The following is a 72,089-nucleotide window of genomic DNA, read 5'->3' on the forward strand; positions in this document are numbered from 1 at the left end:
CTGAGGTGGAGGCCCAAAGCAACTCAAGTTCGAGTCTGCCTCGGAATCTAGGACCAGTCTGTCTTAAACTGGTCACCCAAGATGCATCCGGACTCCGTTTTCAATGATCCACATATGGATGGAAAGATAATTTGATAAGGAAGCCAATCCAAGTGGTTTCACATCAAAAGCTCTTCGGAATCAATAGGAATAATTGAAATAAGTCAGCATCCAGAATCTGTCAGGGTGCTGCGACACCTTCTTTTGGTCCGTTGGACCGTGTATCGTGTTTGGGCCCATTAGGGGGCGCATCCAGGGTAGGCAATGACCCTAAGACCTTTATAATCATATGCCACTCCTCCATTAGGGTTTGAGTTTTGCTTAGATTATTCTATCAAGAACAGTTTCGCCGTTCATCGGTTTGTGAGACCCCAACTTTGAGAGATTAATCATTCATCTGCAATTTGGTTGTGTTCTTTCTTGTTCTTGCTTGTGTTCTTCATTGCGTAGGCAAGGATTAGCCTTCTTGGCGAGGTCAACCTGGTCCGTGACTTGGTTGATAACCAGAGGAGCTGTGGTGCTAAGATTGTAGGGTTCCATCTTTCAATTTGAAGCCAGATCGGTGTGTCATTCTCCGCCACAACGATAGTTACCATCACCTAACGGAAGGTCGGGATCCCCATCTCCATTAAGTGATAATCAGAGCTAAGGTATACCGTCAAGTTCACATTTATTCCCTAGTTTTGAGTGTTTCGCTTTCGTCCCATAGTCCAGTGCCATACTCGTTTTTCCTGTCCTAGAACCTTCCGCGCCATAGCCTTTGCATATTTCAGTTTCAGAGTCCGTCGTGTTGAGTTTGTGTCCTAGTCAAGATCTTGCTGCTAGTTAGGTTGTGTTAGAGTCCAGTTCGTGTGTTTTCCCCCATCGTTTCCATCAAATCTTTACTGTTGTGACTAGTTTTGTGCACATTATTTCCGTTTTGTCCTCTAATTCAGAGCCAATTCTTAAAATTGGTCTAGTTTTCGCATATGAACTCCGATTTTGACGTTCCATATATCAAAATCGATAAGAAATTTTTTTGGATCTGTCCATCCCTGCTTTATTGGGGTTCAAAAATTTTAAATTGGTCAAAAAGTAGTCACAAGATCCTCTTTTCGTGGTCACAAGGTTTTTGTCGATTTTGAGAAAGTTTTCTGAAAATTCCACAGGCCACGTCTTTCACTTGTTTAAGCTCATATTTTCTGTGGTTACTTCTTTTGTGCTCCTAAGTAAAGAAAAAATATCAAAAAAATAAAACAAAAAAGTCAAAATTTTCCAAAAAAACAACGACAACCCAAAAAATAGAAAAAAAGAGAGGGGCAAAAGAGGAACAATATCTAGAGGAGCATATAGAGAAGACCAAAGTGAGTTGTGTTAGCATGTGCTGTCTGGATCCATATTTGTGTTGTTGTTTCCATCCACCATACTTGTTTTTCACACACTTGTCATCTTTCTATCCACCATACTTTTGTCACACGCCTGGTACTTGGAACATTTTAGACTAGCAACGAGAACAAGTACTTTGGACTATAATTCAGCATTACTTTCTATTACTGACTTGTGTGCCAGATATACATATTACTCTTTGTGTGCCTTCCAAGCTCCACAAAATCTTCATATCAGTACAGACAAAGGGCCTTGCAATCTCGGTACCACTGCCTCACAGGTATCACAAACCAGCCACCAGTTGTACCGCCACTGCTTGCGTTGGTAAGAACTTTGTAAGAGCTTGGTAAGACGCTTCCACTTGCTATGAAAAGTGACACCACTGCAACCACGTAGTCATTTGGTAGGGATAATTTTCACCGTTTGTTCCTTGTTTTTGTGTTTACAATGACAGGTTGTTCGTATCCACCGACTTATGATGGTATAGGTGCTGATGAGTACATGGAGTGGGAAATTACCATCGATAACATATTTGCTACTCGCTTTATGTGTCCAAGGAGGAAGGTAAAAAATGCAGCTAGTGTTTTGCGACATTCTGCTTTATCTTGGTGGGAGTCTTTAGATCCTTCTGATAAACCTCAAACTAGAAATGGTATGAAACTTCTTATGCGAGAAACCTTTGTTAATCCACCTCCTGTTTTGACTTCATATGCTGAGGTGCCCCATTTAGAAGAAGAGTCTATTGTTATTCCTCTTGCTATGACTAACCTTCTGCAGAATAATGTATATAAGCGAGAGGATGACATGGAAGAAAATGAGGAGCTCACAACCTCATATGCAAATTCAGAACCATCACTTCACAATGCACCTATTACTCCTGCTAAGAACACAGGTAATGCCCATGGTCCTACACTCACGGAAGGTGAAAATTGTCTTAATGTACTAAATTTTTCCACAAACCATGCTGTCATAGAGCAATTGTTAGTGGAACCCTCTCTTGATTTATCTTTGTTCCATGATAATTTGCTTGATGTTCCTTGTGACAAAGATGAATTGGTTGAAGATGCTTTAGTTTTACATGTTTTGGAACCAGTGACTTGTGCTAAAAATAAACATGTTATTCATATTGCTACTAAAATTGATGAGTTCAAACTATTGTCTTCTTTACATACTTTGGGTTACATTGAATTTGATGTTTTGTGTAACCTAGATTGTTTGGAAGAGAGCCTTTTTAAATATGCTGATTTGCCTTGGTTTTCTAAACACACATATCATGTTATTGGCAGATATAACAACAAGGGACAATATATGATACATCGAGTATACATTCATAATAATATGAATTCTCCTTTTGTTGTATAAGATTATGATTGTTTAGAGGGCAGCCATAATAATGCAAACATTTTCTCATGTTCCTTAAAGAAACAAGTTCACTTCCAAGAAGGGGAGCATTGTTGGTTGCTACCTATGTCTGCTCGACCATCTATTCCTGCATTGTCTTTGGTTAGTTCTAATCTTTTGCAAGATAGTGTTGACATACATCGTGTGCATTCAGATCATGGAGTCTACATGCTTGCTGAAATTTTTATGCGAGATGACATGCTAGAAACTTGGAAACATGGTCATGTTCCTTCTCACAATTATTTCAGTTTTCTTTGTCCTCGCAACCCCGTTCTCCTTTATGTTGTGCAGGATCAGTTTCAAGCACAATTGACACCGAGGACAGCTTTTCATCAAGAAGGGGAGGATGATGAGGACATGACACCCATGCATATGACCATGTTTGGTGCATGGGATGGAGGGGAAGGAGGCCAGCAAGGGTGTCCAAGTCAAGAAGGAGGCCCGAGGCTAATTCGGTTCGAGTCCCCGAGGTGGAGGCCCAAAGCAACTCAAGTTTGAGTCTGCCTCGGAATCCAGAACCTGTCTACCTTAAACTGGTCACCCAGGATGCATCCGGACTCTGTTTTCACTGATCCACATATGGATGGAAAGATAATTTGATAAGGAAGCCAATCCAAGTGGTTTCACATCAAAAGCTCTTCAGAATCAATAGGAATCATTGAAACAAGTCACCATCCAGAATCTACCAGGGTGCTGCAACACCTTCTTTTGGTCTGTTGGACCGTGTATCATGTTTGGGCCCATTAGGGGGCACGTCCAGGGTAGGCGATGACCCTAAGACCTTTATAATCATATGCCACTCCTCCATTAGGGTTTGGGTTTTACTTAGATTATTCTGTCAAGAACAGTTTTGCCGTTCATCAGTTTGTGAGACCCCAACTTTGAGAGATTAATCATCCATCTGCAATTTGGTTGTGTTCTTTCTTGTTCTTTCTTGTGTTCTTCATTGTGTAGGTAGGGATTAGCCTTCTTGGCGAGGTCAACCTGGTCCGAGACTCAGTTGATAACTAGAGGAGCTGTGGTGCTAAGATTGTAGGGTTCGATCTTTCGATCTGAAGCCGGATCAGTGTGTCATTCTCCGCCACAACGATAGTTACCACCACCTGATAGAAGATCAGGATCCCCATCTCCATTAGTCCTATTATTGCTTCTCACTTTCTTGATGGGAAGACTGAACTCCTTTTGAGCTCTTCTAACAAATATCTTCACCTTCTCTTGAACTTGGCACTTGTCATGCAAGAAAAATATCCAAGTGAAACAGGAATAGTCATCAACAATAACAAGACCATATTTGTTGACCGGTCCAAAGAGATCCATATGTATTAGCTCTAGTGGTTGCTTGGTGGTCATGATGCTCTTTGGTGGGTGAGGTGCTCCAACTTGCTTTCCGGCTTGACAAGCGTTACAAATCCTATCTTTCTCCAAAGTGAACATTTGTTAGTCCAAGAATGTGTTCATCTTTTAGAAGTTTGACCAAATTTCTCATTCCAACATGGGCTAGTCAGCAATGTCAAAGACAACCCATGCTAGATTTTGCCACTAAACAAGTCTCAAGCTTAGTTTTACTTTTGTTAAAATCAACTAAGTAAAGCTTGTTCTTTAATTGACCCATAAAGACAATAGAGGAATCCTCCCTTCTAGAGACTTCCACACCCTTATCCGAAAAGAGACAATTGTAGCCCATCTCACACAATTGAGAAATGGACAATAAATTGTAACTCAATGAATCAACATGTAATACATTTGTAATTGAATGCTCAAGGGTTATAGCAACTTTAACGAGACCAATCACATCCTCTTTGAATTGTCTCCAAAGACAATATTTTCATTTAAGTGCGTCATCAAGGAATATGATGAGAACATACTCCTTTCTCCGATCATATGATTTGACATCCATTATCAAGCACCCAACTTGATCCACCAGAGGAGTATGCCTATAAAACAAGTTTAGTTGCTAGATTTAGGTCCCCAATTTGACTTGGGGCCTTGCATGTTAGTTACAAGAATCTTAGGAACCCAAATAGAAGTATTCCTATATATGTTGGTTTCCTTTCCAACATATTTAGCAACCAATTTCCCACTGCTGTTGTTCCTCAAAACAAAGCATGATGTCAAGCTTTGTCAAGGTCCATAAGTCTTTGGTTGATAGGCATAATTATTCTTGGTGGCCCACACTAGTTCCTTAGGCTTCTGGAAAACCTGTTTCTCTTGGTACACTTTCTTCTTGGTCTTAATTTGATCAGGAACAGAATTGGTAGCCTTCCCATTTTTGCGGGGCGCGGCACTGCCACCCTTTACTGTGGCACTGCTACTCGGGGATGCTGCACTGCCGTGGTCTGTGTAGGCTGATCTATACCAATTTTGCCCTTCCTCTCAAACTGCACACACTCATAGCCATTGACTATCCTTCTTCCATTTGTCTTGGCTCCTTTTTGTGTGTCTAAGCCTATGCTTGATTGAGGGATGCCTTCCTTGCTTGAATTGTGGCCCTTTTGATTCATCAACCTTCTTGTCATTGGATTGGGTCACACTTATCCACCCTTTTCCAAAGACTTCATTAAGCCTAGAAATCTCCTTTCTCATAGTTTCCATGTTTGCAAGGTTAGTGGAATAGGCATTCAAATCAAGATTAAAACATTTTCCACAACCTTGACTAGTGGAGGGAGTAGAGGTTTCCTTTGCCTTAGTGAGATGTGAGTTGCTATCCTAAAGAATGCTATATTCCATCTCAAGTTCTTTGTGCTTTTTATCTAAGTCACAATATTTTTCTTGAGAGCTTTATTTGCTTTCTTTGTGATAGCATGGTCCTCTTGCTCTTTGGCCAAAGCCTTGCGCAAGGATTCCATCTCACTTCTCTCTAATGCAAGAGCTTCTTTGCTAGCAATGTAGAGATCCTCTTGTTGGATAAGAGTCTCTTCTCTAGATTCTAGCTTGGCTTGGACACTCTCTAGATCCTCCATTAGTTTAGTGATGAATAATTTGGTCTTTTCATCCAAATTTATAGTTATCATGTTTATTTCTTCATCACTAGATTCATCGTCACTAGAGCTATCACTAATATCACCACTAGAGATAATACTAGGAGGTGGAGGAGATTTGGCCTTCGATTTGGATTTTACCTTCTCACCCTTTGTCATGAGACAAATGTGAGGGGAATAGTAGTCATCATCGGACATGTCGTTAAAGTGCCTTGGTGTAGGGGATGACTTGTGAATAGCAATAGTTGCAACCTTCTCATCCTCTTCACTTGTGCTTTCTTTAGTTGAGTCCCATTCATGCCCAATGTGAGCCTCTCCCATGTATTTCTTGCTCTTTCTATGGTTGGCCTTCTCCTTTTTCTTGTCCTTTTTATATTTGTTGTCCTTGATCTCATATGGACACTTGGCAATGAAGTGATCGGTGCTTCCACAATTGTAGCATGTCCTCTTTTTCTTGTTTGGGAAGCTTCTCTTCACTACCTTGTAGCCTTGCTTCTTTAGCCCATTGTGACACCTCTTCATAAAGAGAGCAACATCATCAACTTTCTCATATTGATCATCATCATTTTCACTTTCCCTTGAAAATAATGTGTTCTCTATTCTTTCTTGAACTTGCTTGCTTGCTTTGGGCTTGCTAGTTGAAGCTTGTTGATTGATCTTGGACTTGCTTGTAGAGCCTTGCTTGTTTGATTTGTTGGCCTTGAGAGCTATATCTTTGATCTTGATGTCCTCTACCTTTGATTGCAATTCTCCAAGTTTCTTCCTCTCATTTGCTTCTTCTCTTTGCATGTCAAAGGTCAAGATCCTCCCAAGTACATCATTTGGTGTGAAGTACTCAAACTTCTTGTCTCTAATTAGAGTGACTATGGTCTCATTTCTAGGTGAATAAGCTTCCAACATAATCTTGACAACTTTATGATCATCTAGCTCATCACAACCATAGCCTCTAATCTTGCCCACGATTGTCATCAACCTATCAAACATCTCTTGCGGCCCTTCTCCATCCAAGATAATAAATTGGTTGAGCTTGGACATCAACAAATCAATTCTTACCTTTCTCACTTTATTAACCCCTTCATGTGCAAGATGTAAAGTATCCCAAATTTGCTTGGCAATATCCACACCAATCATTCTATTGTACTCATCACCATCCAAGGCACTAAGTAGCACACTAGTAGCTTGACCATTGAGGTGGATGATTCTCATTTCTTCCATGGTTGGATTCTTGGGATCAACTGGTGGCTCAAATTCATTACAAACAACCTCCCAAATGCCAGGATGAAGACCTATAAAATAGGCTCTCATCAATTACTTCCACTTGGCAAAGTTAGTCCCATCGAAATGAGGTAACTTGCCCATGGGCACACTGATGAAAGACTTGCGATCATGGTTAGTCATAGACATAGAAGAATAGTTAAAGGATATGGCGGCATATTTGTTTTCGTTATTCTTCTTGCCCTTTCCTTTCTTGTCCTTCTTGATTTGCACTTGGTAGGACTCATCATCATCATCATCTTTGGAGCTGCTAGATAGCTCACTTGAAGATGCATTGGAGGCTTTTGCTTCTTGTTCCTTCTTCTTTCTTGCTTCTTTTCTTTTTCTTCTAGCTTCTCTCTTGAGTCTTCTTTCTTCTTTTCTTGCTTTCTTCTCTTCTAACCGCTGCTACTCCTTCCTCTTCTCTCTTGCTTCTCTTTTCTCTTTTCTAGCTGCCCTTCTTCTTCTTCTTCTTCTTTCTTCTTTATTTTGAGATTTTTTGGCATTGGTTGCCTCTAGCCACAGGAGCGTGGAGTTGCTCGCTATAGAGGCGCTAAGCTCACTACTATCGGTGTCATGCAACCCAACATCCTCCAGATCAACGTTGATGGGCTTCACAACATCGAATCCCCCTCCGGGCTCCATGCCTCACGCGGTGAAACGCACACTAGGTAACCTAGTTCTGATACCACTTGTAGGATCTCTGTTTGGCCTAGAGAGGGGTGAATAGGTTTGTCAAAACAAACACTCAAACTTTTATCAAATTCACCCTGTAGCACTGCCGCTCTGGAGGGCGGCACTGCCGGACTATGGCACTGTTGGACCTGAACAGCGGCACTATCGCACCTGTAGACAACTTTGGGTCATAGTTCAAAGTCCATGAACGAAAACTTAGATCGAAGAAATTTCCTAGCTTACTGTAGGTATGACAATCATAGATCAAGAGCTAGAAGTGATAGAAACACCACACACAAGTAGATTGACTAAAAACCCTAGAAATCACCTCAACATTAATATGTCAAGCAAGTAATGTAAATCAAGCACAAGTGACACAATGATTTATCCCATGGTTCAGCTCACCACCAAGGCTTGCCTACCTTCATGTTGTTGAGGTTAGTCACTAAGGCTTAGAGCTTTTCAGCCCTTCCTCGTTCTCAAGTCAAGAGACTTAACTCTTGAGATGAGGGGTGAGTTTACTAGCTTCAAGAGATGGTTACAAACCTCCTGGGACTGCCACACAAGTTGGGCAAGCTCCACAGGCGATGCTCTAGCTGACAAGGAGCCAAGCTCTAAGAGTAACAAACACAACCGCTGGCCAAAACATGAACCAAGTGCTCTTTAGAGTTGGGAAATCAATGGAGCTGCTCTCTAATCGAGTTTGGGACCCTTTTTCCTCAAGGATTGATGGAGAAATCAATGGATTTGCTTGAGGTCAATAATGGAGGGAGAGAGAGAGCTCCTACTCTGCTTTGAATGTGCTCAAGTGAGGAAGAAGAGGTAGGCCTCTTCTGGAAGGAAGGGAAAAGGTATATATATACCCCTAGCCCCAACGGTCACTTAAATCGTAGATAGCCATTGGGGAGGAAGGGAAAGGTATATATATACCCTAGCCCATAATAGTCACCACACCCAAGGGGTCAGGTGAGACAAAGCTACAGCCTCAAGGTCGGGCGAGACAGAGCCCACGACCTTGGGGTTAGGCAAGACAGATCTTGTGACCTTGGGGTCGGGCGAGATGAATCCCGCGACCTTGGGGTTAGGCAAGACGGAGCCCATGACCTTGGGGTTAGACGAGATGGAGCCCACACCAAGGGGTCAGGCGAGACGGATCCCGCACCCAAGGGGTTGGGCGAGACCATTTAACATGTCTCGAGCCATCCGGAGAAGTTAGCATTGTGTCGTGACTCAAGTGCATCAGTGCCTCTCTTCAAGTGCGATAGTACCGCACCATGCAAGATAGCAAGGGTAATAGTGAAGTGGGGACTATCTTGGCTATGAATCTGAGGATGCTTGTGGTTGTTTGAGCACTTGGTAGCACATATTAACTTAAGCATTGTGTCCTCCTTTATAGTATGGCTTTTCCTATACTCAAATTCAAGATATAAAAGAATGTTAAACCTCTTTTGAGTTTGAAGCCATCTATATTTGTAATTGGGGCTCCTCTATTTTGTGTAGCATCCTCGAATATAAATTCCCTACTTGTCATCTAGATAAATCTCATTAGTTCTCTAATTGCATGGTCATTATCACCAAAACTCATAAATAAGGATTGATTGCACTTTAGTTGGACTGTTCGGCGCTCACTTCTACTCGGAGCTCACTTTGCCGCCGACCACTTGATTGGGCTGCTCGGTGCTCTATTCTTCATGAACCAGCTGGATGGATTGTTCGTCGCTTCATCATCAGCTACACCTAGGGCTCGCCAGCTAAGCTAGGGACTCCTCGGTGTTTAGATTCTTCATGCAAGAGTTGCCAGCTAAGCTGGGGACACCCTTGGCGGTCGGATCTTGCTATGTCTCATCAGTGTGCCATCAAGTTGCTCCATGCTGTTCGGATCAGGGTGCTGATCTTGGGCAGCACATATAGGGTCTTGATACACACATGCTAGATGATGTTGGCAAGCTTTTTGACTTATTTTCTTGGCTAGATGATGTTGGCACATCTAGGGTCTTGATACACACATGCCTCAGAATCAAATAATGACACAATGATTTTTTAACGAGGTTCACTTGCTTGCCGGTAAGCTAGTCCTTGTTGTGGCAGTTCACTCACTTGGAGGTTCATGCGCTAATTGGCATCACACGCCAAACCCTCAATAGGGTTCCGCACAACCAACACAAGATGAGGATCACACAAGCCACGAGTAATTTACTAGAGTACCTTTTGGCTCTCCATCGGGGAATGGTCAAGAACCCCTCACAATCACCACGATCAGAGCCGGAGACAATCACCAACCTCCACTCGATGATCCTCACTGCTCCGAGCCTTTTAGGTGGTGGCAACCACCAAGAGTAACAAGCAAATCCCATAGCAAAACACGAACACCAAGTGCCTCTAGATGCAAACACTCAAGCAATGCACTTGGATTCACTCCCAATCTCATAAAGATGTTGAATCTATGATGAAGATGAGTGGGAGTGTGTAAGGAAAATGGACCCTTAGTCCATTTATTTTGGATTTTGGTGTTTGATGACCAACACAACCAAATTGGACTAATGAATTTGCAAGTGTTTATTTTGTAGTTCAATAGGGTGCAAGACATGACTTGGATGAAGGCGACGTGATGATCCGATGATCAACACCTTAAGAAAGACCTTAAGAGCATAGGAAAAGACCCAAGATATCAAGCAAAGTCCAAGCATGAAGATAGGAACCAAGCCATACGCAAGATCGCGAAGAAACAAGCTCGCAGAGGCGACCGGACGCTGGACTGGTGGCTCGGCAGACAGGCGACCGGACGCAAGGACCGAACACTGGTAGAAATCGACCGGACGTAGAAACGCAGCATCTAATCGAGTACAGAGAGGTTCCAGGTGCGCAAAACTATGACCGGATGCGTCCGGTGGTAGGCGACCGAACGCTGGCAGCGTCCGATCGGTGGTTCGCGGATGCAACGGTCGGGATGACCGGACGCATCCGGTCAGGACGATTCAGTGTTTGGTCAGTAGCAGATTTGTGGGAGTTCGACCCCAACGGCTACTTTCTTAGTGGGGCTTATAAATACAACCCCCAACCGGCCATTTGAGGAGTGTGGAGCTGAGAAAACATACCAAGAGTGTTGATACACTATTTTAGTGATCTCCACATGCATAGTGCTTAGTGTTTTATTAGGTGATTAGCATATGTGCTTTGCAAAGTGCTTAGGTTGATTAGACCACCGCTTCTGCGCTTGCTCTAGGTGTTTGCCTAGTGTTTAGTGAGGTTTGCATACCTCTTGACACCCCGTGCTTGCGAGCACAAGTGTTGTACATCGGAGGGGCTTGAAGTCTTGTGAGATCACACCAACCGCGTTTGTGGTGTGGCCACCACCGTGTACCAGAGGGAACAAGGCCTGCGGCGTTTCGGCCGAAAGCTTGATAGTGAAGATGGCAGGGAGCATCCGGGAGAGGCTTGCCGAGAGGCACATCGGAGACCCACTTGCGTGTGGGGAAGGCCCGAGGCTATCCACAGAGTTACCCGACCAGGAGCTTGGCCCTTGCGTGGGATTCCTTGCAAGGGGCTCCAACGAGGACTAGGGGGAAGCTTGCGCCCTTCTCGATACCTCGGTAAAAATACCGGAATCGTCGACGGGAGTTTGCATATCTCTACCTTGCTCTTTAGCTTCCGCATTTACATTGAGTACTTTAATATGTTTGCGGTAGAGATAGCAACACACTAGCAAAACCATAGTTGCACACCTAGATAGTTTATCTATTGCATAGGTTTTGCTAGGGTAAGAAAAAGAGGCCATAGTTTAGAGTAAGTTTTTTAAGTTGCCTAATTCACCCCCCTCTTAGGCGTCACGGTCCCTTCAGAGGGCTTTGGCTAAGCTCACAAGGTTGCTATGTCAATGCAAATGGCCAAGAGAGTGAGCTTGAGCCGGCAATGAACTTTAAATAGAAGCCCCCCACAAAATAGAGCTATTGTACCGCTTCACTGGGCGCAGCTCGAGGTGATCGGACACTCTGGTCAGATCGACCGGACGCACCCTGCTAGCGTTCGGTCAACGGATGGCTGCCACGTCATTCCTCTCTTCGAATACTGAGAGCCTGATCCCAATGGTAAAGTGATGACCGGACGCAGCATAGTGCCACGACTGGACGTAGGACCCCAGCATCTAGTCACTTCCTGTAAGGTTCTAGCTACGACCGAATGCGTCAGTTAGATCATGACTGGACATAGGACCCTAGTGTCTGGTCATTTCCAGTAAGCCTCCACTCGTGACCGGACACGTCCGATCAAGCCCAACTAGACTCACCCAACATCCTGTCACACACTGTCTCCTCTATACACTGCCACGTCAGTAGGACCGGACGCACTCAGATAGCGTCTAGTCACAAAGTGACCCAGTGTCCGGTTACTCTGTGAAATCCTATCTTTTCTGTATAGGGCGCCGGTGGCACTGTCATACTGTCCACACTCTATGGGTGGACACTCCATCGGTGAAGTTTCTTACCCTTGCTCAAATGTGCCAACCATCAAGTGTATCACCTTGTGCACATGTGTGTTAGCATATTTTCATAAACATTTTCAAGGGTGTTAGCACTCCACTAGATCCTAAATGCATATGCAATGAGTTAGAGCATCTAGTGGCACTTTGATAACCGCATTTTGATATGAGTTTCACCCCTCCTAATAGTATGACTATTGATCCTAAATGTGATCAAACTCACTAAGTGTCTCGATCACCAAAACAAAAATGGCTCCTACCACTTATACCTTTGCCTTGAGCCTTTTGTTTTTCTCTTTCTTCTTTTCAAGTCCAAGCACCTGATCATCACCATGGCATCGCCATCATCATGTCATGATCTTCATTTGCTTCACCACTTGGAATGTGCTACCTATCTCATGATCACTTGATGAACTAGGTTAGCACTTAGGGTTTCATCAATTCACCAAAACCAAACTAGAGCTTTCAATCTCCCCCATTTTGGTAATTGATGACAACCCTTTCACAAAGATATAAATTGAAATTCAATTGAATCCATGTTGCTTGTCCAAGCATATTTACCATGTGTAAAAGGATATGGACAAGTTTCATGAACTCCATATGGTAGCAATTGCTCCCCCTACATATGTGCTAAGAGTTTGGATTGAAGCTTGCACATATGCTTAAATAGGAAATATAGGAGACAATGTCTACCAAATGATGCTAAGGTTTAAAAGATGGACCTTTGAAGCGTGATACCAATCGGAGTGCACTATTATACCATCCTTAGCACATGGTTAGCTCAATACCACATGGAAATAAAATCACTAGATGACCTATGCATGTTAGTTTTTCATTTCATCATTCAAACCTACAACTAGCATACGCCACACAAGCATGGATATTGAAATTTAAAACTTGTGCCATGCAAGCAAACATATGAAATGCACCATACAAGTTCATGAGCTTGCTCCCCCTACTTGTGTGCTCAAATTTTTAATTGATCCCTTTCTTTTGTCATATCTCTCCCCCTATGTCAAATTCTCCCCCTATCACTTATATCTTTATTTCTTTCCCCTTTTGTTGTGTTTTCACTATCTTAGTACACTAATATCTTTATTTTTCTCCTCATGTACTAATGTCACTAATATCTTTGTTTTTCTCCCCCTTTGTCATCTATGACCACAAAGGTTCAAAATGTAGATAGGTTGAGATTATCAATGTCAATCAATGGGGTGAGGATTATTTTCTCAAATTTGGTCCAATCTAGATCATTTGCCAAAGATATTTAACTCGGTTTGATTCAAGGACAAGCTTCTTCACACCTCTAAATAAGGGTTATCTTATACCATGTTGAGTTAAACACTTAGAGCTCATTTTCTAGATCAAACACTAAGTTTACAAGCCCACAAACATGTCATATGCTACTACTAGATCAAAATAAGCATAGAAGCAATAGTGGTACCATACAATCATCAAATTCATTTGATTTTCATAAATGAACCTATTAAATGTGAAAAATGTATAGATGCACTAAACATGTCCTTAGCAAGGATGTATGGCATGTCAATCAACTTTTACGTTGGATTGCTCGAAGGAGAGGCATGTCATATAAGTGGGGGGTGCATCAACACATATTTGAGAAATCCAATATGTTCAACTCATTCCTTAGCTTGTAAAACCTTTTCTCATTTAATGGCTTGGTGAATATATCGGCAAGTTGCTCTTCGGTGCCTACACTCTCAATACAAATGTCCCCTTTTTGTTGGTGATTTCTTATGAAATGGTGTCAGACATCAATGTGCTTTGTTCTTGCATGTTGAACCGGATTGTTGGTCAACTTGATTGCACTCTCATTGTCACATAGCAATGGCACTTTCTTAAACTTGATTCCAAAGTCACTCAAAGTGGCCTTCATCCAAAGTACTTGTGCACAACAACTACCGGCGGATATGTATTTGGCTTCGACGATTGATAATGCAACACTATTTTGCTTCTTTGATGACCATGAAATAAGTGATCTTCCCAACAATTGACATGTGCCTGAGGTGTTCTTTCTTTCAACCTTGCATCCCGCATAATCTGAGTCGGAGTAACCAACTAGCTCAAACTTTGCTCCTTTGGGATGCCACAAACCAACATTTTGTGTATGCTTCAAGTACCTCAATATTCTCTTTGTAGCCTTCAAATGACTTTCTCTTGGTGAGGCTTGAAATCTTGCACACATGCATACACTAAACATGACATCCAGCCTTGATGCGGTCACATAGAGTAGGCTTCCAATCATAGATCAATACAATTTTTGATCCACCATATTTCCACTTGCATCACTATCCAAGTTGCCATTTGTTCCCATTGGTGTGCTAATGGCTTTACTATCATTCATGCCAAACTTCTTGATCATGTCCTTGATATACTTGCCTTGACTCACAAATGTACCATTCTTCAATTGCTTGATTTGAAGACCAAGGAAGTAACTTAACTCTCCAATCATGGACATCTCAAACTCATTAGCCATCATCTTTCCAAACTCATCACAAAAGTCTTAATTGGTTGATCCAAATATGATGTCATCAACATAGATTTGCAACACAAATAAATCTTTTCCAATCTTCTTGATGAAAAGAGTGGTGTCAACCTTGCCCATCATGAACCCTTTAGAGAGTAGGAAGTCCCTCAATCTCTCATACCATGCTCTAGGTGCTTGCTTCAAGCCATATAATGCCTTCTTCAACTTGTACACATGGTCAGGCTTCTTGTCATCTTCAAAACTAGGAGGTTGCTCAATATATACTTCTTTATTGATGTAACCATTGAGAAATGCACTCTTAACATCCATTCGGTAGAGCTTGATGTTGTGGGCATAAGCATAGGCTAGCAAGATTCTAATTGCTTCCAATCTAGCAACCGGGGCCTATGTTTCTCCAAAGTCAAGACCTTCAACTTGTGTATAGCCTTGTGCTACCTATCTTGCTTTGTTCCTTACTACTATCCTATCTTGATCTTGCTTGTTTCTAAAGACCCATTTGGTTCCAATCACATTGTGTCCCTTTGGTCTTTCTACCAATTTCCATACTTGATTTCTTGTGAAGTTATTCAATTCTTCATGCAAAGCATTCACCCAATCAACATCCTTCAATGCTTCATCTATCTTCTTTGGTTCAATGGATGACACAAATGAGAAATGCTCACAAAATAAAGCCAATCTTGATTTTGTTTGTACACATCTAGAAATGTCTCCAATTATAGTGTCCAATGGATGATCCCTTGAAATATTGGTTGGTTGGAGGATTGGAACTTGATTTCTTGCACTTGCTTGATCATTGGGTTGAGATGATGTACTAGCCACTTGATCTTGTTCATTATCATGAGATCCACTTGTACTAGCTTGATTTGTATCATCTTGCACATTTGAGTTAGAGATCACTTGCACTTGATCATCTTTATCATCATTCACTTGCCTAGGCCTCAATTCACCAACATCCATGTTCTTCATGGCATTTGAAAGTTGAATGCCTCTAACATCTTCCAAGTTCTCATTCTCTTCTTGTGAACCCTTGGTTTTATCAAATTCAACATCATGAACTTTCTCAAGAGTACCACTATCCAAATTCTAAACTCTATATGCTTTGCTAGTTGTTGAGTATCCAAGTAGGAATCCTTCATCACATTTCTTGTCAAACTTGCCCAATCTAGTGCCTTTCTTCAAGATATAGCATTTGCAACCAAAGACCCAAAAATATGTAATATTGGGCTTTCTACCATTTAAGAGTTCATATGGTGTTTTCTCTTTCAATGGGTGACAATAGAGACGGTTGCTACAATAGCAAGCTGTGTTGATAGCTTCGACCCAAAAAGATTGATTCACATTGTACTCACTAAGCATAGACCTTGCCATATCAATGAGTGTTCTATTCTTTCTCTCAACAAGGCCATTTGATTGTGGAGTGTATTTGGCCAAGAATTGATGTCTAATTCCAAATTCATCACACAACTCATCAATTCTTGTGTTCTTGAACTCACTACCATTGTCACTTTTAACTCTCTTGATGGTTGTTTCAAACTCATTGTGAATGCCCTTGACAAATGATTTGAATGTTGCAAACACATCACTTTTGTTCACTAGAAAGAATACCCATGTGTATCTAGTGTAATCATCCACTATCATGAAGCCACATTTGTTTCCACCGATGCTAGTGTATTGTGTTGGCCCAAACAAGTCCATGTGCAATAACTCAAATGCTTTACTAGTGCTCATCATGCTTTTCTTAGGATGGGTGTTTCCAACTTGTTTTCTAGCTTGACAAGAGCTACAAAGCTTACCCTTCTCAAACACAACATCTTTCAAGCCTCTAACCAAGTCATGCTTAACCAATCTATTTAATTGTTATATTCCAACATGACCAAGCCTTCTATGCCATAACCAACCAATGCTAGACTTAGTGAACAAGCATATAGATAATTTAGCTTCACTAGCATTAAAATCAACCAAGTATAGATTCTCATATCTAAAGCCTTTGAAGATCAAGTTAGAGCCATCTACACTTATGATCTCTACATCATCTACCCCAAATATGCATTTGAATCCAAGATCACACAATTGAGCCATGGATAGCAAATTAAAGTTCAAGCTCTCTACTAGCAATACATTGGATATGCTCATGTCATTGGATATTGCAATCTTACCAATTCCTTTGACCTTGCCTTTGCCATTGTCACCAAACATAATACTATCATAATCATCATTGCCATTGGTGTTGATTGAGTTGAACATTCTTGCATCACCGGTCATATGTTGAGTGCACCCACTATCAAGAACCCAATGCCTTCCTCTGGCTTTGTAATTGACCTACAAAAGAAGATCAATTTTTTTAGGTACCCAAACTTGCTTGGGTCCTTGAAGGTTAGTGACCAAGCTCTTTGGCACCCAAATAGCTTTCTTCTTTGAGCCTATCCATGGTTTACTAATGAACTTAGCCTTTGCACCATTTCCACCCTTGGTAAGCATATAGAAAGAATCAAGCTTAATAGAGGATACATTAGCATTTTTTCTCTTGTTCTTGCACTCATGCTCTTTATGGCCAACTTGCTTGCAACTAGTGCAAAACCGACCATTGTTCTTCACAAAACTAGTCTTGTGAGGAGCAAAGGCCACCTTGTCTTTTTTGGGGATATAGCCCAATCCCTCTTTGTAGAGAGAAGCTCTTTGGCTACCCAAGCACATAAGCAAGCGGTCCTCACCACCATAGGCCTTAGCCAAGGTGTGAGTGAGCTTATTGACCTCCTTCTTGAGATTCTCATTCTCAACCATTAGTGAGGCATCACAAGTGAAACCATCACTACTAGATGAGGTGGAAGTAGAAGTACTACAAGAAAGGTTAGCAGGAGCAACAATGGTAGGCATAGATAATGATTCATCAATTATATCACAAGTTAAGCCTACATTGCAAGTCTCTACATGCTTCTTTTTATTTTGCTCATCAAGCAAAGAGGAATGAGCCTTTTCAAGCTTTTTGTGAGCCTTGCCAAGCTTCTCATGGGCTTCCTCTAGCCTCTCATGAGATGCATTGAGCTCATCAAAGGCTTGCTTAAGGGCTTTTAGTTCCTTACACAAGCTTTTTCATTCCCTTCTCTTAATGTCAAAGTGTTCTTTAGCATCTTCTAGCATGTCAAATAGTTCATCCTTAGTAGGTTCATCATCATCACTATCACTATCATTTTCATTTTCATTATCATGTTCTTCATCACTTCCATCATCATAAATTTGTACCTTAGTGGCCTTAGCCATGAAGCATGATGGTGTGTCGAAGAGAGAAGGCTTCTCATTGATAGCAATGCTTGCAAGTGCCTTCTTCTTGGTGGTCTTGTCATCATCACTTGAGAAAGCATCACTATCCCAAGTGACCACATATGAACCACCCTTCTTCTTCTTGAAGGTCATCTTATCCTTCTTCTCTTTCTTTTCTTTCTTGTCCTTCTTCTTATTCTTCTTGCCATCATCTTTGCCGCTATTGTATGGGCATTGAGCAACAAGATGATCTTTGCTTCCACAATTAAAGCACCTTCTTGACTCTTATTTGTTCTTGGATGAAGACTTATTTCTTCTAGCCCGGTAGCCCTTCTTCATCATGAACTTACCAAATCTCTTGACAAAGAGAGCCATCTTCTCATCATCATTATTATCCCATGAGCCATCACCTTCACTTGATGTATCTTGCTTTGCCTTGCCCTTGGATGATGTGGCCTTGAATGCCATGCTCTTTTTCTTCTCATTTGTCTTCTCCTTCTTTTCTTCCTTCTCATCATCATCTCTATATGTATCATCGGTCATTATATCTCCTAACACTTGGTTTGGTGTCGTGGTGTCCAAACCACTCCTCACTAGAATAGTGACCAATGTGCCAAATCTTGAAGGCAAGCATCTCAAGAACTTATGGAAGAAGTCCTTGTCCTTTACCTCTTCTCCAAGTGCTTTAAGATCATTGACAAGCACTTGAAGCCTGTGGAACATCTCCGGCACACTCTCATCCTCCATCTTGAAGCTTGTAAACTTCTCTTTGAGAATGTATGCCTTTGCACCCTTCATGGCTTGAGTGCCCTCAAATGATTCCTCCAATTTCTTCCATGTCTCATGAGCTCTCTCAATGTTCTTGATTTGCTCAAAAGTTCTCAGCCAAAGCATCATGGATGGCACTAAGAGCAATGTCATTGTTTTAGAGTAGCATTTCTTCGGTGGTGGTGGGATCCTCATCATCTTCAATCTCAATCTTTGTCTCTACCACCTTCCAAACCTTCCTACTGATTGACTTGATATAAGTTGTCATCTTAGCTTTCCAATAGGGATAATTTGAGCCATCAAATTGGGGTGGCTTTTTGGTGTTGTTGATTTGAGCCATTTTTACACCGAAGGTTGTTAAGCCTCAAATCATGGTGACCTCGGCTCTGATACCACTTGTAAGGTCCTAATGGCTAGAGGGGGGTGAATAGCCTATTAAAAAATTCTACAACAACACTTAGCAAACCAGTTAGACAATTATGCGGGGAAGCAAGTATTGCGTTAGCCTACTAAAAATGCAAGCCATCTACCACAATTCTAGTTTATATAGTTTCTATCCACACAATAGCTATGTCACTACACTAAGTTAGTGCGCTCTTAAATACTAACTAAAGAGCCACACTAACCAAACTAACAAGCTCTCACAACTAGCTACACTAAAGAGCTTGACAACTAGTTTGTGGTATTGTAAAGAGAGAGAGCAAGATAGTTATACTGCTGTGTCGAGGAATGAACCAATCAATCACAAGGATGAATACCAATGAAGACCAATCCCCTCGGAATCAAATGATGACACAATGATTTTTTACCGAGGTTCACTTGCTTGCCGGCAAGCTAGTCCTCATTGTGGCGATTCACTCACTTGGAGGTTCACGCGCTAATTGGCATCACACGCCAAACCCACAATAGGGTGCTGTACAACCAACACAAGATGAGGATCACACAAGCCACGAGCAATTTACTAGAGTACCTTTTGGCTCTCCGCCGGGGAAAGGTCAAAAACCCCTCACAATCACCATGATCGGAGCTAGAGACAATCACCAACCTCCGCTCGATGATCCTCGCTGCTCTAAGCCTTTTAGGTGGTGGCAATCACCAAGAGTAACAAGCGTCCGGTCACTCTGTGAAATCCTGTCTTTTCTGTATAGGGCGCCGGTGGCACTTTCGGACTGTCCGCACTCTACGAGCGAACACTCCACCGGTGAAGTTTCTTACCCTTGCTCAAATGTGCCAACCATCAAGTGTATCACCTTGTGCACATGTGTGTTAGCATATTTTCACAAACATTTTTAAGGGTGTTAGCACTCCACTAGATCCTAAATGCATATGCAATGAGTTAAAGAATCTAGTGGCACTTTGATAACCGCATTTCGATATAAGTTTCACCCCTCTTAATAGTATGGCTATCGATCCTAAATGTGATCACACTCACTAAGTGTCTCGATCATCAAAACAAAAATGGCTCCTACCACTTATACCTTTGCCTTGAGCCTTTTGTTTTTCTCTTTCTTCTTTTCAAGTCCAAGCACTTGATCATCACCATTGCATCGCCATCATCATGTCATGATCTTCATTTGCTTCACCACTTGGAATGTGCTACCAATGTCATGATCACTTGATGAACTAGGTTAGCACTTAGGGTTTCATCAATTCACCAAAACCAAACTAGAGCTTTCAATCTCCCCCTTTTTTGGTAATTGATGACAACCCTTTCACAAAGATATAAATTGAAATTCAATTGAATCCATATTGCTTGTCCAAGCATATTTGCCATGTGTAAAAGGATATGGACAAGTTTCATGAACTCCATATGGTAGCAATTGCTCCCCCTACATATGTGCTAAGAGTTTGGATGGAAGCTTGCACATATGCTTAAATAGAAAATATAGGAGACAATGTCTACCAAATGATGCTAAGGTTTAAAAGATGGACCTTTGAAGCATGATACCAATCGGAGTGCACTATTATACCATCCTTAGCACCATGGTTAGCTCGATACCACATGGAAAGAAAATCACTTGATGACCTATGCATGTTAGTTTTTCATTTCATCATTCAAACCTACAACTAGCATACGCCACACAAGCATGGATATTGAAATTTAAAACTTGTGCCATGCAAGCAAACATATGAAATGCACCATATAAGTTCATGAGCTTGCTCCCCTACTTGTGTGCTTAAAATTTTAATTGATCCCTTTCCTTTGTCATATCTCTCCCCCTATGTCAAATTCTCCCCCTATCACTTATATCTTTATTTATTTCCCCTTTTGTTGTCTTTTCACTATCTTAGTACAGTTATGACTGGACCTTCCTAGCAGACTGTTTCAAACTTCGATATTACATAAAAGTAACAACCGAACTACGAGCAGCGCAGTAACCTATGGAGCTGGGTGTCTCCGCTAGCGGCCATGTGACTCTGCTCCGTTATCTGAGAAGAGTCTTCTACCAGTCGTAGCATTGGTCACCAGGAACAGCACGTCCAGTGCTTCCACTTCGCTCGATGTCAAGTTCCTTGCAAAAAAGTCATCGTAAGCTCTCTTGGACGTGGATGAGATTAGACCTGCCGGCGGTGCAAAGCCCATCCTCCACATGAGGAGCACCTCACCCCACTTGGAGATCAGAATGTGCGTCAGCAGCTGAGCGGCAATCCATCTGCTCCATTTTGGCATGGGTTGCCTTATGGTCGCCACCTTCTACCTAGGTGGGCTAGCGATTAATGGTGGCATTTGCTCGAGCTGCACCTCCTCAGTGAACCATGCGAGACGTTGGGTAGCTTCACTTGGTGTGGGCATCGCGTCACTAGGGATGGTGCAACCCTCTACGACACTGGGTGCTCCTGCTCATGGTGGCATGAGTTGTGGCAGCCCCTGCCCTAGCGACATCAGAGACAAGTCTGTCGTCCACTAAGCAGCCATTGTTGGGGAACCGGTGTCCATCACTAGTGCTTCAAACTCCTGAGGGGCTATCGTATTAGGCAGACACTCAGGTGTTGCTGCTCTCCTTGGTCGGCTCACGACAAGTGAGGCAGCGAGCTCCTCCAGCATCGAGTCGAAAGAGATGACCAATGCAGGAGGCCCTGCACTCATGCACAATGCCAGCACCACCAGATCTGGCTCGGGGAAGCTTAGTGCAGTAGTAGAAGTAGGGGCCTTGTCGGCGTGGTCAGCAGGCGCACCCATGCCGATCTCCTTCAGCTTAGTCTTGCATTGCCAACGTCGTCGTCGTCTCCCACCAGCACCCACCACGGCCCCCGATGCGGCACCCTTCGCACAGCTGCGCGGCACATGCTAGGAGGACGTAGGGTCATCGTGAGTAGAGTACCGTGGTAGGTTGGCACCCACCGCCACCGAGGTCAAAGTAGTCCTTCGCCTATAGTCCTTGATGAGGTGCCTGAATCTACGACAGCGCAGGCAACGCCGCGGCAACCGACAAGTCGCTACTCGGTGCGAGTAGGAGAGACAGTTGAAGCATCTGCTGTGAAGATCTGCCAGGATCTGCTTGACCTGTGAAAGTTGCTTCTGGCTAGGGCGAGGCTCGGTCGAGGCCGCAGCAGATCCTGTGACCTGTTGGGGGAGGATCTCACGCCACCCATCGGTGTTGGGGGTAGAGACCCGTCCACGGCGGCCGAGGCGTTGGTGGGCAGGGACACAGCCATCCACTGGCCACATAGGCAAGCCATTCACCAGCTACAGGCATGCCCGGCTGCGCTTCCTCCTCCTACGGCCATGTCCCTATCGGTGTCGTTCAGCACCAGCACGACCGTGCAAAGGCCTCGCTCCGCGGCGCCCCAAAACTACAGCTGAACGAGTCTATGTGGCAGAACCTCCTAAATTATAGGGCCCACATGCACCTGTCACTGTCCAATGACATCTAATGACTATGCATATGTTCCCGGTAACTTAAGAAGACTGTCGGGTGTCCTCGGGGAACCCTGAATCATCCACGATTTTTTCGAGCAAGATCCATTACAGAGTCATTGCAGTATTACAATAGTTTATTCATTAATATACATTAGAGTGAAATAGTGGAAGTCTTACAATAACTTAGTTTACAAAATAGTTATTTCAAACCTTACAAACTAAGTACAATTATTATTACAAACCATAGTAGTGGGGTAGATTTAGTCATCTAACACAAAACACAAAATTAAAGTACCCTACCCAAGGGTCACACATTTACTTATTGTAACACCTCGGTGTTATGCCATCATTTAGGCACTACAAATCATGCATATTATGCATCATCAAGCATCCTAATCATACATGCCTAATCATGTAAATAATAACTGAAACCCTGCTTCGAAACATATGAAACATGCTCACGAAACATGAATGTTGCATACACTTGTTTGGAGTTGTTTTTGCCCAAATTATGCTTGCTAGGTTAGTAAAACATGTTTGGCTACGATTGTAAATCATCTAGAATTATTTAGCGCAATTTTTGGAGCAAAGTTTGTATTGAAATTATTGCCAAATTTTGCTTTAAAAATAATTCTCCAAAATTAGGGTTTTGAGTTAAAATTGACTTTAATTTTATACTTCAAAATCTAGCAAGAATTGGACTTTGGTCATAAAAGCAAAGTTGTAGAGGATTAAATTCTAAGCCACTTTTATTTTTGGGCCATTTTCAAAAGAAGTCATTTTCTTGCTCAAAATGATATTTGAAAACTGGTATTTGAAAATTTCTTAAAAATAGAAATTTAGAAAAATGTTTTCTCCTTTCGCGGGCCGTCGCCTCCTTTCTCGGCCCACGGTCGAAGCCGGCCCGGCCTGCCACTCGCGCGCCCCATGTTTGGCCCAGCCCAGCTCCCGCGTCTGGCCTGCCCCGCGCCGCGCCGTTCCCGCGCGGCGCGTCCCGACTGCGCCAGAGCGCGACCGCCGCATGGCGACCATGCGCCGATGACGCCCACCGTGCGGCAGCCATAGCCTGCCTCGCCCTCCATGCACGTGCCTTCTTCTGCCCGACCACGCTGCCTCCTCCTCATTCCTCCTCCCGCTCTCTCAGACACAGCGCCAGCAGCTCCCGCACGCGCCACGAGCTCGCCACCGACGCCGCCGCTGCCCCATCGGTGGCATACCCCCTCCCACGCCTCCATTCCTCGATTCCTACCGCTTGAAGCTCCGCCTAGCCTCCCTGCCTCGCTTGCGCTCGATTGCGACCGCCGTCGTCGAGGTAAGGGCCGAGCTTGGCGCCTCCTTCCTCTCCGGCGAGTGCGCTGCCGTGGCCATGTGGTTCGTCATGCTGCCGGGCCACCTCCACCATCCTAGCCAGTGTGGCTCGGTGTGGCGTGCACGCTGGCACCACCCGCGCCACCAGAAGGGCTCGCCGCCAGTGAGCACCGGCCGGCGGAGCCCTCCCCTGCTCTCGGGTCGCTGACCCGCAGGGCCCAGCCGTAGTGGCTGGTGAGGGCTCCGGGTGACTGGCCAGTGGGGCTGGTTGACTCGCTAGGTCTCGCCTAGCAGCCCCTCTGGGCGCACAGCACCGGGTGCACCCAACAGTTTCGTCAGCTGAAGTTTAAAAGGATTTCAAAAATGATTTTTTAGATTTCTGTTAAATGCTTTGGAAAATGTTTGTGTACTCATTTTGGCTCCAAATTTGTTGAAACAAATTTTGCTAGGTTCCTTGTCACCAGATCTACATGATAAAAATATTGCATGTCATTTTTGAGATACTTTTCTGTAGAGCTTTAATTAATTCTTGATATTGCTGATACCTTGTAAAATGGTTAGTAAATCCTATATGTATCAGAAAAATATGATTCCAAGTTTGTTACTCTTCTTATGTAATGTACTTCCTAGGAAAAATATGTGTCATGCATGTACTATAGAAAAATTATGAGGTGTAGTTCAAGTGCCTTTAATGGCTGATTTCTGTTATTTTTGCTAGAGAGCAAAATTTGTATAAAACATGCATGTGATAAATTTTGTACAGTGATTAATTGTTGTGTAGAACATAGGAAAAATATTTCCTCTATTGTTTGACACTTTTCATAATACAAAGTATTTTCATGTTCATAATCATGCCATAGCTTGTTATTTTTGTGTAGGCTAATTCACTCATTCAAATACCATAAAAATCTGATGGTAGACTACTTAGGGTAGTACTGTGCTATGGTAATTTTCTAAGATTTTTCTAAGCAATAAAAATAGATGTTGCTATTCAAACCTATTATTAATTAGGGTTTAATCAAGTATTGCTTTATGTGTGATTAAGAAATTAGTGAAGCTTTGGTGTATCTTTAAAGCATTTAATGAGATGTGTTGACTTAGCATATTAGTAGTAGAAAAGAATGCAGTAGATGACATGTGCTTGTAGTATATGTTCTTGGATGATGTTGACTACCTTGCATTCAAGCATATCCATTGTATTCATCTCATCCGATGCACCGATTGCATAAGCACTTACGCACATTGCATCATATAGGATCGCAAACCGAGAACCCAGTCGTCATACCCGAGGAGCCCAAGGAGCAGCTTGAGGTGCAGCCGCAGGAAGTGCCCGAAGCCAACGAGGAGGACATTGAGGAACTTCTGGAGTGCCCCGATCACCGCCCGAGCTCCTTTGAGAGAGGCAAGCCCTGGAGCATTTTCTCCCTGGTTTGCAATTATTAATTAAATACTTTACTTTAAATGATGCATTATGTTTAGAAGTTGTTTGCAACCGTTGCTGCATTATACCTTGCCTACCTTTGTTATACTATATCCTTGTTACCCTGGTATCCGCAGTCAAGTCAATGCTTAGCTGGCTTAGACCGGTAGAAGTCGAGTGATTTCCTATCTCCTGCGAGCTATAGGTGGTTACCTGGATCTGCTTGGATGACTATGAAGTCATGGTATAACTAAGTATTAAATGAAGTTGAGACCGGACGGAGACTTACAAAGTTTTGAATTGTAATGCTTTTCGTCTGTGTCAATTAAGGACCGACCGTTGTTGGGCCTCGAGTCATGTTGAACGCATGCCTTACATTTAGCTGTCCGAATAAAGTACCTTTCGACCACGAAGCTGGGAGATTATTCAGGCCAAGTAGATTGCCTGCAGCGCACTGTGCCGGAGCAGGTGTGGTAGGACACGGGGGCGAGATGATAAGACCAAAGCGCAGTCGGTCGGCCCTCGGGTACATGTGGTTCCTAGCAAACTCGAGATTCCTGGATAGTTGACTTGGTGACCAATACCTCACTTTAGCGGGTGAGTGAGGTTTGTGTAAGGAATAAATCACCAGCTGGTTAGGAATCGATTCGAATCGCCATCGCTCCTGGATAGTGAGCACTTGACTTGAGTTACTTCATCATAGTAATGTTAATGGAACACTTGGATAGTTATAATGAATATGACAATATGGAAGTTGTTAATGATCACTGGTTATCATTATCTGCTTAATTACATGTTTGCTCTAGTATAGGTGCAAATCTAGTCAACAGGTTAATAATAATTAACTTGACAATAATGCTTTTGGAAAGATTCTTGAAATGCTACAAATGCTTCTTTTTGCAAATGAGTCAGCTACACTACTATAAAGCCCTTCATAATCCTTGGTGTCACTTATTTTCGGTTATGTCGGGTAAGTCTAGCTGAGTACCTTCTCATACTCAGGGTTTTATTCCCACTTGTTGTAGATGGGTAGATGTATTATGGCTACTGTATCAACTACCTTTATCCTACGATGGGTGATGCTTAGGACCATGGGCATGGTCATTCCTTATGTCTCGTCTGATGCTTTTGTTGGAGATGATCATTAGCTGGCACTGTATTTGAACTTCGTGTGAGTGTGTGTGGTTTTAAACAAATGGCTTCCGCTACTTCTATTTGAACTCATTTTGTAATAACTATGTTTAAACTCAGATGTATCTGAGATGCGAACTTTTATGTAATATGTGATGGTGACCACTAAACTTATTACGATCTTGGCTGGGATGTGAGTTGGTTTGAAATCCTTCATGATTTCACAGACTACTGGGTTATACAGGCTTAAGTTTGCTAAATTGTCTGCTCCGACGGATGATTTTCTTACTTAATTTCATATAATTGGTCGGTTCTGTTACACTTATCATCATCGATTTGAACAACAGTCATGTAGCACAGTCCAAAGTAGACCTGCTCATGAGACTCACCTGCAACAAGGGTTAATGAACTCTGAGTACAACAGTACTCAATAAGACTTAACTGGAATAAAAACTAATAAGACTCAGGAATGCAGGCTTAGGGATTCAAGGTAAGGCTTTAGCAATAAACAAAGTTCTTTTGCGTAAAAGCTCTTTAAAAAGATTCTTTCAACATTTAATTCTTCATAAAGACCATATATGAATCTGCCATGATCCGTAATGAGATCATGAACTTCGTATCAAACTCTTTCTCAAATCCAACTCAAGTTTCATTTGTTAACTATGATGATAAACAGTGAGTTGAGTCTCCATAACCGAGGAGCAATGACGATTCAAACCGATTATAACCTAGCTAGGGATTCCCAACCATACGACATATGTAGGTCCCTGACCTACATATATCAACCCACCCTCAGGTCCTCTAAAACAAGAATAGGTCCGCGCCACCCGAGAGCACAGTACTCCACCAATCTAGCCCACTGTCACATGGGTACATGCTACTCCCGCCATCTCTCCACTCCCAGTGCGTGAGTAGCCATTCTCGTAATAGAATAGCTGAGTTAAGGCTTACCAAAGCATGTGGCCAGTACTACAAAGTTTCACCTCATGCAATTCAACAACGGGTAGTTCTTAATCGACACAGGCGGAAAGAACCCGCTCACAAGACATCCATATCTTGTGGCTCTCATACACCGAGTCCGCCCGATCTAGATTTATTACTCCACATGATTATATCTCATGATAGCATAAAAACTAATCATATTCAAGAATCCATTTATACCTCTCAAGTGACAGGTAATCACCCGACTTTTATCGGTCTAAGCCTGGCTAAGCATAATTAGGCATTCTTGGATTGAAACGGGTAACAAGGTTGATCTAGAAAAGCAAGGTTGGTAATGCATCAATTAGGTTTCCACTCAACTCCTAATCACTTAATGTAGTATATAAAAGCAAAAAGCAATATAATTTTATAAAACACAAGGTATTTATTTAAATGCATCCGGGGCTTGCCTTGATTGTCGGAATAGTCAGGTTCCAGAGATGTTCTACAGATATCAAACCCAACCTCCACAGGTGGATTAACTTCCTCAATAACTTGGTTGACTACCACTGTGGCAGAACCTCCTAAATTATAGGACCCACAAGCACCTGTCACTATCCAACGACCTCTGACGACTATGCATATATTCCTGATAACTTAAGAAGACTGTCGGGTGTCCTCGGGGAACCCCAAATCATCCACAATTTCTGAGTAGGATCCCATTACAGAGTCATTGTAGTATTACAACATTTATTCAAATATCTACATCAGAGTAAATTAGCGGAAGCCTTACAATAACTTAGTTTACAAACCAGTTGTTTTAAACCTTACAAACTAAGTTCAATACATATTACAAACCATAGTAGTAGTGGAGTGGCATTAGTAACATAATACAAACACACAATATAAGTATCCTGCCCAAGGATCACACATTCACTTATCGTCATCGACCTAAACAACAGTCATGCAGCATGGTCCAAAATAGACCTGCTCATGAGGCTCACCTACAACAAGGGTCAACAAACCCTGAGTACAAAAGTACTCAACAAGACTTAACCGGAATAAAAACTAAGAAGACTCAGGAATGCAGGCTCAAGGATTCAAGGTATGGTTTTAGCAATAATCAAAGTTCTTTTGCGTAAAAGCTCTCTAACAAGATTCTTTATATCAACATTTATATCTTTGAAAAGATCATATACAAAGCTGACATGATCTGTAATGAGATCATGAAACTTCATATCCAACACTTTCTCAAACCTTACTCAAGTTCCAGTTATTAAACTACGATGATGAACAGAAAGTTGAGTCTCCATAAGCGAGGAGCAATGATGATTCGAACCGATTAAAACCCAGCTGGGAATTCTAGACCACATGACATATGCAGGTCCCCAACCTACATACATCAACCTACCCTTAGATCCTCTAAAACAAGAACGGATCCACGCCACATGAGAATATAGTACTCCACCAATCCAGCCCATTGCCATATGGGTACACGCTATTCCTGCCATCTCTCCACTCCCAGTGCATGAGTAGCCATTCTCGTAATAGAATAGCCAAGTTAAGGCTTACCGGAGTATGTGGTTAGAACTACAAAGTCTCACCTCATGCGGTTCAACAACGGTACGGGCCTTAATCGACATAGGCAGAGAAAACCCGCTCACAAGACCTCCATGTCTTGTGGCTCACACACACCGAGTCTGCCCGATCTAAAGTTCTTACTCCCCATGCTCATATCACTTGATAACATAAGTAACCAAAGTTCCATTTAAAATTTGCAGATGACAAGTAATCACCCGACTTTTATCGTTCTAAGCATAGCTAAGCAAAACTAGGCATATATGAATTAAAACTGGTAACAAGGTAGATATGGAAAACAAGATTGGTAATGCATCAATTAGGTTCTCACTTAACTCCTAATCACTTAATGTAGTAAAGAAAAGCAAAAGTGAAATCAATTTGTAAAACACAAGATAGGTTTAAATGCATCCGAGGCTTGCCTTTATTAACGGAAAAGTCTGGTTCCGGAGTCGCAACACAATTATCCAACCCAACCTCAACAGATGGATTAACCTCCTCAACCACTTGATTAACTACCACATGCTCACCTTTGTTCACTACACATAGTAACAATGCCATGTTTAACATGATACGAGATACAAAATATGATGCTCGATGATCGATGCAAAATTAACAACTTGAATACAACTTTCCTTCGCGGTACAGTTGCAAGTCAAACTAACTAAATCTTTTTGTAACACCTAATTTAATTGCTAAGGATCATTATCAACTAGTGACCTAAGGACATCACTCAATCAAAAATTCAAACAAAACCTAAATCACTAAATGTTACTATTTGCTTTCATGAATTAATTAATTAATTAAGAATTATGAAATAAATCAACTTGTTCCAATTGACCTCAAAATTTTTGTAAATGTTCATCTCATGATAACTAAGTGGAAAAATAATTTTCATAACTTTTGGATAAAGAATTAAGCCTAGAAAAATCATGAAAACTCATTTATTAATTAATTGAGAAATTTTTATCACATTCAAAAATACTGAAAAACAACATTTCATATTTTTATTAAATAATATGCATCACAGAGAGGTCACACAAAAATTTTCATAATTTTTGGAGCTCTAAATAAATCTATACAAAAATAACAAAAACATACACTATTCATTTATTTCTAAAAATAGAAAAACTCCATTTTGAACGCTGAGTCGCTGACAGGGTGACCCCACATGTCATCTTCAACCTCTGGCTTTGACTCCAGCGACACGCGCACTGACCGACGATAACTCACCGACGGCGAGACCAACGGCAAAGACAAAGGCACCACGGTGATCACCACAACAAGGCGCAACGATTTGGGGCACCAGTTCGACTAATTACGGCAAGGTGCAAGCTTCACGCCGGCCATGGCGGCCACGACTGCACGGCTGCGCTACGCCGATGATAGGAGACCGGTAGCGTTTAAATAAACGGCACAGGAAGGATCAGTAGCTCACCCCGAACATGATGGAGCAAAGAACGAGGTCGGAGAAGCTACGGATATGTTGGTCGACATTCATAGTGATCCTGGCGGCGCAAGCGACGGTGACGATGATTTTCCAGTGACTGTGATGAACAAAACAAGCAATCAACTGGTCATAGAGCATCACGGGAACAAGACAGAGCTAGAGCTATGCTAAGCAGAAGCAAAAGCTCACCGGATAGCTCTGGCCACGATGACACACCCGCGATAGTGAGGTTGCCGGCCGCGAGGAAGAAAGGCGTGGACAGCGGGTTCTCAGTGGAGGCAAGCGTCAAGGATGGTTCGGCTGAGGGCGCAAGGAACTAGCGGAGCTATGGCAAGCATTACTGAGGATTGGAAGGTGCTACGGCGACGGCAAAAGCTCAACAGAGTATGGTGGTGGCGGCGGGAGAAAACAGAGGAGGAAGAAAAATGACGACGACAGCGTCTCGACTTTTAAAGGACGGCCAGGAAGCCAGAGGAAGCCATGACGGAGCCTTTTCCTGCGCCAGCGCGATGCCACAGATGGCCACGACCGCGCCTGGAAGCAAGCCGAAGGTCGCCGGCGGTGTAGCAAGAGTGGTGAGCACTGTTCAACATAATTACAGAATTGCCACTTGTTTTCAAAGCCAAATTACTCCCAAATTTGTATAACAACTCAAAAATCTCCAAAAATAAAAGTTGCTCAAAATTCAAAGTTCTACAACTTTCCTTTTATACCCACCCCCTAATTCGGTCTACTTTTTGAAATGCAAATTTGAATTCAAAATGAGACATTTAAAGAATTTCGCCTTTTCAAATTACTTCAATTTTTACTAAACAACTTTGAAAACTCCAAAAACAAACTTTGTACAACTCAACAAGTTCTACATTTTTGCTTTAAGGCTCAACCCCAAAATATGCTTAGATTTTGAAATGAGTTTTTAGGGTAGGATTTAAATTCTGAAAATCAGGGTTTTCTTGAAAAGTCAAATCCAAACCAAATTTTGAACTCTATTCAACCCATACAAGGCAACACTCATAACACAAATGTAAACTTGTTTTAGTGAATGCATTTCAAAGTTTGCAATATGACCAAATGTCTTGCAATGCATATGATGACATGTCCTGTTTTTAGTATTTAAACACCCAGGGTGTTACAACCACGTTCTCACTTTCGTTCACTACATGTAGTAACAATGCCATGTTTAATATGATGCGCGATATAAAACATGATGCTTGACGATGGATGCAAAAGTTAGTAACTTGAATACAACTTTCCTTCACGGTACAGTTGCAAACCAACAACTGAATAAACCTTTTCATAAACTCAAACACTTACTTTAATTGCCAAGGATCATTATATGCTAATGACCCAAGGTCATCACTCAATCCCAAATTCAAACAAAACCTAAATCATTAAGGTTTACTATTTGCTTTTATGAATTAATTATTTAATTAAAAATTATAAAATAAATCAACTTGCCTTTAACACCAAAACGGGTAACTCCCTTCATTGGTGATACCTTTAGATATACAAAATCTCCCTTGTTAAACACCAATGGTCTATGTCATTTATTCGCATAACTCTTTTGTCGGGACTGAGCTATCTTCAAATTACTTTGTATCTGCCTGAGGCTCATGATTTGGATCCAAGAGATTGTTCAGCCTATGGACTTCTTCATGCAAATTGGTATAATATTCTTCTAAGTCTTCTACATAGAACTCTAACTCATGAGCTTGGGCTCTAGCTACATCTTCTCTATACCAAGCTTCATTTCTTCCTTCCACCATATGAACTAACATACGCTCACAGTTCTTGTGAGCGGTGGTAAGACACCTCAATTGATCCTGTAACTTGCCCACCTAGATGGCATCCAAGGCCCTATCTCTAGTAGCCTGTGCTAATTCTACTAAAAGCCTCTGTATCTTAGCCTAGGGATCAGGCCTAAAGCTGCTACTGCTAGAACCATCACATCTAGGGGCATGCTGATGATGAGGAACTCCTTTGGGTCTAATAGACTTATGTGGTGTTACCTTGGTACGAGCCATACTGTAGAAAGCAAGATTTATAAAAGTAAGACAATCTGATAAAAGTCTAAAAAGTAGCAAGGATGGATTACACTACTCAACCCAGACTTAAGAGGGAAAGTAAGTAACAAGTGGATTAATCATGATGCATGAATCGTCCTTACGAAACTTAAACATCAAGGCTCCTATTGTACATAAACAATAGTTTTATTATATAGGGCATAATAAGATTACTACTCCACCATACAAAGTCTTTTTAAGCAAATAAGGAATGGCGAGAATGAATTAAGATAAGTCAGAAGCAATTTGGACCAAATTAATAGGTTAAATTTATTTATCCCAAATCGTTCTGAAGTTTTGTAAAACAATACTACAAAAACCTTTGTAATGGTCGCTCTGATACCATTCTATGGTAGAACCTCCTAAATTATAGGGCCCACATGCACATATCACTGTCCAATGACCTCTGACGACTATGCATATGTTCCTGGTAACTTAAGAAGACTGTTGGGTGTCCTCGGGGAACCCCGAATCATCCATGATTTTTCTGAGCAGGATCCATTACAGAGTCATTGCAGTATTACAATAGTTTATTCATTAATATACATCAGAGTGAAATAGCGAAAGTCTTACAATAACTTAGTTTACAAAACAGTTATTTCAAACCTTACAAACTAAGTATGATTATTATTACAAACCATAGTAGTGGGGTAGCTTTAGTAATATAACACAAAATACACAATTAAAGTACCCTGTCCAAGGGTCACACATTTACTTATCATCATCGATTTGAACAACAGTCATGCAGCACGGTCCAAAACAGACTTGCTCATGAGACTCACCTGCAACAAGGGTTAATGAACCCTAAGTATAAAAGTACTCAACAAGACTTAACTAGAATAAAAACTGATAAGACTCAGGAATGCAGGCTCAGGGATTCAAGGTAAGGCTTTAGCAATAAACAAAGTTCTTTTGCGTAAAAGCTCTTTAAAAAGATTCTTTCAACATTTAATTCTTCATAAAGACCATATATAAATTTGCCATGATCCATAATGAGATCATGAACTTCATATCAAACTCTTTCTCAAATCCAACTCAAGTTTCATTTGTTAACTACGATGATGAACAGTGAGTTGAGTCTCTATAACCGAGGAGCAACGATGATTCAAACCAATTATAACCTAGCTGGGGATTCCTAACCACACGACATATGTAGGTCCCTAACCTACATATACCAACCCACCCTTAGGTCCTCTAAAACAAGAACGGGTTCACGCCACCTGAGAGCACAGTACTCCACCAATCCAGCCTATTGCCACGTGGGTATATGCTACTCCCACCATCTCTCCACTCCTAGTGCGTGAATAGCCATTCTCGTAATAGAATAGCCAAGTTAAGGCTTATCGGAGCATGTGGCTAGTACTACAAAGTCTCACCTCATACAATTCAACAACGGATAGTTTTTAATCGACACAAGTGGAAAGAACACGCTCACAAGACATCCATGTCTTGTGGCTCTCATACACCGAGTCCGCCCGATCTAGATTTATTACTCCACATGATTATATCTCATGATAGCATAAAAACTAATCATATCCAAGAATCCATTTATATCTTGCAGGTGACAGGTAATCACCCGACTTTTATCGGTCTAAGCATGGCTAAGCATAATTAGGCATTCTCGGATTGAAATGGGTAACAAGGTTGATATAGAAAAGCAAGGTTGGTAATGCATCAATTAGGTTTCCACTCAACTCCTAATCACTTAATGCAGTATATAAAAGTAAAATCGATATAATTTTGTAAAACACAAGGTATGTTTAAATGCATCCGGGGCTTGCCTTGATTGTCGAAATAGTCAGGTTCCGAAGATGTTCCACAGATATCAAACCCGACCTCAACAGGTGGATTAACTTTCTCAACAACTTGGTTGACTACCACGTTCTCACTTTCATTCACTACACGTAGTAACAATGCCATGTTTAATATGATGCACGATATAAAACATGATGCTTGAGGATGGATGTAAAAGTTAGTAATTTGAATACAACTTTCCTTCACGGTACAGTTGCAAACCAACAACCGAATAAACCTTTTCATAAACTCAAACACTTACTTTAATTGCTAAGGATCATTATATGCTAATGACCCAAGGTCACCACTCAATCCCAAATTCAAACAAAACATAAATCATTAAGGTTTACTATTTGCTTTTATGAATTAATTATTTAATTAAAAATTATGAAATAAATCAACTTTTTCCAAATGAGCTCAATTTTTTTTGAAGGCTCATCACATGATAACTAAGTGGCAAAACAATTTTCATAATTTTTGGATAATTATTTAAGCCTAGAAAAAATCATGGAAACCCATTTATTAATTAATTTGAGTAATTTTTAGCACATTCAAAATATATTGAAAAGTAACATTTAATATTTTTTCTAAATATTTTACATCTCAGAGAGGTCACATAAAAATTTTCATAATTTTTGGAGCTCTATTTAATTCTACACAAAATAAACAAATCACATCACTATTTAATTAATTCTGCAAAATAGAAAAAAAATCCATTTTTCACTTCAACGGTGACCCCACTGTCAGCCCGCGTTGACCACGGCGGCGAGCCCTCTGACCGGTGATTTCTCGCCGACGATGAGGTCTTCGACGACGGCTAGGGTACCAACGTGATCACCACGGCAAGGCGCACCTATTGGTGGCACTAATTGCATTCACTGCTCAAACTGAGCTCGACGCCGGCCATGGCGGACATGGCGGTGCGGCTGCGTTACGCCGACGAAGTGAGGCTGGTAGCAGTTAAACAAAATGCTTAGGAAGACTCAGCAGCTCGCCCCAAACACGCTTGAGCTGGTGGCTGAACCGGAGGAGCAACAGAAAGGCTTATCGTCGATCACCGCAGACACGGCGGCACAAGTTGTCGTCGACGGCGGCGTTCCAGCGTCTGTAGTGGAGGAACGGATCAATTAAAGGGCCATAGAGCACTAGAGCAACATGGTAAAGATGAATCCAGGCTTGAGAGGTCGACAAAGCTACCGGAGCTTGCTGGCCACGAAGAAACGAGCTCGGCGGTGTTACGGCCGGCCGCGAGGAAGAACGACGGCGTGCAGCGTTTCTCGGTAAAAACAGATGCCTAGGACCGGTCGGCTAGGTTTGGAAGGAGTAGGCAGAGCTATGGTATGCTTTGTTGAGACCGGGAGGGCGCTACGGCGACGGCACGAGCTCGACGGAGCGGAGCGACGATGTCGGGAAAAGCAGAGGAGAGGAAACAGAGAAAAACGGCGACGGCGCAGGCTTTATAGCGCGGCCAAGAAGCAAGGAGAAGCCACGCAGCAGCCTTCCCATGCCAGCGTGAAGCCGGAGGTGGCCACGGGAGCGACTGGAAGACGATCGAAGCTCGCCGTCGGTGAAGGTGTCGTCCGCTGGCACTGTTCACTATGTTTACCGAATTGCCACTCGTTCCATTTTTCAAATTACTTTTAAATTTGTATGGTAACTCAAAAATCTCCAAAAACAAAAGTTGTTCCAATTTCAAAGTTCTACAACTTTGCTTTAATAACCATACTCAAATTATGTCTACATTTTAAAATGTAACTTTAAAATCAAAAGGGGACACTTTAAGAACTTATCGCCTTTTCAAATTACTTCAAATTTTATATAACAACTTTGAAAACTCAAAAAATCAACTTTGTACATATTGACAAACTCTACACTTTTTCTTTTAGGCTTAACCCTAAAATGTGCTTAGATTTTGAATTAGGTTTTCTAGGGTAAAATTAAATGCTGGAAATTAGGGTTTTCGGAAATCCAATTCAACACAAATGTTTTGAAATTGATTCATCCATACAAGTCAACATATATCATTATAAAAATAAACTTGTTTTAGTGAATGCATATCAAAATTTTTACTAACACAAAAATGATGTGCAATGCATATGATGACATGGCATATTTTAGGGTTTAAAACAGCAGAGGTGTTACAGTCTGGGGGCGCACGGGGGGCACTAAGGCTGGCTTCGCCGGGTGACGAGCAGCCTCCAGGTATGCCACGGGGTGGTCGTCATCGGTCTCCTCGTCATCGTCGTCCGCCCACCGCCGGCTCTTCGAACGCCCTCCCGAGGAGCATCTGGGGAAGAACGGTGCCGCGGCCGGCGAGAGGGAGGAGTATGTAAATGCACAGTGTATCACTATAGTGAGTGGAAAAATGGTTGGGGCATCTATGGTTGGGGCATGTGGGATCCTCTCCAAACGGCTCTTAGGCTTGTGTACAAAAGCGCCTATCGTTGCTGCTATTGCCTAGCACATAGGATGGATTTAGATCAGATTTGAATGGAATTGAATGTAGAAATTAAAATATGACTATATAACACCCGTAGCTAAAAACCTTTTATATATTGATAAATATTTCAAAAATTAAATATTTCAAAAACCAATAAAAAACTATAGATAAATATTTATCAATAAATAACTTTAAATATAAAAATAATTTTATGGATGTGTAAATAAACTAAATTATTTAACATTAATATGATTAGCCATATTAAAATTAAAGTTAACATTTATATATCTTTTTTTTGAGAATTACACAGTAATATTAAATCAATTAATGTCATTAGCTTTTAAATAATTTATTTAAATGATGCACTATCTGTTCTATTAAAATTATTATCGTTTACATTGTTAAATTAGTTATAGATATACAAGTGTTTTAGAATGTTTCAACAGGTACTTTGTTTCCAATGATACTGATAATGTTGAATATTTCATATATTTTTTCTAAATATATGGATCCAAATTGACACAGAAACACATACATATATCGCATAATTTGAATGCGGAGACATCCAAATCCATCCCTATCAGCGCCGGGGCACTGCCAGAGATTGAGAGATACGCGTGTTTCGTGGTCGCGTTCAGGAGCTGCGTGTTTACGTGTTTCATCGTGCCGTCCTGTACACGTCTTTACACGCCTCATGGCTTCGAATCTTTTCTTTTTTTTTAAACAAAATATCTACTTACTCTGTCATATAAGTATTTTTTGTTTGCTTAGTATTGTTTCTCTCTTTTTTTTCTGTTGCGACTATGCTTGGGAAACTGCTGACGTCATCTCTCCATACCCGTTCGCTCGGAGGAATTTGGAGGAATCTGGATGAATCTGAAGAAATTTATGAGAGAAAAATACTGTTCTGGATAAAAAAAAGCAGATCAAGCCGAATTTAAGAACACGCGAACAGGACCATATCGTGGTCCTCATTTGTACGCGTGCCTTTCAAAAACCATGGACCATTTGTTCAAACGTACCGGGAGTCTCCAAATCCATGTGCCTTCGATATGATATGTCCACGGCTGCTAGCACGTGCATGTCTGCAGAACATTCATCGTCATGGCGAAAACGACAAGACCCCAGAAGAAAGATAATTTGTCGTCATCGCTGCAGCTAACATCTCTTCTGATAAATTTGACTGGCCGTAATTCAATTCCTTGTAGAGTTACTCGTCTTGGAAACTAGCTTAGGCATGCCTTATTTCGTTTGCAAAATTCTGAAAACGTGTCCTTAATTCTCTGTACATATGTCGTCCTCGCTATACTAGGTTAATCATTATTTTGGTATATGAAATTCATGTTAATGTAAGATATATACAACACAAAGAAAGAGTCCAAGTTCAACACTATCATCGTTAGTAGTATCTTTTACGTGTTTTCTCCGTTCCAAATTACAGGTCGCTTTAATTTTATCGTAGGTCAATCTTTTTTTTTAACTTTGATTAAATTTATAGAAAAATTACACAAGCATCAATCATTAAGTTTGCAATGAAATATAACTTCATAGAACCACTACCCAAACATTTTTTGGAGGCACTTTTTTTTCACACACGGTTTAGAAAGGTAACGGTCTCTATAGAAATAAAGATTACAAGCTCAACTTATGAATTGCCTCTAGAGATCAATTTCTTGGGTCTGTTCGTAGGGTGACCTACTCTGAATTTTGACAACTTTTTCAAATGAAGTTAATAAAAGAAGATAAACTTTATATCAGATTTGTAGAATTTGATGAGATTTAAATTTTGTAGTTGACAACTTTTTTTATTTGAGATTCTTTATATTTGAAATGTATTGTATTCTCTACAAATCAATGTTGATTGCAACTAAAATTTATTTGTGTAGTAGTATATTGCATTCATTTGAACTTAAAACATTTTTAACAACTTGATCAAAATTAGAGAAGCTTGACTTAGGACATAGCTACATTTGGAAGGGAGAGGGGAGTAGAAGATATCAATTCTTCCATATAGTCTTTACAAATTTAATTCCCGTCCAATCTATATTAGGGTAAGTATAAAAGAGAACGTAGGCTGTAATCATGTCAGTTTCAAGATGCACCTATATATGTTTTCCACGGTCATTTTGACTAAGGCCCTGTTTAGATACGAAAATTTTTGGCTTTTGGCTACTGTAGCACTTTCTTTTGTATTTGGCAAAAATTGTCCAATTATGGACTATTTAGGCTTAAAAGATTCGTCTCACCAATTACGGGCAAACTATGCAATAGTTATTCTTTTTATCTACATTTAATGCTCCATGTATGTGCCGCAAGATTTGATGTAACGGGGAATCTTAAAAAAAATTGGATTTTGGGTGGCATCTAAACGGGGCCTAAAGTTCCAGGAAAAGGTGGCTACAAAATCAAGCGTGATGTAAACTTTTTTTTAGCATAAAGCGTGATGTAAACTTTCCATGAAGATCTAGGAAAATTTGAAAGAACGTCCAAATCCATGGGAAACTACAAGTGTCTACCTAAGAAAACTGGGAGCAGAAACCTAGTGCTGGAAACAAAGATTCTGGAATATTGGTTCTTGCCGAACTGCATCTCTATATTTTTTTTAATTGGCAGATCGAATGAAGCATTAATTATTCCACATGATAAATAAACAAAAAACAAATTATGGTTGCTTTCGTCCGGGTGACAACGACGTCATCAAGTATTAATTCACCACTGGATACTGACAGACACACCAACGAACGAATGATAGCTCAGGAGCATTTTAATTATTGGATTAGAGAACAACACTTTTTTGAAATAAAAGAGAACAACACTTTTGCTTGGCTCTTTATTTCATTCTTTCAGTCACTTTTGCTTGCTTGGTTCCATCTGTCACCTATAGCAATATAGCATGAGTTGTAGTTGAATTTTACTTACTGGTTGGGAGACCTATATATGCGCTGTTTGAAATGGAGGAAGGAATAATATAACTGGCAAAAAGTGAATGAAAGAAGATGAAGAAAAAATAAAAATAAAAAGAGGCTGCAGCTTGTCACCTTGAAGGTCACTCCGGTTGACCAATCAGAAATAATCACAATCACAGCTTTGAATACCAGCACATAGAAAAAGAGGTTAACAAGGGAAATGGGGTCAAATTGCTGTTGGTAGCATCAGGGGCCAACAACAACAAACAGCACTCTTGCGTGCCCCTTCAATTCCTTCCTTACAAAAAGGTAGCTAGCTAGGAAGAGCACAACGTACATCTGCACTGCACTGCACCCAGGAATATAAACCTGTCTTTGAGGAATCGAATATTTTTGAGGAGGGAAGGGAAGGGAAAGGGATGAACGCCGACGACCTGGGCTCGCCGAGGGAGCTCACCGGGCTGCAGCGGAGAAGGGCGCTGTACCAGCCGGAGTTGCCTCCATGTCTTCTTCAGGTTTGCGGTTTGCTTGCCAACATTTCTTAGTTTCTTCCCCTGCTGCATCTGCAACTCTACATGATGGTAATCTTTTTTTTTTTTGAGTTGCATGATGGTAATCCTCCTCCGACAACTTCAGGTTTATGATATGATGCTAATCCTGCACCTTTGGTTTCTTGAGTGTCATGGATGTTTCCAAGAGTTATTTCTTATTATGATGTTCTCGATGTAACAAAGCACTTGCTCCTTTTCACCGCCATATGAAAGCCGAAAGAAAAAAAAAACTGCTCGATTTTGGACGCACCGAGACCTAGGAAATTTTGTCACCTTGCTGTATAGGAAATGAACATAGCTAAAATAGCTTAGCTGATGGAAGACGATGGGTGTACAACTCTGCCTTGTAGGCTCCACTCCTATTCATCTTTCTTCTCAAGTACACTGTAGTTCTTTATTTTATAAATTATTCTCAGGTCGTTCTAATGATACCAGGCACTTGGGAGATCATTCCTTGGTGATTAGTCATGGTCACGAGATCATTCCCTGTAGCTGTAGCTAACAGCTTTCTGACCGCTGTATGACAATCTGGCACAGTGGCGGCGGCCCCAGTGCTTCTAGAGGAAGCAGACTTCTTGGTTTATAGATAGAAGCTTCTTTTTCTCACAAGTCACAAGCCCCTTTTCTTTCAACAGGATTCAAAATTTTGTTTTTTTTAACCACATGACGTCAAAAAGATGTTTGACGTTGATGATACCACACGCTTGCTACTTTTCACTGTCACATGAGAAGCGAAAAAACCGCTCCATTTGGATGCGCCGAGACTGAGGAAATTGTGTCACCTTGCTGTATAGGAAATGAACAGCAGGCGGTTAAGCCCCAAGGGTGGGAGCTGGCCGGCCAGGGTTCAATCCTTGGCTCCTACAATGCCCTCCAAAGAAGGCCGGGTCAAGTGGCCCTTTTCAAAAAAAAAAAAAAAAAAACATAGCTAATAGCTTCTTAGTTGATAGAAGACGTTGCCATGTAGGTTCCACTCCCACTCCTTTTCGTCTTCATTATCAAGTAAGTTATAAGTAATAGTTCTTCTTCATTATCAAGTAAGTTATAAGTAATAGTTCTTTCTTTTATAAATCTTCCCAGGTAGTTGTAATGAATCAAGAGACCTGAGAGCCTTGGTGATTAGTCATAGTCACGAGATCATTTCCTGTAGTTAACACCTTTCTGACCGGTGCATGACAATTTTGCACAGGGCTGCTTCTAGAGGAAGCAGAGACTTCTTGATTTATAGAAACTTATTTTCCTCACCAGCCCCTTTCGTTCAACATAATTCAAAGTTTTCTGCCCTGTCCTTTTTCCATAGAAAGAAAAAGTTAAAGACCCAAAATGAGTTTTTTTTTTTTGTTCTAGCACCGCTGCGTACATTACACAAGGACATGTTTTAATTAGCACCGGCCAGCATCGGCATGCTTAGATTGAGCTACATGGCATATTCAGATACTCACTTTTGCCTGAAAATATATATTCTTCCCTCATGTCTCTGGAAAAAAATATGTTTTATTACAAATTCCATCCACTATATATGACCAGGGAACGAGAATCAGAGTGGAGTTTGGCGACTCAACAACGACCATTGATTCAAAATGCGCCGACATCGTCGCACAGGCATTCCCACACATCTTTGGTCAGAAGCTGGTGCGTTTCCTAGAGCCACACACTGACACGGTGGTCTCTGAATCTGATGCACAAGTCATCCAAGAACACCCACCAATTAGGTTGGATTTGAATTCCTAATTGCTTACTTTCAAAAAAATGAATTCCTAATTGCATGCTATGATGACCCAGCTAAAGGGTTACATCTTCAATCGTGTCAGGATTTATATTATACATAATAATATAATCGTGTTGGCAAATCTGAATATGTGTGTGTAGGGTGGGTGTGGTGTTTTCTGGAAGGCAATCACCTGGCGGGCATAATGTCATATGGGGTACTTATGATGCTATGAGAGCTCAGAATCCACACAATGTTCTGCTTGGGTTTGTAGGTGAGCATATTTGCATCAGTCAACGTGTTAGAATTTTAAATTACTCTTGACTCTTGAGCAAGCAAAATGGTTGTTTTTAATAAGGATTAAGAAAAAAGAATCCACAATTTTTTGATGTGCTGCCAAAGTCCACTGAGAAACATAATCATATAACATTTTCTTAATGTAATGACACAGTTCTCCTGCGTCAAGAAAATAAAAATAAACATAATGATAAGGGAGCACGACTTAAGTTGATTTTTTTTTTTTTGTATAGGTGGCACGGAAGGCCTATTTGCAAAGAAGACGCTGGAGATCACTGATGATGTGCTTTCGTCATACAAAAATCAAGGTTACTCATATACATTTAGTAAGCTATAAAATTGTTCCTTATGTAGTATTACATATGTTAATAATAGGGGAATCTTTGCCTCCTTGAAGGTGGTTTTGATTTGCTCGGCAGGACTGTTGATCAAATCCGCACGACAGAGCAAATAAATGCTGCTAAGGCAACATGCTGTGATCTTAACTTGGATGGCCTAATCATCATTGGAGGTGAGACAAGAGAGTACCCCCAAAAAAATCTCGTTCTACATTAAACTATATGGTAGCAGTGAAATTTTAGCCTCCTAATCAAATGGGATTTGCTCGACAGTTTGTGAAATTTTAGCCTCCAATTTGAATGATAAATAAAGTGATTCTTAAAGGTTTTTAATCTACAGGGGTGACCTCCAATTCAGATGCTGCTCAGCTTGCAGAGATCTTTGCGGAGCATAACTGCAAGACAAAAGTATATATGTAGTCATTATTCATTGGCATACTACTTTTCTTGCAACCTGAGAATTTTTCAGAGACGTCATCATTTTTACAGGTTATAGGTGTCCCTGTAACGCTGAGTGGTGATCTCAGGAATCAGTTCGTGGAAACAACTGTTGGTTTTGATACAGTGTGCAAGGTGATTCCTGTGACCAATTGCTAGCAGTGCAGCAATTCAAAATTCTGAATGCAGTATGAAAATGCCGTATCCTGAAAAGTTTATTCGATAATTTGCTTTCAGGTGAACTCTCAGCTTATAAGCAATGTTTGCCTTGATGCAATCTCAGCTGGGAAGGTATTTGTGACATATATCATTCATGATGCATTGAAAGCATAAATTTCTGGTCATTTATTTTTCAGTCAGGAGGCCAGAACTGAATGTATCTAAATGGTATACTTACTCTGCTTGACACTCTCCTCTCTTTCAGTACTACTATTTTGTTCGCTTGATGGGTGGCAAAGCATCTCATGTTGCATTAGAGTGCGCACTTCAGTCACACCCAAACATGGTATGGTTTGATCAAGTGAAACTATTCCATATTAAGTTAGATCTGTACATCTTTACTAGTAAATTTCTGCATTCAGGTTATATTAGGAGAGGAGGTGGCGTTTTCAAAGCTCACATTGAAGGAAATTACAAACAAGATATGCGACGGAGTAGAAGCAAGGGCGGAACAAGGTCTGTACACTTACAGGATAATTTGTTGCATCAAAATATTTTGTAACTTGTAATAATCTGGTATATGGGATATTAATTTTTAGGGAAATACCATGGAGTGCTAGTTATTCCTGAGGGACTAATAGAAAGCATACCAGAAATGTATGCACTCATTCAGGTACATGTTAATTCTTACTTACGCCTAAAGGATAAGATGTACAATGCGTGTTCTGTTCCATCTGATTTTACTCATTTTCATTCTAAAAATATTTCAGGAAATCAATAATCTCCACAGTAATAATGTTTCTGAGGCAGACATTCCATCTCAACTTTCTCCATGGGCCGCTGCCTTGTTCAAGTTCTTGCCATCGTTCATTAGGAGAGAGGTTGTGCATGACTTGTACAATTGAATTTAGTCGATAATATTTTACTTTTGAAAATGCTGTTCTGAAGATCTCAAACATGTTTTTGTTCATTCAGTTGATCCTGCATCAAGAATCTGATAACTCAGCACAGCTATCTCAGGTATATGATATGATATGGTAGCTCTTCATCAAAATTTTATCTTGCACAATTATTGATGACATTTCCTTTTCCAGATCGATACCGAGCAGCTCTTAGCTTATTTAGTAGAAGCAGAAATGAACAAGAGAACAGTAAGTTCCACTACATTTTTTTTCTATTACAGAATTTTTGTTGTTCTGATGTTTTAATTGGTTTCTAGAAAGAAGGAAAGTACAAGGGAAGAAAATTCAGTTCAGTGTGCCACTTCTTTGGTTCTCAAGCCCGAGGATCGCTACCATCAAACTTCGACTGCAACTATGCTTATGTAAGAAACAAATCTAAACACATTATTTTGCTCCCACAACCACAATATATTCTTTGCAAGAAACAACACGTGGTGGTGGTATGGCACACATCTAAATGTCAAAGAATGCAGGTTCTTGGCCATATTTGTGTGCAAATAATAGCAGCTGGATTGAATGGTTACATGGCTACCGTAACAAATCTGAAGGACTCGACAAACAAGTGGCGATGCGCTGCTGTTCCTCTAGCGGTATTCTCCTTTAACCTGTTATTACTACTTTGTTAGTCTGTTTTCTTGGTGAATTATGTTCTCAAAGTAACCAGTATCAATACTGGGCTGTGATTATTTACCATTCTTAACAGGCAATGATGAGTGTGAGGAGACACTTGCGTGGTCCTGGAGCTGTTCCTATTGGGAGGCCAGTTATCCATCCTTCTCCTATTGACCTGAAAGCAGAGTCATATGCGTAAGTTGAAGCATCCTTTTATTATAAAGTTATTTCCCGTGTTACAAGTACCTAAAGATTGAACCCTGAAATGTTTGAGTCATGTCTGTAAAGAATAATAAGAACAGTCGATGGCAGGTAAAAAAGAAAGCTTTAGTTTTGCTTAGTTTTCAGGATAACCAGAAACAACATAACTGCATCCATTTGTTTTTTTTAATACCGTTGAATTCCAGCCACTCTGCAAATTCAGGAAACAGGAGAAGTATAAACAAACTCTTTTTTGTTTTATATACTACTCAGGGTCCTGAGAGAGAAAGCCTCAAGCTTTCTGTTAGATGATTTCTACAGAACTCCAGGAGGCATTCAGTTCGAAGGACCTGGCGCAGGCACCAAGCCTATCACATTGACCATAGAAGAGCAGGACTATCTGGGTGATATCGAGATACTGCAAGCCTACTTGGACAAGGTGCACACACACACACACACACACACACACACACACACACAAAAAGAACACATATCTGATATGTATCTAGCTTCAGAAGATAAGAAAGTCGGTGCCTATTGTTAAGCTTATCAAGCATAATAATGTCACAGGTTAGGACCATCCTGAAGCCTGGATGCTCACGGGAGATTCTCAAGGCATCAATAAGCTCAATTGCGTCAGTAAACGATGTGCTCAAGTTCATGTCGGCACCCCTCAATACAGAGCTTCCTCTCTACCACTTCAACTGATTTTTGAAACCTCATCACACATACACTGTTTTAGTCAGTGAAGATCTGGCTGTTATATGACATCAGTCCAGTAAACAAAATCTGGTGGAGAATCCAGAGTGCCTTCTACAACACTGTTCTTTTGTAGCCTCTTTTTTCTTTGTGATATAACCTTATTGCAGATACTGGGTAAGGATCAATAGTAAAATATACATAGGATAGATTCTATTGCCTAAGCTGCCTGAGCACTTCTCTCACATAATTTGAACATTTTGCGAAATATTTTTTTCACAAACACGCTTATGCATGTATTTCATTAAGTGGGTAACATTTTGTGAAATATTGCATGCGGATTGAGCGATGCGTTTCTCAATAAATATGATCTGATAAAATCCATGTGTGGGATGTTTCTAGCCATCTCAGTGCCTATATCTAGTGTAACCAGCACTTGGGAGGAGTTGTTGTGAGATTTTGCAAGTGCAAGATCCATCAGTATTGTGTTATTCTATATATATGTCCAACATGATTTCGCCCTTTAATTTCAACTTGACATGTATTTTTGCCAAATCATATAAGAGAACACACCATATTATACAGACTCAATATAGGTTCAACAACATCATGCACAAAGGCACCGAAACTTGTGTCATTACAAGCTCAGAAAAGACAGGCAACTCTTCGAACATCCAAGATGATAGTTTTCACTCTGAACATCTCTATAAGGCCAGAAGAAACTTATGTAAGCTTTACAGCAATCTAACAAAAATCATGTTATGTATGGCATTTTTAATCCTCATTCCCTGAGCAATGCAGGGAGCATATTAAGGTAAGAAAGAGTATAAGCACAGGGTATTTTAGGTGTGCGATTGCAAAAGCATACATTATCCAAATTCCACTCAACAGTACATGATTATTATCCTCAGCAAGTTGATGCAGAGCTTGGTGATTTTTGAAACATGGGAATAAGCATGGTCTGGAAAGGGATGAGAGAACTTGATGCGCATTGGTGATCACCATCTGCTGCAAACCAACCTGCAGGGCAACATAACAAGATTTGGGTAAAATAGAAGTTGGAGAATGTATGTTCCATGCCTAGCAGATATTTCTGTCCCACAGCACACAGCCCCTAAAGGGCTGGGATGGGTGAACATGGAACTTTTATGTACTTGTTAAATGGAAACCATTATGTGCTCACACAATCTCATTAATCACAATGCAGAATATTGACTATTGCAAAATATATCAGATAGAAAATGGGTGCCAATTGTGTATACTGCAACTAGACTCAAATGATTGCCCAGTACTCCACTACGTGCTGGAACTAAGCAGTGAACTTAATCCAGTTGCAATATGAAGTTCGGCAAAAGCTAGTAACCCTATGTAAGACAAGCATAAGAAACACTGGTTTCTGTGGGAGATATAACCTTATATACATGGTGTTGGCTGACTTTATATGATTGTTCCACTAGGGATTAAGGCATCTTTAATCACTGTGACAATGCCACTTTTGATAAAGTATCCTTCTGTCTCCCTTACTGCTTCTTGGACATTATCAAAATTGATTATCTGTAAAACAACTATTTAGGAAGGATGAACTGATGAATACATAACAAAAACAGCATTGCACATTTTTTGTCCATTATTAATTCTAGGAGAATTTAGAAACAACTTGTACAAATAGTGAATATGAATTCCTTTGTATTTTAATTTTCTTTTGGTACAGAGAATCTATAGCTTATATGGTAATAGTCCCATGGAAATATATAAAATAAATGCACGATCAGGTAATTTAGAATCTGACAAGAAAAAAAACTAGAAAACGGCAGTCACTCTCTTTTGGAATATGGTAAAAAAAAGATCCATAGAAACCTTTTTACATAAATAAGATATTTGATTAATCCCTATAGTTAAACAACAGGCAATAGATACAAAACATCATCAGCTTAAGCCAAATTCGATATATTTGAATACCTTCACATTTTCTCCAATACGAGCATTTTTGTCGATTATTGCTTTTCTGATATGTGCATTCTTCCCAATACCAATGGGAATGCCACCAGTCTCAGAAAGGACTTTCTTATCATCCTCAGTCTGAACAAAAAAGAAAGAATGATAAGTTCTCATGATATTTCCATTGGGCGATGTTAGAGTTCTGTTTGACTCTACTTTACCTCGTAATAGTCTGCACCCATTAGCAAAGAGTCCTCTATAACTGCACCTTCAGAAATGCAGGAACGGAGTCCAACTACGGAATGGTTGATTGTGCAATGCTAGCGAAAGGAAGACGAAGTGGAGCACAAAAATTAGATAACGGGTTTAGGACGTCTGTGCATTGACATGTGAGAATGCACAAAGAAGCAATGACAATTGACAAATAGATCCACAAACTAACTTAAAGATCCCAAATGCATTATGATATGAAAGCCTCTGAAAACAATATATACCAATACATCAGAAAACATGTGAAAAAGCTTCTTACTTTAATAACACAACCTTCGCCAATAACACTGTCTGTCACATCGGCATCAAGAACCTTTGAAGGAGGCAAGTATCTAGGTTGCGTATAAATTGGAGCAGAACGGTCATAGAAACTGTATACAGAATGTTTGATCAAAGGTAAGTGGTGGATCTAGAAAATTGCAGCCACCTAACTTCTTATGTAGACATGTGCAAACCATACCTAAAATCCAGTACAGGCTTCTTGGTTATTCCCAAGTTTGCATTATAAAATGCTTCAATGGTACCAATATCTTCCCAGTAACCATCATATAAGTAAGCTTGCACCTGTCGAACACAACATCATCATAAGCAAACATAGTAACTATTAAGAAGGCAAAGCCAAATCTCTCAATAAATGATGCAATTAGAATCTTTCAATCGACTGAAATGCCCCAATCATAAAATCCACAATGATAAAACAAAAACTGGAGGAAAGAAACCAAGAAAGCTCAAGAGCATAGCATACCCTTAATCCAATTTCTGTTGCGCCAGGAATAACCTCACTTCCGAAGTCATTTGCCGCAGGAAAGTTTTCTCTGAGAAGCTGAAGCATCACATCTTTGCTAAAAACATAGATTCCCATACTAGCAATATAAGGCAGTTCCTTGGCCCTCTCAGGATCAAGGCCCAATATAGTGGTGTCAACCTGAAAAGGTAAAACAAGCAAAAATTAACTGAAAAAAGTGCAATCACAGAAGTAGCTCCAACAATCAGGACGCATAAGAACTGGGGTCAAAAAGTTTATCACATTTGTACCATCATTGATCTCAGCTTGTATCCTTTTGGTTTTTCTGCAAACTCAACTATCCTCCCTTCATCATCAATTTTCATAAGACCAAATGCAGTTGCACGTTGTTCATCCATTGGCAGGGCTGCAACAGTTATATCAGCATCTGTTTCTCTATGAGCCTGAATGAACTTTTGGTAGTCCATACGGTACAGGTGATCTCCAGCCAGAATAAGGAACTCCATGACATTGTGCTCCTCAAATAGCCACATATATTGACGCACAGCATCTGCAGTACCCTGAGATGGGAAAGCAAAACAGATCAACAAATCAGTGTGAGAAGTTGGATGGGGAATTTAGTACAAAGGGAAGACAGCATGTAAGTGGGTAGCGGAGGAAACAAGCATTTAGCTATTGGAACCTTATGTTCGTCAAAACTTCTAAAGGCAAACTCCACCTATTAAACATTAAGTGCCCCATGTGACAAAGTACAGTAGCTCATATCAATTGTCAGGAGATGCATTAAGTCCAATAAAAGTTTGTTTACAAAGCAGGGTAGAAACATTCGATTATCAGAAGTGCTCAACCAATTATTTTCTCTCCACTTATTCTATGCACCCTCTGGAATCTAGCTACAAGTGAGTGGCAGTGCACTGACCGTGCACTTGTGCAGCTGCATTTGTTGCAACCAAAAGAAAAAAGAAAAAAAAAGGTACTAATCAATTTTGTAAACAGTTCAAGGACAAAAATAAAAGTTAAGGTGGGATATCTAAGAGAATATTAATAGACAAAGCTGAAAAGGCAATGATTCAGAGATGTACTTGGTATCAAACATCATCACTGCTGTTGTCAGCATGAGCTAATATTCCAGGATGAATAAATTGATCACATGTCAACAGATGAACAAAGACACCTGAAACCAGTTGGGATTCTCTGGACTCTGTTGTGCTGCAAGGACCTCAACGAATCCTTCATTCTTGTACCCGGCAATGTTGTTACCATAGGCCCTTGAGAGGTGGCGGTTGAGCGAAGCAGAGTTGAACTGTGTTAGCACATATATCTTGGAGACGTTACTGTTCAGACAGTTGCTGACAGGGATATCTATAAGCCTGTAGTTGGCGCCCAACGGCACTGCTGGTTTCGCCCTCTTCTTCGTCAGTGGATACAGCCTTGTCCCAGCACCACCTCCAAGGATGATCCCAAGAACACTCTGTAGGAATAAATGGACCACATGAATTACAAGTGATGAAAATGTGCCAGAACATTCAGTGACTGATTCGGTAGAACGGCACTTACATCGCAGATTTTATCAGAAAATCTAATAAACTGACGGCAAGGTACAATCTTTAGATCTCGAGGAGATTATTAAATGCATTCCATGGACCACGCAAGATCCTAGTATAAATAAAGTAACAATAAATTATAAAGGCAACCCAACCAGTCACCCAACAGCTAACAAATTCAAGTGTTGCCATCATCTTTCCACCATTTCCTTCTTGGATCATATTGGATTCAAACCATTTAGAAAATTAACATGAACAGTCAGCAGAAGTGAACGTTTTTACCCATCTAACTAAAAATAAAAAGAACAAGCTCACAACCATCAACCACTTGTGATTTCCCTACATTTTGCACCCAATCACACAGAAAGATTCAACCATTTGCAATGTACACGCGCAAAGTACGCCCGAAACCGCAGGTGAGAAAAAGAAATCGCCTGAGCGCGTGTTTAGTTCTTACCCTAAATTCCAAAAAAAGTGCTACAGTAGCCATTACATCTACGATATATGCATGGAGCATTAAATGTAGACGAAAAAAAACTAATTATACAGTTTGATTGGAAATTGCGAGACGAAAGTTTCAAGCCTAATTAGTCACTATTTGTCAAATAAAAACAAAATGCTATGGTAACCAAATTTCCCACTTCCGCCCCACTAAACACGCGCTGACTCGAAAAGTCGAATCTTACCCATCCGACGCCATCCAAAAGCCAAAAATTCGCTCTTTTTTTTTATCACGTACCGTGCTGGCGTCCGGATCAAGGCACGCAGCCGTCTCCCGCCGGCGCGCCACCCTGACACAACCGCCCGGCGGCGTCCGAGGCCGAGATCACCGGGGAACGTAGCAGCGGCCAGGATCGGGGCCAGGGAGGTGGCGGCCATCGCGCCCATCGCCGTCGCCATCGGCGGTGGGTCGGACGGAGCGAGCTCGCGGCAACGGCCGAGAAGGGAGGGTGGCGTGATGGGGGCAGTGGCTGACACTGTGGAGTGCCGTCTCCTCTACCGGCTCTGGGAGAGCCTGTTTGGCGTTTTGCTTTCGCGTCACTGGTGCCGTGATGTGCGGAGAATGATGATTTCTCTGCATTTATAGAGCACCGAGTATCGTGCCTAGTTACGAAGAGGAGCCATCTCATCTCGAGTTTCTTCATTTATTTACTCCATCTGTAAAAAAAAACGTATCTTGCTTTTTAAACATTCATTTTTTTTCTAAATTTCAATAAAATTTATTAAAAAAATAATATCAAATATCTCTAAATATGTTTATTCTAAAAAGGCATTTTCTGATTAATCTAACAATACTTATTCAACACATAAAATATTAGTATTTTTTATATATTTAGTTAAATTTAAAAAGTTTAAGTTCCCGACCATTTCTTTTGCCAGCAACCCGGCACTGTGTGGCTTCTTTGCTGCACACCATGTGATGGTGTCCATGGGAAACACAGGCATACAACAGCACGAGGTATAGCATCGTCTCTCGTGTAAACCGACAATATAAACGTAACTGGTTACTGCCGGAGCTACGTGGAGGCCAGCCTGGACAATGGCCCCACCTTACCTATGCAAAAGTTTCACTAGTTCTTAGTTGTAAATCACTAGCAGTAGAAGACAACACTAGCAATGAAGTACTACCTTTTGCCACTAGGAGAAACAACGGCGCATAATTTAACTCTGTCCTTTTTACCATTAGCAAATTGCATGTTTCCTTTGTCTATATTTCCTTCGATATAAACTTGCAACTCTAAAGAACTTTATTCATGCATGGAGCGGCAACCAAAAAACTATAGCATGTAGTCACCAAGATCATCTACCAATTTTTGGTATAGAACTTGAGAACCTTGAGATGACGGTTTATTTCTAATTGGCTACAATTTCATAATCATTCACTTTGCCTATTACACAGTTGATTGCTTAAATACTATAGAAAAATTGAGCAATTTGGCCCCTCCTTTAGTTTCTGTCATGCTCTGCCATTGCAGATGGCCTTTTCAATACATGTATAGGAATTTGAAGTGCTGACATCAACTATGAAAGAAGATACACTACATGAAATTCAAGAAAATATTTCAGCATTCTAAGTTCACCGAGTAATTGATCCGAAAGGGGAGTTCCATACTCGTACAAGTCAACGTTGAAAGAGTTGCCGATATATGATCTAAACATGACGTTGGGAGAGGTTGCTTGTGAACTCCTGTGTGATGAAGCAATGCTACTATATATGCTGATCCGATGACATGTGAGATGATGCTATTTTATATGAGTATTCGAACTACCTGTGTGATGCTATTATATGAGTATTTGGCTTGCTGAATTTTGGCTAAAACTGACTAAAAACATTGTTCTGGCTGAATTATTGTAAAAGAAAAATACAGTTTCGGCTGAAAAAAGAAGCCGAACAAGCCGGTTTCTGGGTACGCCGAACGAGGCCATTGAGTGATGGTATTATTGATGGCTCAACTATCTATGATATGCATGATTCTTATTGATGGTGCTTCTGATGATGCTTGATGATGAGAGACATGAATAATAATCCGCACCGCTGATCTAGCTTGGGTCCAGAGACCTCTCATCAGGTATGTTTGCGTATCAAAATAAACCACAGACGGGCATCATAGTGGTATGCGTTGACAGTTGTCGGGGCTATGTAAACGGGATACCCCAAAGCTGGGCCTTAAGAGTCGATTAGGATGGCCCAGCTGGCCATAGCCCAAGCAAACGCGGCCTGCCTCAACTGCTCGCCCTCGAGCTATCAGTTTTTCGGCATCAGATGGCTAAAAAAAAAATTAGAAAGGAACCACCAGTTCCTCTCAAGCAGAGTAACAAAGCTCCAATTAGTGACTTAGAAAACTTACAGCAAAAACACTAGCATTTTGTACATATGCCACGTCATCGGGAGTGAACAATCCAGACTCACTCACAACCTGTAGAAACATGCATATCCATTGAGAGACATAATACTTAATATCCAATTCTAGACTATATTTATAACAATACGAATTATATAAAGACAACATGGGGTCATTCGGCCTGTTCGCTGGTTTGTTTCTGGGCTGGTTTAGGTTGGCTGGTGCTGGTTTATTGTGAGAGAAAAACACTGTTGGCTGACTGGTTTGGGCAGGCTGAAACCAACAAGCGAACAGGCCAATTGTTTACTAGAAGAAACAAACTTTTTGACGAATTCGTTTTGGCAGGAGATATGAATTCCCAAATTCACAATAATACTAGAAATCAATTGCAATGCATGCACACGAATTTGTCACTTTCTCATTAAGATACCTAGTAGAATGTTTGCATCATGAAAAAATAATGAATAAATGACTTGGTATAAATAATGTATTGAAGTAAAACAGTTGATGTTTTAGTTTCGCATCAAAATTTAGAGTTATATTTTAACTATCTATCTTTCTTAAAAACTTATATAATGTTGATGTTCCAAACATCACAATTGCAATATCTATTTTAGGTAATAATGTAACACATGCTCATACATATGTTATCAGAATATTATGTGTTCCAGTTGCAAGGGGCATGTGGCCCAGTGGAACAATGATTTGGCGAGCGCAAGGCTTCACCCGATGCCAACAAAACATGTCAACTTTTCGGACATCCGCAATATCAAAGAAGGTTTTCTTCGCAATCACATGAATGTTGACTTCCGATCAATGCAGCCATCCCCTTTTGGTCAGGCCTACGTTTGCTTCAATTACATTCATGAGCGTTATCTGTTGATCCAGACTACCCCCCACCCCTATAGAAATGGTACGGTTTCTTTTCTACCTCAAAACAGAGCTTGGAATCTAACACCCTAAAAAATTACTCCTTTTGAAATAGAGAGAAATTGAATTAATTTTGAATTTGTGTGCTTATGAAAACATAGGAAAAATAATAATTTTCATTAAATTAAAATTTATTATAGGATGTAGCAACATTGTTGTGTATATATGCTGGTGCATTTGATTTATTAAGGTGAGTGGGTTTGACCAAAAATTTAAAATTGAATTCAAATGTTTTTGAAATAGTTTTGAAATAAAAAAAAATAGAAAACTCCCCTTCTTCGTTTTGTCCCAAGCGGCCCAATTACCCGTGCGACTTGCTTCCTTTCCTCTTCCCCGCGCCTCCGCTTCGGCCTGTCCTGCTCTCCCGCGCGCAGCCTGCTCCCTCTCATGTGCGGCCCGCCTTCTCACTTCCCGGACCGGCCCAACCAAGCCGTGGGCGCCGCTCTCCTCTATCCCCGCACACAGTCGCCGACAACTAGACCCCGCTTGTCAGCGCCTTCTTCCCTGAGTCGGCGTCATCTACCACCCGCTCGTCACCGCCCGGACTCCGCCGTCGAGGAAGTCCCCCGCCGCCACGTCTTCGTGTCGTGCCATGCACCCCATGCCACTCTGCCTCATAAAAGGCGACCTAGGTACTGCACCACATCACGTCGCCTTTCTATCCCGCCCTAGCATAAGCAGTTGCCTCGTCCCAAGCCACCGCCGCCGCCACTAGAGCTCGTCGTTTCGCCTCGCCGAGTCCCCATGCCATCTCCGCTCCGTCTTGGACCACAAAAAGTGTCGAGGTGAGATCGCCAATGTTTCCTCTACCTTCCGGTGCCCTCGCTTCGTGCTATCATGACCCATAGGACGTTTTCCAAGCTTTGCCGACGAGCTCCTCGCTGCCGGCCATGTCCACCACCATTCTCAGCTCCATTTCCGACCGTCCAGTTCCTCTTTCCCTCCCCCTGTCTAATCCCTACCGTCCAATCTCTATCGGACGGCTCAAATCCAACCATACCGCTTCGGTTGGCAACATTGCATAAGAGCCCCTGCCCTTTTCTAGTATAGAGTTCGTAGTCCATAGCATATTTCTGGAATATGTCTTTTCTTTGGAAAGCGTAGTTTCCTTTGGTTAGATCTAAAATACGTTTTCATCTATTTACAGTTTTATCACTATTTTATTTAAGCTATAACTTCTTCGTTTTAACTCCGATTTGATCCGTTCAAGCTGCGTTAGATTCGTAATTGCGTAATCTACATATTTATCCTACTGTTAAACATGTTTTCAACTTTTGAAATTTAAGGTTAGATTTAATCTATTATTTTATTAAATGAAATCTTGTTTAATTCATAACTTCTTCGTTATAACTCCGATTAGAGTGCTTTTCGCGTCTGTGTGTTGGTAGTAACGTGTAAAACATTGTAACACCTCTGGTGTTTTAACCTAATACTAAAATTTGACATGTCATCATGTGCATTGCAAAGCATTCATATAGTATAAAGTTTTGAATGCATTCACTAAATAAGGTTTATTTTATAATGTTGTTATTTCATGGGATGTGTTTTAAAAACCCTAAATACAGATCATGACCACAAGGGTTAAATTTCATGTGATCATGTGAGGTCATATGTCCTTTGACTCAAATAATCCTAATAGGCCATGTTGCTGGTCAAAAATCAAAATCTAAGTAAAAGGAAGACAAATCAAATTTGAATTCATATTCAAATTATAAAAGTCCTTTTTGCCCCTTTTTACTAATTCAAAATCCATGAGGAATTTGGGGTTGAGGCAAAAAGCAAAGTTGGAGATTATTTTATATGGGTCAACTTTGGTATTCAAAGTTTTTCAAGTTTACATACAAAATTTGGAGTAATTTTGGAATGATTCAAATCTTTAAATGTACCCCAAATGTGAAATTCAAAATGGGGGCAGAATTTGAAAATGTTTCTTAAACCAAAGTTGTAGTACTTGAAAAGTTGAGCAACTTTCATTTTTGGAGATTTTCAACTTCTTTAGAAAATTTCTGAGTAATTTGAGAAATGAATGCAGTGGCAGTTCTGTAATTATTTCAAAAATTCACCTCCACCTCACTGCTTGCCGCCGGCGCCACGCGGAGTTCACCGCCGATCGGATTTCACCGCTTTTCACGCGTAGTGACACGCCCAAACCTCCGTGGCGAGTTCGCCTATGTGCTGTCATCACCGTACGCCCTCAAGCTTGCTATAAATAGGAGTACATCATCGTCAATCGGAGTTTTCCCATCGACTGTTCGCCGCCGGTGACATTGCCGCGATCGCCCAATTCATCCTCGTCGGACCACCTCAAGCCAATTGCGTTGGCCAGCAGCTCCGCCTTACCCTGCCGCTCATTCCTGACCTGCTCGCCTCGCTTCTAGCCGATCAGCACCGCCACGCGACGTCATCTTCTTCGGAGCCGGCCGAAGCTCCGCCGCAACCCACCTCACCGTGGCCAGGGCGATTCCGTATGTCTCCGCCTGCACCAAGCACATCATCGTGATCACTGTGAGCTCCTGAGCATGTTGCTCACTCTTCCTTTGACTCTACTGCGCCGTAGCCCTAGTTACATCGACCATCGTCGGGTCCGAGCCGCCATGGCCGGCGTCGAGTTCCATCCGGTGTGTCCTTTTCTGTTCTGAGGCTTGGGATAGATGCGTGACTTGGTGTAGATCATGTAGGAGCAGTCCGTCTCGTCGGAGAGTCACCACCGGCGCGTTTTGCTGGCCGGAACTGGCCGCGCCACCGTGCGGCTTCGTTGTGTCGCTGACAGCGGGCCCAGGCTGTCAGTGAAGCTGAGGAAGAAGAACAGTGAAAATTGTTATTTTCTGATTTTGAATAGTGCAGCAATTTTGCAATTTTGTAGGAATTTATTTACACATCCAAAAATTCTGAAAATTTTTGTGTAGCTTCTGTACATGTTCTAGTATGATTTGAAAATTTGAAACTTAGAATTTGAATAAATTTTTAATGTTCAAATATTTGGTCCATCAATTGAAAAATGCAATTTCCATGATTTTTGTAGGTCACTATATAACTCCAAAAATTATGAAATTTATTTTGGTACACTAATTTATCATGAGGAAGCTTACATAAAAATTTGAGCTTAATTGGACAAAGTTTATTTTATGACTAATGTAGACTTACTTATTTAATTAATTATTCATTTAATCAATGTTTAATCAATTAAGATTTGTTTGACTTTAGAATTGTTTGTTGACCTTGGGTAATTAACTTATAATGATCCTTAGTACCTTAATTAGTATTTGAACTCATACCTAATTTGTAATTAGTAAATCTTAATGACATTTCATGTGATAACCAAGGTCATTAACAAGTTAACTTGTCGAAACCCTAAGTGTTGATTAGTGTTGGATCTTGTTTTGGTCATGTTTTGTGACTAGTAGGGTTCCAAGATCCATTAGGTCAAGTCACATGTGTGGTTCTTAATAATAGTGTTGCAGGTTGGTTTTGTTGGCTTGCAACTGTACCGCGAAATAAAATCTATTGCGGGTGTTTTTACATTTCATGTGCCGTGAAAGCATCATATTTACATTATCATCATGTTAAAGCATATGTTACCATTTCGTGTAGAACCCGAGAACGAAACGATTCTAGTTGAGCAAGTTCTGGAAGAATCCCCGGTTGTCACGGGATTTGATAATTGTGGTACTAATCCGGAACCGGAAATCGTCAACGAAGGCAAGCCCCGGTTTATGCATTAAGCCATTACCTTGTTTACTTTGAAAAGTTTATCACCTATGTTATTTATTGCATTAAGTTGTTTAATTCAAATGTTACCTACTTGATGCATTACCTACCTTGATAATTGTTTACCATCCTTGAAGATGTTTTCATTTTATAAAGGCGTAGTGTGCTTAGTATGCTTTATGGTAGGCTTTCAAAGTAAAAGTTTCGATACAATCAAAGATGGCATACTGGCCAAAGAAAGAAAGAATGTAGAATTAGAGACTTGTCGGGTGACTTATCTTGAATGTTGGGTAATGTTGCCGACTATGTCGCTTAAAGGCCACTCATTGTGGATCTTCTAAACGAGACACTTTGTAGTACTGGTCACATACTCCGGTAAGCCTACTTCGGCTAATCCAATACTAAGACGAATGCCCGCGCACTGGGAGTGGAGAGATGGCAGGAGTATCGTGTACCCTCGTGGCTGGAATGTGGCCGGATTTGAGGTGTGCTGTACTCTCGGGTGGCGTGGAGACGGCTTAGTATAGGAGGATCCGGTAGCGAGGTTGATATATGCAAGATTAAGTTCTACATATGTCGTGTGATAAGGAATCCCTAGCTGGGACTTGAATCAATTCAAATTGCCGGTTCTCCGCGGATATGGAGACTCGATTCATTACAGAAGCAATGTAGTACTGGTGAATTACTAAAATATGAGAAAAGAATGGAATGAAAAGGACTGGAATACGAGAAATGTACATTTAGTTTGAGATAATGAACAAAAGGTACTTAGTGGTAAAACTTGAAAATAGAATGAAGAATAGTAAGCTTTTGGCAAAGAACTTTTGAATCTTGCTACATCCTTACCTTGCCCCAAACCCTTGCATCTCTAAAGTCTTACACCCCGTTACGTCGGGTTAGTCTTGTTGAGTACTTTTGTACTCAGGGTTTGTTAACCCTTGTTGTAGGTGAGTCGCATGCGCAGGCTTGTTTTGGTCCCTGCTGCATGTCGGTGTTTGAAGTCAACGATGATGAGGAGTAATGAATGGCCTTTGGACAAGGCGTTAGTCTGTATGATAAATAAAGTTAATGTAATATTATCCCGCTACTATGGTTGTATGACACTTATGGTATTGTAACTTTGAAAACAACTGGTTTGTAATAATGTTATCTTAAGACTTCCGCTATCTTTTACTCTGGTATATATTTGAATAAACTGTTGTAATCTGCAATGACTGTGATTGGGATCCTGTTTGAAAAGAGAATCGTGGATGATTCGGGTTTCCCGAGGACACCCGACAGACCTGTTGAGTTGTTGGGAACTCGTGTACGCTATTCGAGGTCTGTTAAGACAACGATAGGTGCATGTGGGCCTAATTCCTTAGGAGGTTCTGCCATAGCTGGTATCAGAGCTCCCAGGTTCCCATCTAAGATCATTGTAGGTTATTTTGGAAAACCTTCAAAATGATTTGGATTAAGGAGAGTAAACATGATATTTTGAAAGTTCAATTTCTTTCTTCTTACCTTTGATCTAGGCTCAATCCTGACTTATTTGAAAAGTGTGTGGCAGATAATATGATTAGGTTTGTCCTATGTATTAAAAATCTAGTACTTATGATTATATTAATCTTTTGGTACTTAGATTCGTAAGATCGATTCATGCATCATGCTTGAGCACCTTGCATTATAATTCCCCTTAATAGTGGTTGGGTAAGAAATGTCAATCCCATTCTTGCTAACCTCCGTTATCCTCAAGCTATTCTTATAGTCCTACCCTAAATTCTACAGGCTATGGCAAAGACCAAGAAAACTGCACGCAAGTCCACCGGACCTCATGGAATCCCGCGTCACCAATTGGCACCAAGAAATCACGAGCTTGGTGAAGGAAGTTCCAAGAACCCAGGAGAGGAAGGATCTTCAAGCAACCCCGCCAACATCGAGAACCTTAACAAGGAGCTCAACACTCTTCGTCGAGCTCATGCCAAAGATCAAGAGGAGTTGGCGGAAATGCAAAGAGGTATCACCATGACCATGGAATTGCAGAATGAAGCCTGGACACGAGAAGATGCGGCCAATGAACGCGTCAATGAGTTGGAGTTCTACGTAGAGGACCTGGAGATGGACAATGCCATTCTTCATGAGAATGTCCATATGCTGTATGCTCAACTTCATCCTCCTCATGGGGATGGTGAAGTTACCGATGAAGAAATGATTGTAGCTCCAGGAGAAGTCGAGAATGAAGAAGAGGAGGAGGATCCTAAGGAGTTAGTGTACTTCTCAGATGAAGATGAGGTTTCGTCCAATACGGGCACGGATGCCGAAGACTAAAAGCTTGGAGTAGTAGTAGTTCCTTTACTACTTTCCTAGAAAACCAGGGTTGTCTTGTGGGATACAAGACATGTAATTTAAATAAGAACCCTTTGTAGTATGTAACCGTTTAAAAAGCTTTCAATAAAGAATAATGTAAGTAAATGTGTTTCTCTAACAGATGCCTTGTCCTATCACCCAAACTGGTGCTAGTGGCTCGCATGATGATGATGAGTGCCCAAATCCTCCACCAATGCCCTCGACTATGGCAGATGCCATAGCTGCACTCGTCAATGCAACGGCAGAGAATGCCAGGCTATTAAGGGAGTTGGCGCAGAACCAGCAGGCACCATACCCTAATCGTGGCCGTCGTAATAATGGAAACGACGAGTCAACTTATGTGGATTTTACTGACACACGTCCGCCTGTGTTTTCTAAGGCAGACGAACCTTTAGAAGCTGATGATTGGCTTAGGATAATAGAGCAAAAGTTTGAGCTGATCCACTGTACTGAGGTTCAAAAGCCAAGGTTTGTGGCACAGCAACTCCGAGGAGCTACTGGTGCCTGGTGGGCAAATTTGGTAGCAGTACAGCCTGCTGGTCACCAAATCAACTGGAGGGAGTTCAAGGATGCCTTCAGGGCACACTATATTCTAGACAGTGTGATGACCATGAAGCTAGAAGAGTTCTTGGCTCTTAAGCAAGGGGAGCACACAGTGATGCATTATGTTGGGTGTTTCAACCACCTGTCTCAGTATGCTATTGAGTATGTGAATACGGACAGGAAGAAAAAGAATCATTTTCTTCGAGGCTTGAACACTAAACTTCAGACAATGATGGCGGCCTGTGGTAATGCAACTTACCATGAAACAATCAACATTGCTATCGCTTCGGAAGAGAATTACCGCCGACACAAAGAGGCGAAGAAGAAGAAAATATTTGCTTCCGGATCATCAAGTGGCAAGCGTCAGAAGATAGTATACCATCCTCAGAATCATGGCCGTACGCCATTCCGCCCACAACAAGGCCAAAGCAGGCAGCAAATCTTCATTCACCCTGCAACTAATACACCTTATACTCATCAAGCACCACAGCAGCAGAACAATGCCAATAATGCAAACCGCAATGCTACTCCCCAGAATCACAATTTTCCATGCTATAATTGTGGTAAACCCGGGCATTTTTCCCGAGAATGTCCGTATCCTCGAAAGAACAATCCTGATGCAACCAAAGCCCCTGTTAATCAAGCTCCAAATCAAGTACAAGGGCAATGCTCAGAACCATCAAAAGGGTCCCGCTGAGAAGAAAACTGGAAGGGTATTCTATACGCAAGTGGAATCTATTCCAGAAGGAGAACCAGTTATGATGGGTATGTTTCCCATTGCTAAGCATCCTGCAATTACCTTATTTGATTCTGGTGCATCCCATACATTCATCAATCGTACATTTGTTGTGAAGCATGGGATAGCTATTGGGGAAACGAAAGAACCCTATCATATACAGTCGCTTGGGGGATGAATCTGTACAAGGGAGGTAGTTCAGCATGTACCTATTGATTTGGGAGGTTATGAGTTCCCTACCAATATGCTGATTTTAAAAGATCAAGATATAGATGTGATCCTTGGTATGAACTAGCTAACTCAACACGAGGCTATCATTGATGTCCTGCGTAGAACAATAAGGGTAAATGCACCAGATAGCAAAACCCAACTTCTCATCCAACTTCCTTTTCCTGAGAGTATAGTGGGGACAGTCTGTGCAATTAATGTTGAAGGAGCCGAGGAAATTTCAGTGGTATGTGAGTTTACGGATGTCTTTCCCGATGACCTGCCTGGTCTACCACCAGATCGAGACGTAGAGTTCAGAATTGATCTGAAACCAGGGATAGCACCAGTGTCTAGAAGAGCATATAGGATGCCACCGAAAGAATTAGCAGAATTAAAAATGCAACTACAAGAGTTGTTAGATAAGGGTTTCATTCAACCCAGTTCATCACCTTGGGGATGTCCTGCCATTTTCGTGAAAAAGAAGGACCAAACCTTAAGGTTATGTGTTGACTATAGGCCATTAAATGAAGTCACCATCAAGAACAAATACCCCTTACCCCGAATTGATTTGCTTTTTGATCAACTTGCGGGAGCTAAAGTATTCTCAAAGATAGACTTAAGATCAGGCTACCACCAGATTAAGATCAGACGTGAAGATGTGCCAAAGACAGCGTTTACTACCCGATATGGTCTATATGAGTATCTAGTCATGTCTTTTGGGCTGACCAATGCCCCGGCTCATTTCATGTACCTGATGAACTCAGTTTTCATGCCTGAGTTGGATAAGTTTGTCGTGGTGTTTATTGATGACATTCTTATCTACTCTAAGAGCAAAGAGGAACATGCGGAACATCTCCGTATTGTTCTACAAAGATTAAGAGATCACCAACTATATGCCAAATTCATGCAAATGTGCATTTTGGTTGGAGGAAGTACAATTTCTGGGTCATGTGCTATCTGCTAAAGGTATAGCTGTGGATCCGAGTAAGGTAGAAGAAGTCCTTAATTGGAAAGCACCTACAACTGTTCATCAAGTTCGTAGTTTCCTAGGGTTGGCAGGGTATTACCAGTCGGTTTATCCCTGACTTCTCCAGAATTGCGAAGCCAATTACTGGACTGTTGAAAAATCAAACAAAGTTTGTATGGTCAATAGAATGTGAAGAGGCCTTTCAGACATTGAAGAAGTTGTTGACAACTGCACCAGTATTAGCACAACCTGATATCGAAAGGCCATTTGATATCTATTGTGATGCATCCGGAATTGGTATTGGCTATGTTCTTATGCAAGAAGGCAGAGTCATAGCATATGCTTCCAGACAACTCAAGAAGCATGAAGAACATTACCCCACCCATGATCTTGAATTAGCTGCTGTTGTCCATTCACTTCAAGATTTGGCGACATTATTTATTGGGCAATATATGTCATATCTATACGGATCACAAGAGTCTGAAATACATCTTCACTCAGTCAGAGCTGAATATGAGGCAAAGGAGATGGTTAGAACTTATTAAAGATTATGACTTAGAAGTGCATTATCATCCAGGCAAGGCTAATGTGGTTACCGATGCCCTGAGTCGCAAGAGTCATTGTCATTGCCTAATTGTAGAACCTATGCAGCGAACATTGTGTCAAGAGATGGAGCATCTGGATTTACAAATCATAGAACAAGATTCCCTGTCCAATATTGTAGTTGAGTCCACTATCAAAGATCAGATCATTGCTGCTCAACAGAAAAGTAAGGGCATAGTCCATATTAAGGATAAAGTCAAATCTAGAAAACCAACATGTTTCAAGATTGATGAGTCAGATGTCGTATGGTTCAAGGATAGGTTGGTAGTACCCAAAAATCCGGAGCTGCGAAAGCAGATTCTTGATGAAGCTCATTCTACAAGATACTCCATTCATCCGGGTAGCAACAAAATGTATCATGATCTAAGAAAGAGATATTGGTGGACCAAAATGAAAATAGAAATAGCTCAATATGTAGCCAAGTGCGATATTTGTCAGAGAGTCAAGGCGATTCATATGAAGACTGCAGGTCCATTACATTCCTTGCCAGTCCCATCTTGGAAGTGGGAAGATATCTGTATGGACTTCATAGTAGGGTTGCCTAGGACATCTGCAGGATACAATTCAATATGGGTTATTGTTGATCGACTAACCAAAATAGCTCATTTCTTGCCAGTCAGAGATAAATATCGAGCGGAGCAGTATGCAAAGCTTTATCTTGATAGAATTTTCAGTCTGCATGGGGCACCCAAGACCATTGTCTCTGATAGAGGGTCATTGTTCATATCCAAGTTTTGGAAAAGTCTACATGAGTCGTTAGGAACTAAACTTATCCAGTAGTTCTGCTTATCATCCGCAAACAGACGGACAGACTGAAAGGGTAAATCAAATTCTTGAAGATATGTTAAGAGCATGTGTTCTTTCTTTTGGTGCTAAATGGGATGAATGCCTTCCCTTAGCTGAATTCTCATATAACAATAGCCATCAAGAGAGCATTAAAATGGCACCCTTCGAAGCACTGTATGGCCGTAGGTGCCAAACACCTTTAAATTGGTCAGAAGCTGGAGAACGTTGGTTCTTTGGACCGGATGTGGTCAAGGAAGCTGAAGAGAAAGTTAAACTCATACAAGCCAATATGAAGGTAGCTCAATCCCGACAGAAAAGCTATGCTGACAAGAGGAGACGACCGCTGGAATTCAAAGTGGGAGATTTTGTCTACCTCAAGGTATCACCAATGAAAGGAGTTCATCGTTTTGGGATTCGGGGAAAGTTGGCTCCCCGTTATGTAGGACCTTTTCAGATCCAACAACGATGTGGACCAGTCGCCTATCGCGTCAAGCTACCAGATCACATGTCAGCGGTGCATGATATCTTTCATGTATCTCAGTTAAAGAAGTGTCTTCAAGTACCTGACCAAGAGATCGACTTTGGTGATGTAGAACTAGAACCTGATTTGACTTATGCCGAGTACCCCATTAGAGTCTTAGATCAGAAAGATCGAGTCACTCGGAGACGTACGATCAAGTTCTACAAAGTACAATGGAATCAACACACTGAAGATGAAGCTACTTGGGAGTCCGAGGATTACTTAGAAGAGAATTTTCCTGACTTCTTTCGCTTCCATCTAGTTGCAATACCTTGTCTATATTGTAACTTGTCTTGTTTGTCAGCAGAATGGAAAACCCCCTCGCTCGCCTTTTGAATAAAGTTCTAATGTGTTAGCTTGACACATTTCCTTTTCCATTACTTAGCCCTAAGTTTTAAATCTAGGGACGAGATTTCTTTAAGGGGGAAGGGTTGTAACACCTCTGGTGTTTTAACCTAATACTAAAATTTGACATGTCATCATGTGCATTGCAAAGCATTCATATAGTATAAAGTTTTGAATGCATTCACTAAATAAGGTTTATTTTATAATGTTGTTATTTCATGGGATGTGTTTTAAAAACCCTAAATACAGATCATGACCACAAGGGTTAAATTTCATGTGATCATGTGAGGTCATATGTCCTTTGACTCAAATAATCCTAATGGGCCATGTTGCTGGTCAAAAATCAAAATCTAAGTAAAAGGAAGACAAATCAAATTTGAATTCATATTCAAATTATAAAAGTCCTTTTTGCCCCTTTTTACTAATTCAAAATCCATGAGGAATTTGGGGTTGAGGCAAAAAGCAAAGTTGGAGATTATTTTATATGGGTCAACTTTGGTATTCAAAGTTTTTCAAGTTTACATACAAAATTTGGAGTAATTTTGGAATGATTCAAATCTTTAAATGTACCCCAAATGTGAAATTCAAAATGGGGGCAGAATTTGAAAATGTTTCTTAAACCAAAGTTGTAGTACTTGAAAAGTTGAGCAACTTTCATTTTTGGAGATTTTCAACTTCTTTAGAAAATTTCTGAGTAATTTGAGAAATGAATGCAGTGGCAGTTCTGTAATTATTTCAAAAATTCACCTCCACCTCACTGCTTGCCGCCGGCGCCACGCGGAGTTCACCGCCGATCGGATTTCACCGCTTTCACGCGTAGTGACACGCCCAAACCTCCGTGGCGAGTTCGCCTATGTGCTGTCATCACCGTACGCCCTCAAGCTTGCTATAAATAGGAGTACATCGTCGTCAATCGGAGTTTTCCCGTCGACTGTTCGCCGCCGGTGACATTGCCGCGATCGCCCAATTCATCCTCGTCGGACCACCTCAAGCCAATTGCGTTGGCCAGCAGCTCCGCCTTACCCTGCCGCTCATTCCTGACCTGCTCGCCTCGCTTCTAGCCGATCAGCACCGCCGCGCGACGTCATCTTCTTCGGAGCCGGCCGAAGCTCCGCCGCAACCCACCTCACCGTGGCCAGGGCGATTCCGTACGTCTCCGCCTGCACCAAGCACATCATCGTGATCACTGTGAGCTCCTGAGCGTGTTGCTCACTCTTCCTTTGACTCTACTGCGCCGTAGCCCTAGTTACATCGACCACCGTCGGGTCCGAGCCGCCATGGCCGGCGTCGAGTTCCATCCGGTGTGTCCTTTTCTGTTCTGAGGCTTGGGATAGATGCGCGACTTGGTGTAGATCATGTAGGAGCAGTCCGTCTCGTCGGAGAGTCACCACCGGCGCGTTTTGCTGGCCGGAACTGGCCGCGCCATCGTGCGGCTTCGTTGTGTCGCTGACAGCGGGCCCAGGCTGTCAGTGAAGCTGAGGAAGAAGAACAGTGAAATTGGTTATTTTCTGATTTTGAATAGTGCAGCAATTTTGCAATTTTGTAGGAAATTATTTACACATCCAAAAATTCTGAAAATTTTTGTGTAGCTTCTGTACATGTTCTAGTATGATTTAAAAATTTGAAACTTAGAATTTGAATAAATTTTTAATGTTCAAATATTTGGTCCATTAATTGAAAAATGCAATTTCCATGATTTTTGTAGGTCACTATATAACTCCACAAATTATGAAATTTATTTTGGTACACTAATTTATCATGAGGAAGCTTACATAAAAATTTGAGCTTAATTGGACAAAGTTTATTTTATGACTAATGTAGACTTACTTATTTAATTAATTATTCATTTAATCAATGTTTAATCAATTAAGATTTGTTTGACTTTAGAATTGTTTGTTGACCTTGGGTAATTAACTTATAATGATCCTTAGTACCTTAATTAGTATTTGAACTCATACCTAATTTGTAATTAGTAAATCTTAATGACATTTCATGTGATAACCAAGGTCATTAACAAGTTAACTTGTCGAAACCCTAAGTGTTGATTAGTGTTGGATCTTGTTTTGGTCATGTTTTGTGACTAGTAGGGTTCCAAGATCCATTAGGTCAAGTCACATGTGTGGTTCTTAATAATAGTGTTGCAGGTTGGTTTTGTTGGCTTGCAACTGTACCGCGAAATAAAATCTATTGCGGGTGTTTTTACATTTCATGTGCCGTGAAAGCATCATGTTTACATTATCATCATGTTAAAGCATATGTTACCATTTCGTGTAGAACCCGAGAACGAAACTGATTCTAGTTGAGCAAGTTCTGGAAGAATCCCCGGTTGTCACGGGATTTGATAATTGTGGTACTAATCCGGAACCGGAAATCGTCAACCGAAGGCAAGCCCCGGTTTATGCATTAAGCCATTACCTTGTTTACTTTGAAAAGTTTATCACCTATGTTATTTATTGCATTAAGTTGTTTAATTCAAATGTTACCTACTTGATGCATTACCTACCTTGATAATTGTTTACCATCCTTGAAGATGTTTTCATTTTATAAAGGCGTAGTGTGCTTAGTATGCTTTATGGTAGGCTTTCAAAGTAAAAGTTTCGATACAATCAAAGATGGCATACTGGCCAAAGAAAGAAAGAATGTAGAATTAGAGACTTGTCGAGGTGACTTATCTTGAATGTTGGGTAATGTTGTCCGACTATGTCGCTTAAAGGCCACTCATTGTGGATCTTCTGAACGAGACACTTTGTAGTACTGGTCACATACTCCGGTAAGCCTACTTTGGCTAATCCAATACTAAGACGAATGCCCGCGCACTGGGAGTGGAGAGATGGCGGGAGTATCGTGTACCCTCGTGGCTGGAATGTGGCCGGATTTGAGGTGTGCTTGTACTCTCGGGTGGCGTGGAGACAGCTTAGTATAGGAGGATCCGGTAGCGAGGTTGATATATGCAAGATTAAGTTCTACATATGTCGTGTGATAAGGAATCCCCAGCTGGGACTTGAATCAATTCGAATTGCCGGTTCTCCGCGGATATGGAGACTCGATTCATTACAGAAGCAATGTAGTACTGGTGAATTACTAAAATATGAGAAAAGAATGGAATGAAAAGGAATGGAATACGAGAAATGTACATTTAGTTTGAGATAATGAACAAAAGGTACTTAGTGGTAAAACTTGAAAATAGAATGAAGAATAGTAAGCTTTTGGCAAAGAACTTTTGAATCTTGCTACATCCTTACCTTGCCCCAAACCCTTGCATCTCTAAAGTCTTACACCCCGTTACATCGGGTTAGTCTTGTTGAGTACTTTTGTACTCAGGGTTTGTTAACCCTTGTTGCAGGTGAGTCGCATGCGCAGGCTTGTTTTGGTCCCTGCTGCATGTCGGTGTTTGAAGTCAACGATGATGAGGAGTAATGAATGGCCTTTGGACAAGGCGTTAGTCTGTATGATAAATAAAGTTAATGTAATATTATCCCGCTACTATGGTTGTATGACACTTATGGTATTGTAACTTTGAAAACAACTGGTTTGTAATAATGTTATCTTAAGACTTCCACTATCTTTTACTCTGGTATATATTTGAATAAACTGTTGTAATCTGCAATGACTGTGATTGGGATCCTGTTTGAAAAGAGAATCGTGGATGATTCGGGTTTCCCGAGGACACCCGATAGACCTGTTGAGTTGTTGGGAACTCGTGTACGCTATCCGAGGTCTGTTAAGACAACGATAGGTGCATGTGGGCCTAATTCCTTAGGAGGTTCTACCACAAACATCATTAAAACCTTTTTACTTGTTGTTTTCTATGTTTATTGTACTGTTCTAATTTAGATCTATTGTCTGCTTCGTATATGATTGCATGGATGCTTGTGTCCAGTTGGTGACATAGAAGAAGTTGGTGACCTAGAAGAAGTCCTTTGAAGGTTACAATTTAGTAGAAGAAGATCAAAGTTTTAAGGCAAGTATAGCATGGGATCTTTCTTTTTGTCTTATACACCTTTAATCATTTAGTTCATACTGCATGTGTCTACCTTGACTACCACTAAGGATTTCCTAGTACTTTGTTACCTCGTACCTTATCACCTATGGGGTATTGCATTGGGTAGTATGATGCTAGTGCTCAATTAAAGCCATAATCTTATAACTTGACTAATGGTATATGCAATAAATACTAAAAGATGCTTTTTAGCAACATAAAACAAGGGGGCTAGAGCATTGGGCTATTTTTATGGCGCTCTAGATTTTTCTCCCTAAGGACTTATCTATAAGTGATCATCTAGGACTTACAGTACAACTATGAGGGCTATATGGCTCTGGCTTTAGTCAAGTATGAGGACCTTTTCTAGCTTGTTAGTGGTTACCTTTATGGCATAAGAGGGGCTCCAACAGGTATGACCTTTGCTTGCCAGATTGAGTGCGTTTTGGTTTCTTGGTCTTTTGTCAGTCACTCCTTGGAGGGGAGTTCATGCTTATTGATGGGGAAGCCTAGCAGCCCTAACTTGTTAGATGAACCTTTGAAAGGCTTCATAGTGAACCCTGTTGACCTTCCTTGGTAGTGGGTCAAGAGGATGATCACCTCAGGTGAAAGGGTAAATCACGACTCACAGTGAAAGTGTACAACCTCTGCAGAATGTAAAACTGGTATATCAGTCGTGCTCATGGTCATGAGCGGCCTTGGACTCTTATGGAATAGATGATGAACACTAATGATACTGATGATAAAGATGCTCACTAATGATTACTGTTTATGCTATCCATTATTCATGTTTACCTAATCATGTGTTTATATGGGCTTATGATAAACTTGATGCTACTCAACTGCTTAAAATTATGACTCATTAAAAGCTAATCGCAGTTAAACCAGTGTTAGCCTTTTGAGCCTCATGAACCCCATGATATATTTGTTGAGTACGACATGTACTTATGCTTGCTTTATTTTTCAATTATTTGGATAAAAATCCCAGATGGGTAACAGATTGCTAGAGTTTTGAGAAATTAGGCTTATGATTAACCAGTTAGTTGTCCCTGTGGAATTGGAGTCTTCACCCAAAGATCGGAGTTGTCTTTCCGCTATCTACTATCTAAGGTTGTATTCTTTATACTAATATGTTATATATTAAGCATTGTCTTTCGGTATTACCCCTATTTGTAGCTATATGTGAGATTTGACTTTCTAGGCTCACATATGGTTTGTATCTGATTTTGTTCTTAAAACCGGGTGCTATAAAGTGGTATCAGAGCAATGCTAACTGTAGGACACAAGCCTAGTAGAAACTAGTCATTCTAAGGTTTAGAAGTTGCTATAAAAACCCTTGCTCTATGAACCTTAATATTTTTCTTCTCTACTATATCTCTACCCTTGCTATTCATCTCTACCTTGGTGCTTATTTTAAAGTCTTTATTCTCATCTTCACTCCTTGATTTGATATGCTTTTAGAACTGTTCCTCACCACCTTCTTGCGTAATCTGAAGACAAGTCTTAGGATTGTTACCCCTGGTACAATGAGGACGATAGTATCATAAGTTGAGTTAATGATTGAGTTATGCACCTTTATTGCTTTGTTGAATTATCATTATGCTTATGCTTGTTTTGAATCTTTGTAATGAGTGCAATGATCTTATGGGGTTTGCCCACAATTTTATTTAGTTTATAGGCCTAAGGTATAAGGATTAGTGCAATAAATAGTTGGGTTTTGATTTCTCCTATTTCCACTATCCTGTATTTTCGAAGCATCCTGCCCTCTTTAGCTTTTATCTCTATTTTTGGATGACCAAACATCATAGAAAAATTGTTGACAATAGTAGACTTCAACATCTTTCTCTGACCACAAGAACCGCCCTTATAGCCATTATGGGTTGGGAGTTATGAAAATCATAAGACGATGCAACCACGCTGTCTAAAACCTGGAGCAGTTTCTGTTGTGCATTATTTTTGACTACCTGAACTATAGAATTTGGAAAAGTATTTTATAAGGAAGTTGTGGAGGATTTGATAAGTTTTCTAATGGTATAAGCTACAACTTCATTGGAATAACATAATGAGAGTTACAGGTGCTTTACTGTGCTGCTATTTTTCATTCCGTGAGGAAAAATCAAGTTGTTTGTTCTTAGATATGCACATGCATTCTCTAGGATGTCAGAGCGTCTTGATACTAGTTAGCGCATCTGGAACGAGGTGAAGGCTACCCTTTTGTGTCCCCTAGTTGATTTTTTAAGGGGGTAGCTAAGTTGAAGAATTTGCAAGATGAAGTATCATACGTTTTAGTTTGCGCAGCGGAAGCTTGGTGGGCCCATAACTCATAGGTCCCAGGATCGAAACCTTTGGAGAAACAAATACCTTTGGGGGAGATCAATAAGATAGATGATCATGCCTATGCAAACTATCCAACTAAGAAGGGTCCGAATGCTTAAGGTGCCATATGAAGTTCAGTTATGCTCTCTAGCTCTCACTTGGAAGAAGCGGTTAATCTGATAAGAAAGGTGGTACCTAGAGGATGTATATCACTTAAGGGCTTCATCATCCAGAGTATGTATCCTTTGCTTGGTTGATAAGTTATTGGATCATCTACGAGGAATTGATGCATTCGACAATATGGCTCTGTAGTTCGAGCTATCCTCAGTTGAGAGTCTAATCTACAACATACCCAAGACAAGTAGGCACTGATGACATAGGAATGAGATATCTAATAACTACAGATGGTTCTATGGAGTCTCAGGAAATCCCAATGATATACTAAGCATGACAAGAATGTTTGGATTGAAGAAAGTTAATGATGTGATAGGAACCCACTCAAAGATGTGAGAGAAACTTAGAGTTTTCAATAATGAGATTTGGTTAGAGGTTCAAGGGAGGTTTATCCAAGACCATCAAGATGTTGATAGTGTTACTAGAGAAGGTTTTAAGTTCAGATCAAAAGACCTCAACTAAGAATTTGAAGGAGTAAAAAAAGAGGTTGAGGTAAAACCTGTGTATTAGCTTTGCTAGATCAGGACAAGAGTTTTTTATATCTACTATGATGCACCTTATCAAGGTGTGGGATGTGTCCTTATATAAGAAGAAAAGTAGTGGCTTGTTCATTATGTCAACTAAGGAAGCGTGAGTTGAACTACCTAACATGTTATCTAGAGTTATCCATTGTGAAGCATGGAAGTGCTATCTTCTAGGGCGTAAAAGTGACATCTAAGTGGATCACAAGAATCTAAAGGACATCTTCACTAAGATGGTTTTGAGCTTGTGACATCATTGTTGGATTGAAGCAATCAAGGTTTTATGACTTCCAAAAGTGCTATCACTTGGAGAAGCAAAGTCGTGGCCGATGCCCTTAGCAAAGGAGAGTTATGCTAAAAAGATTCGGATGACACCATGGATTTAGAATTGTGTTTGAGAGTTGAGCAACTTAACCTGAGCATTTATAGTCATTAATGTTTTGAAGTTGGGTGATAGAACCTACTTTGGACCAAGAAGGTAAGGAAGCTCTATTGGAAGGTGAACATAT

General features: G+C 40.9%; 1 protein-coding gene and 1 pseudogene across 1 annotated transcript; one reads left to right on the forward strand and one right to left on the reverse strand.

Moving 5' to 3' along the window:
* Positions 1 to 39,772: 39,772 nt before the first annotated feature.
* Positions 39,773 to 45,783, forward strand: LOC136541826 (pyrophosphate--fructose 6-phosphate 1-phosphotransferase subunit alpha-like). The gene is made up of 19 exons (XM_066533947.1): positions 39,773 to 40,109; positions 41,673 to 41,857; positions 42,015 to 42,127; positions 42,384 to 42,458; positions 42,548 to 42,661; positions 42,829 to 42,896; positions 42,978 to 43,061; positions 43,164 to 43,217; positions 43,351 to 43,431; positions 43,508 to 43,601; positions 43,685 to 43,758; positions 43,856 to 43,966; positions 44,061 to 44,105; positions 44,180 to 44,236; positions 44,305 to 44,409; positions 44,521 to 44,637; positions 44,751 to 44,854; positions 45,134 to 45,299; positions 45,431 to 45,783. The coding sequence occupies exons 1-19, from the start codon at positions 40,014 to 40,016 to the stop codon at positions 45,566 to 45,568; spliced, it is 1,881 nt and encodes a 626-aa protein (XP_066390044.1). The 5' UTR covers positions 39,773 to 40,013; the 3' UTR covers positions 45,569 to 45,783.
* A 661-nt stretch (positions 45,784 to 46,444) lies between these two features.
* LOC136541827 (glucose-1-phosphate adenylyltransferase small subunit 1, chloroplastic/amyloplastic-like) lies at positions 46,445 to 51,092 on the reverse strand (annotated as a pseudogene).
* Positions 51,093 to 72,089: the final 20,997 nt, after the last annotated feature.

The sequence above is a fragment of the Miscanthus floridulus genome, chromosome 3 (genome assembly GCF_019320115.1).
Source record: "Miscanthus floridulus cultivar M001 chromosome 3, ASM1932011v1, whole genome shotgun sequence".
NCBI lineage: Eukaryota > Viridiplantae > Streptophyta > Magnoliopsida > Poales > Poaceae > Miscanthus > Miscanthus floridulus.

Coding starts and splice junctions, on each gene's coding strand:
- LOC136541826 (XM_066533947.1), top strand. CDS start 40,014: ATGAACGCCGACGACCTGGGCTCGCCGAGGGAGCTCACCGGGCTGCAG. Junction 43,062..43,163: donor GTTTTGATACAGTGTGCAAG/GTGATTCCTGTG, acceptor ATTTGCTTTCAG/GTGAACTCTCAGCTTATAAG. Junction 44,638..44,750: donor GCGCTGCTGTTCCTCTAGCG/GTATTCTCCTTT, acceptor CATTCTTAACAG/GCAATGATGAGTGTGAGGAG.